This window comes from Anomalospiza imberbis, chromosome 10 (assembly GCF_031753505.1).
Source record: "Anomalospiza imberbis isolate Cuckoo-Finch-1a 21T00152 chromosome 10, ASM3175350v1, whole genome shotgun sequence".
NCBI classification, from domain to species: Eukaryota; Metazoa; Chordata; class Aves; order Passeriformes; family Viduidae; genus Anomalospiza; species Anomalospiza imberbis.
Window position 1 is genome coordinate 18,484,805 of NC_089690.1, and position 72,089 is coordinate 18,556,893.

General features: G+C 38.1%; 2 long non-coding RNA genes across 6 annotated transcripts in view; both read right to left on the bottom strand.

The window, feature by feature from the left end:
* Positions 1-17,485: 17,485 nt before the first annotated feature.
* On the bottom strand, positions 17,486-55,944 carry LOC137479583 (uncharacterized). 3 transcript variants are annotated; one of them, XR_011002363.1, is made up of 4 exons: positions 55,036-55,944; positions 53,717-53,831; positions 50,255-50,339; positions 17,486-17,608 (listed from the first exon to the last, which is right to left on the bottom strand). It is a non-coding gene; the product is annotated as an uncharacterized lncRNA (long non-coding RNA). The 3 variants fall into 3 exon arrangements; XR_011002361.1 differs by lacking the exon at positions 17,486-17,608 and adding an exon at positions 47,587-47,768; XR_011002362.1 differs by lacking the exon at positions 17,486-17,608 and adding an exon at positions 48,232-48,307.
* A 10,125-nt stretch (positions 55,945-66,069) lies between these two features.
* The window catches only part of LOC137479584 (uncharacterized), a 22,681-nt gene continuing 16,661 nt past the window's right edge, over positions 66,070-72,089 (bottom strand). The window contains exons 3-5 of one of the 3 annotated variants that reach the window (XR_011002366.1): positions 72,014-72,089; positions 67,436-67,497; positions 66,070-67,339 (exon numbers count right to left, since the gene is read on the bottom strand). The exon at positions 72,014-72,089 is cut by the window's right edge and continues 645 nt beyond it. This is a non-coding gene — a long non-coding RNA (uncharacterized lncRNA). Of the gene's footprint in view, positions 67,340-67,435; positions 67,498-69,623; positions 70,256-71,776 lie in introns of those variants that run through there. The other 2 variants (XR_011002365.1, XR_011002364.1) reach the window with 2 other exon arrangements.

A 72,089-nucleotide genomic window follows, 5' to 3' on the forward strand; every position in this document is an offset into this window, starting at 1 on the left:
ACTGCCAACTCCCAGCCACACACTGTGAAACGGTAGCAATTAAGCTGCCTCCTGAAGGCTATTCCTACCTGGAAGTTCAAGATGGAGCTGATTTGACATGCATGCTGACATCCCCTAATTGAAGTGGTTTTGCTGAAGAAGCTTACACTTACTAAAAAAAAAAAGAAAAAAAAAAAAAAAAACACCAAACCTTTTGTCTCTATTTCTCAACTATTTGTCAAAAAGAAAAAAGCAGTTTTCTCATAAAATAAAGTTTGTTCAGGGTAAAGGAAAATGGACCTGTCTGAGCAGCAGTATCTGAACAAAGCTCTAAATTCAAAAAGCATTTAAAAATATGACAAGAAACATGAACTCCGTATATGTAGCATCACCCACTCTTGTATGTTCCATAAAATAGGACCTTTTGGAACATTATATACTAAATACTACAAGTGGAGTGAAAGTTCCTTCTGCATATGTAAGACTGAGTCTCTTGAAACATCAACGTTTAAAGAAAATCAAGCAATATTTCTGTCAGTCTTGAGGAAGCATATGTTACAGGAAAATTCAATGAAAGCACAAGAATTTTTTTCTATACATAACTGACCTCAAAATACAATAAAATAAATAAAAAAGCACACACCTTCATAGGGGAAGTTTATACTGGCGGGGCTGAAGGCATCATTTCTCACATCGTTATGAAAGAGTTCTGGCTTTCAGCCTCATTACCAGTGGTACAGGCAGCTGAAATGCTGTGCTTCAGAATGGAATTCTGTTTTACCAAGAGTTATAGAGGAGGCTTTGGTTGAACATTGCCATAATGTTAGCTTATTCTGTTCAGTCCTTACCCCCTTTCTTCATTTTATTATTTCACTTTGTGTCTTTTGTTCTTTTTTTTCCACAAGTATTTCTTTACTGTGTGTGCTTCTTTTGCTCTCACCACTGCTCTTTTTATTCTATGACTTGCAGTGCTCAACACAATTAAGATAGCTAAATCAACATTACCAACCTACTCAAATTTTCTTGGCACAGTAACGATCATTTAAGATGTGTGTGTCCTACACAGCTTTGAGCTTTTTTTTATTCTGGAAGGTCACTTCAAAGTCATCTCAGAATTACTGGAGTGTTTATTGATCTCCTAATCATTCTCTGTTTGCAATTCTTCAGCTGCCTCTCTTTGTGCTATTTTGCTATATTAGCTTAGCTATTTAATAAACAAAATAATATTTACAAAAAGAGAAGATTATAGAATCTCTAAGTTGTTCAAATGAAGAGAACAGTTAATTTGCACTGAAATATGAGGATGGAGATAAAAGTAAGAAGCTGAAGTTTGATCTACATGGCTGTGCTGTCCTGAACAAAAACAAAGCAAAGCAATAATAGCTTTTGGGTTTGAGTAATGTGGCTGTAAAGGTATGATTACAGTCTAGAAATCTCAAGTCATTTTTGTTGACTTTATTATCCAGAACCATTTCAGACTTGGATTTGGTTTTCTTTTTGGGGCTTTTGTATGTAATCCATGTTCCCTATAAAAATCCTCCTGATAATGAATTTAGAGACACCAAGAAAGAGAATATTTCTTTAGAGAGGCAATTTGGTATTGATCCTTAAAGGTATTTCTGCTGTGATAAAATACATGCAACAAATTAAATGAGACCAGAATTAGATTCATAATACAAATATTTAAAGTTTTTTAACTACAATTTACCACATGGTTCAGACAGCTCAACCCTGCATTTTAAGAAGTCAAGATTCTGTGCTCTGATACAGACAAGGTCTGGAGAGTAGTTGTTATTTTAAAGATGCACCCAGTGACCCCACAAGTCAAAGTTAAAATAAATATCTCTGACCTCATTTGTAGTCTCTGGCACACTGCTAGCTATAACTTTTGCTGGCTCAGCAATCAATAAATATCATCCAGATTTTCAATATTCCTCTAAAGGGAAGGAACACACCTTTCTGATCCACCAGAGGACCTTTACTTCATGAGAAAGACAAGATATTTTACCTTAATTTTGGCAACTATTGTTCACTGCTGGCTTTGACTTCATTTGTACAGCCATTATTCAATACAAAACTCACAACAGGGCATGACCTAAAATTGCATCCAGACCTTTTTTCCTCAAAGGGTAATCAAAGAATCCAAAAGGACCTAAACAATCCATGGTGCATTTTCTCTGCACCAACACAGCAAATTGCACTCCCTGCCTGCTTGGTGTCTACACATATTTAGCAAACATAACCCATATATCTCTACTTGATCTACATCTTTACTGCATTATCAAATAATACTATAGGCAGAATAGCTACCCATTGAAATGCTTCTCAGCACCTCCTTCTGTTTTAACATTGAAAAATTATGATTTTCTAAGCAATTTTGCATGACCCCATGCTGGTTTAATCTTGATAATTTGCCCAAACTTGCTTCAAATGTTACTGATCTCTTTGTGGTCTCAAATGCTTAGCTTGGTTATTTGCAGCATTTTCAATTTCTGTGGGTTACAAACTAACAGGCAGCTTTACAGAGCAGACTATGGGAAAAGAAAAAAGCTGAAGAATATGATCTTGAGACATCCAGAAAAGCTGCAAAGAACTTTGGGAAGAGCAAAGCAATCATTCGAGATAGGAAAATTAAAAGCCTCCACATTTGTTTTGGCAATGATTTGGAAAACCAACGGAAATCTTTAATTATTAATGGCACCAGCTAAACATAATTGTCTTCCCAATAAATCAGAATAACTCTATTTTAAAAATTAAACATTTGCAGTTATCTTTTATTGAGTAACTGTTGCCACACTGCAATATTAAAAAGTGACAAACTGGAAGGTGTTGGTGTGGTATATAAAGTGCTGTGATTTTTTAATTTTTGTTTTCCCACCCTATGAGAAGAACATGGGCTTTACACACTGGCTTTGGCTTAGAGAACACTTGCTGGAGTCCCTGTAGAATATAATTTTTATCATGATCAAACAAAACCATTTTAATTTTTAATGAGCTCGCTGAGCCAAGATGACTACCATGTGCAGATAGCAAAAGCATAGGGGTCTTTTTGGTGTTTTGAGGTACTTTTTAAAGTTCATAATAATTACTAATGGTCTTTCCGGTAGCTTTCGTGGTAGTTTTGTGCACAGCCATACATTTTATAGTACACTTGTTCACTATTACTGGTAAAAAACTCTACAGCGTTACATGAAACAACCACCTGGGCTGCAGGGTAGTATAAAATTTTCTACATTAGTGTTTTATTTCTCCTTACTCTATGTTATTAATTGCTTATTCCCATTCTCCATCTTTTTCGATATTTTTATTTTCATAATATTGTGCTGTTTGTTTATTTGTTTTCATTCTTAATTGCTTTAATAGTCATTAGCCCTTCAAATTACCTAAAATTTCACTGATATTTCCCTTTGAAATTATGTAAGAATTTATGGAAATCTGTTTCATTGCACTGTTATTTTTCTTGGCATTAAAGGGAACTGAATCAGCTTCAGGTTGCAGAAATACCATGTATGCCCAGAGCCCTCCCCTGTCAACCTGGCTGAGGGCAGGAAATCCTCTTTCCTCTGCAAGGATCTGATTCCTTTGAGTCTGATTGGGAGCATCAATTCGGATTACTCAAGTGCTTAAACTTCAGCATTCATTCATTTTCTTCTGGATCTGAAGTAAGAGATTCTGTAGATACAGCCAACAGGATCCATAGCAGGGGTAAAGGAGCCCAAATTCTGGGTCTGAAGTAGGCAGAATGAGTCAAAGTCTTTGGAAAGACTGACAAAGTTTCCTGCAATCAATGGAAACACATTCTCTGCAATGGTCTTTGGATCACAGCACAAATACTGAAACAATAACACTCGATGTGAAGGAAACAAAACATCTCAACAGTGCAAGAGGAGCTCTAAACTGTTCTAACTCGTACAGCTTTTTGAAAGGCTGCCTAATTCTCACTGACAAAAGGCAGTGATACATGTAAGTGGCTCTACAGAAACACATCTTATTTTAAATCAAAGCAGATGAGTCATCTGACAATCTAGCTGTTGTGAAACAAAAAGAGAAATGAGAAAATTGTGTCAGTTCATCACTTGATGAGATTTTGTTTCATGTATTTTATTTTCAATATCTGATTACCTCTGTTATTTATGTTTTTATAGACTGCTTTCATTGGCTTACTCACTGATTTTTAAAGATAAAAGTCTAAATTACAATTAAGTTGAAACTGGATTTGCTTAAAAACAAACAAGAGAAGGAGGAAGAATTTCCTGTGTCATGGCTGACAGCGAAATTGTTTGAAGTAATGGGGTCCCATTTAAATACCAAGAACTTGGCAGACCTAGGAGAACTGAATTTGCATAGGCTGTAAAATCTTAGGCGTACTTTGGAAGCTTGCTGGAGAGCTTCACAGAATAGAAAACTTTCTGGCATTGCTACAAATCTTGATAAAGTAATAGGAGAAAGCAGAACACTGCTCACAACTAATTTTCTTTTCCTGGTATGAGGTCGTCTTCTTTCTCCATCTCCCCCTGCTCCACATTTGTGTGCCAAATCTTCCCTCTGTGCCCCTCCGTGCCTCCCAGTGAGCAATTCCCACCGATTCAGGAGATGCCTGCTGGTGAAGGCACAGCTGATCAACGTGGCTTTTTCTGCTGCCAAACTTCAGCCAATGAGCTATTCATGGCTCCAGTCCCTGTTTCTGTTCATTAGGCCATTGGGAATTGCATGAATCATTTTCATTCCCTGCCGGGAAGCAATGCCAGTGTTTACTATTACTTATGCAAAATAATTTTCCAGAATCACTTTACAAATGCTGAATGCTCGGTTGACTTATAAAAACTGAAATGAATTAATAAGAAATAAATAAGCAGTCCCAACTGCATGGGATATCAGTTTTATGCACAAGATGAGGAAAAGGCTTACATATTTCCACTAAGCTGGAATTACAATAACCCCCTTTCTCTAGGGAGAAACAAAGGCTGAAGTACAAAATTAAGATATGTGTTATTTTTCTTTCATAAAAACAGGGGGTGGACTTGGTTGAATTCAATTTTACAGGGTATGCAAATGATGCTAAGCTATAGGTTGCCTTTACCCTTCTCTTTTTTGCCTTCCTCCTGAATGGTTTCTCATTCCTTTTTCCTCACAGAGGACACAGTAGGGAAATAATATCCTTAAACTGTACAACTGCATCCACCCTGAGATGGGGAAAGGAAATGCTCTTGCAAGCATTAGATTAGGCAGCCAAAGAACAAAATAAATATTGACATAATTGAGATATATAAATATATATACATTTAAAGAAATAAATGTGTAAATATATGAATCAGAACAATAAGTGTTTTCAATAATTTGTGTGTCAGCTAACTTGACTACATCTGATCAGCTATAAAGACATTACTGTTAACCTAATAGAAAAGAAATTCTATTGCAAAACAGAAAGAAGCCTTTGTTGGAAAATCAGCAGAAAATTGTGCATAAAACCTGATGGGAGCCTCAAAATAATCTCATTAAAGTGGAACACACTTATTCAAGACAGACAAAAAGGGTTCACAGCAGTCTTAAAATCTGTTTTAAGAATTCCACTTTATCTCTTTCTCGAGTAGGGTTCTCTCCAATTACTCTATATTAAACTCTCTGACATTTTAATGTTCTAAGTGAAGTAAGGATTTGTCCAGAGCAAGTCATTTTAATACCCAAGCCACAAACCAGATCAACCTGATAAGGACAGACCCAACCCATAAATCTGCCTTTCTGTAACTCAGAAGGAGACACTGGCCCTAACTTTTCCTTGGTGCTCACCTTCTCCTCACAGCAGGATTTCTGCAGACTTGTCAGGAAAGCCACTCTTCGTCAGGCTAAAAATAGGGACAAAGAAAGGAGAGGTTTCTTCTGATTTCCTCACTACATTACTACTCATATCTAATTGCATTATTGATAGAGACCTTTTTATTCTATAAAGATTTTAGTATTTGGGTGTTATTTTTCACTCTCTACAGCAACAAATCAGTTTTAGCTGCAGGACTTAAAGGCCAATGGAACATGTTCATATTCAAACACAGGACTGTTGTTTCTGTGTTTATGCAAGAATGTATTTCTATCTAACTTGTGGGACTTCATTTCTGCGGATTTGTGCCTGAAATCCCCACCCTTCTCTACTCTAGCAGTAACTTCTGTTTACACTTAGGAACCCACCTTTCTTGCTTTTCAACAGGATCTCGATACATCCTCCAAAGCCTCCCCAGATCCTCAGCTTCTTTACTGTTTGTCCTTCTGCCTGCTCTGACAGGCAGGCCATGAGGAATATCTGACTTGAACTCACATCATAATGAAATTTTAGCCTTTACTGTCTCTTTGCCCTCAACAGAACTACTAATTTAAAATATTATACTGCTGTCAAACTTAGTTGCAGCAACAAGAACAGGATGGACAAAAAATTTGATATGTTGATCTCTTTTATTAGGAAAATATGGCTAAAATAAAATGCAAATATTTTAATTTAGTCTAAAATATTTGAAACGTGATTTTAACTGTATTTAAAAATTCCTTTAAGCTCCCTGAAACTAAAGAATGTTTAGCGATTTTTAGAAAATCTGGAAATACATTAATATGCCTCTCTCTGTTAAGTAAGGCAGCTAGAGATTTAGGAGCTTCTAATCCTTGATTTTATGCCCTCAATGCAATGTTTTCCATGATCCAATTGCAATTTGCAGACTTTGAGCAAATTTTCCAATTATATAAATGCTCTTTCAAGAGATACTTATGGCAATGCAATATTTTCTGTTCTGCAATAAATCAGTGACTGCTGCCAGTCTTATCACTGCCAAACTGACCTCTGGTACACAGCAAAGAGCAAGGAGCCACCTCCATCCTCCCTTGCCACCCACAGGTGAGAGGGCTGTGAAGGCAAGACCCAAGTTTTGGTGTCTCAGCAATTGTTTCTAAGGTCATCTATCACAGATTATCCCCCCTTTAGCACTGGAAACAGCTGGAAACATTTTCCTCTCCTCTCTATGGACATCTTGCTTTCTACATTCTACATCTTCAGTCTTTCCCTCCAGGGCCCCCACATTTTGTCTCCCACTGATCAATTCAAGGATTAGCTCAGCAGAGCTCTTAACAAAGCAAGTACCTGTTTTACTGGCAACTATCTGAGACAAAAGCATGGAGCCCAGGACTGCTGTGCCATTTAGAGGAACATGAATGCACTCCACAACACTGCAAATTAAGGCTGGAGAGAAGAAAAAGGGAGAAAATCAATTCTGAACTCTTCAGTCAGATTACTAAAGTTTTAAGGAGAACTGGCATTGAGACTGTGCCCAATGCATCGTCTTGTTCAAGACAATATTTCATGCTTTTACACTTCAAGTGACATTTTCTACATGGGTGCAGACAATTGTAATGAGGCAGGAAAATAATCCTATAAGCCCTTTGTGATGTTATATTTGAGGGACGCCCTTCTGTTTGAGCAAACAGTTTCTGAAATACTAAGTAGAGTCAAAAATAATATGAGGGCATCTCTCTCTCTTAGAGGGGTCTTTTGGTGGTTACATTCAGGAATAATTTGTGCTAGGAATGATTTGCAAGGCATATAGCAGGAAGTACTACAGAAAATCCCATGACACAAATCTAACGTCAAAAAAAAAAAAATTCTACTTCAAGAAGATGTCCCAAAACAATTTAAGAAATAGGAGAATACTTCCTTACTTTGTTTTGCCTATTTTTAAATAAAAAAAATGATCCAGTTGCAATTTGCAGGGTGTGAGCAAATTTTCCAATTATACAAATGCTGTCTTTCAATGGATACTTATGGTAATACATTATTTGCTGCTGTCTGATAGATGAATGACTGTTAAAATAAGAATTCCTCTCTCCTTATTCACACCTTCCTGTAGTGATTCTTTCCAGCCCCTTCTAAGAGAATGCAAATCCAGTAACACCTGAATCAACCATATATCCTACAATGTTCAATCACATTTGAAATGGGAAAAAAATTAATACCTTGGTTCCTAATGACCACCCAACCCATATAAATTCCTTTGCTGTCGACTGCACAGGTGATAAAAATGGAACCAGCATTCAGGTCTTGTTTATAGCCCAGATCAGTCTCAGTGCTTTTCAGTATTCATCTACGAGCTGGTATTCAATTGACATTGCAGACCAAAGGTTCTTTATAAAAACAAGGCCAATGTTAGTTCTTATTTAACAGTTGCTTCATATCCAAGGTGTCTCTATTGATTATTGTGCAGAGAATTGAATGTCCTTTCTTAACATTTCTTCCTATTTTTCTTCTTCCTCTGAAAGCACGATGCCAGGGTGAAATACACACAGACACCAACAGGTCTGCCTAGAATTTAAGAGGAACATGGAACATTTGTGCTCAGATAACATCCAAAGAGAAACAAAAAGCTTTATAAGAAGTAGAACAGGTGAAGGCTGACTGAATTTACTAAGAATGTGCAACCAATCAGTAAAAGCTCCAAAGAGATTTTCCCATTGTTTAGACATCAGTAAAGGTTGTATCAAGTTTAATAAGGACTGAACACATACTCTCACCTTTTCCTAAATAGGATACACTGGAGATATCCTTCTGTACCAAATGTTTTCATTCCACAGCATTTGTTGCATTTCTGAGACCTGATTGTCTGGGTTCAGCTAAAGGGGCAATAGTTCTTAAGAAAAGACAGAAATATCTCAGACATCTCTTCCTATATTCATTCACAAACAGCATAATGTCATAAATCTTCACTTCTATGAAAAAAAAGCTGTAAGACTGATTTTGCTTATATTTATTATTTGTAAAAGAGTGTCACTTATGTAAATTAAAGTTCAGGTTTAGACCTCTAAGTACCAATCAGTGTGAAAAGTAATTTCATTTCTCTTTTTGAGCAGCATTTATTGGCAGAATTAAACTCTTCAGACATGCATTTTATTTATGTATGAGATATTCTACCCACTCCAACACCAATAGTTTGAAAAAAAAAAATATTTTTAAGGTTATTGGAAATTTGAATTTTGTTATTGAATAGCAGTAATTGTTCACAGAAATTTCTTTGCAGTGAACTACTCAAATAATGCCAAAATGAATTTGAACTCTAATTTCTAGTTCCCTGGTTTTTGTTGATTTTTTTGTTGATTTTAATTTTTCTCTTTGGACATACAAATGCATTCTAGGTATGACATCTTAGCCTTGAAGAGCCTTTAGTTTGCAGAATATTGAATAACCCTTTGACTGTAAAAACATTCTACAAAGTGTTAGAAGCTAATTTGCCTTAGTTAAGCATTAAACGACAATCGTCCTGACCCCCATGTGAACCTTCCCACACTAATTTCCATTCCCAGAGTGAGATTTAACATTTCTAACACATTTCTATTAAACTCACACTAAGTATAACTGTCTAATATCTTATCTAGCTGACAAATCATGCTGCTACTAAGCAACGAAGGTCTCTTCAATAAATGATACTCAACTAAATATGGACATTTCATCCAGGCTTCATGGAGTCTAGAAAGGTAGAACTGGGGATTCCCCAGTATCAAGTGATATTTCTGATGGTTATTCAGGATCTCATTCATAAGAAGTAGGTGGAATGGAGAATCCTGGAAATCTGCAGAGTTAACTATTACTTTGTGATGATAAAGTATCTGGGCTCAAGTATCCGAAGCCAGAATCAAAGTGAATTCCCAACAGATTTCTGTTCTATCCCAAACTCACCATAAGCTTGGTGTGGGATCTTAGAGAAGTAATTTTCCTTCTCCATGCTTCATCTCCTCATCTTTCAGACAGGGATAGCAGCAACTCCTTTCCTCCCAGCACATGTGTGTGAAGTGTGTAGAGATCAAAAAACAAGGCAGAAATACCCATGTATTGTTATAGATACAGGGATCAGATCTATGGTAAAAATCCAGGTAAAGCTTCAATGCCAGGAAGAGAGGAATAGACACATTTTGTCATCCCATGCACTAAAAATCAGAACCAAAAAAAGTAGCTGTAAACAAAGCAAGCAGCTTGTACTCTGGCATATTTCCTTGTATCTGGAATTGGAAACAACACAGGAAAAACTATTCATTCTCGGATGAAAAGTACATAAATATAACAGACGAGCCCTTTTAGCAACTCACTGACAACAACGGCCTACTGACTGGATGTGTTTGGAGTATTCAGTGTGGATTCAGGAGAAACAAAGGGCCCTAGGACGCTGGGAATGTGTGCAAACATCTGGAGTGCATACAACCTATACCTGTAAACTTAACCAAACAAATCAGCTTGCTCTGCTCCTTATTTGAAACACTTTCCTTTTACAATGCATGGGAAAACCATAGCAATATCTGTTATACCATTTACGATTAAGAAAATCAGGAGGTAGACAGCTTAGATCTATAAAAGTGATTTGATATATTTGGCAATCCAACTTGGCCTGCCTGCAATGAGCTGTTAAATGAAATTTTGCACAGCCATGCCATCAGGCTTTATTCACTTGCCACATTTTATTCTGAAGGGTAAAACTGATGGCTAGGACTAATCACCTCAATCATTGCCAGGATTGTGTCAAATTTTGGGATGAGGTTGATCCCATCTTACATAGGGATGGGGAGTGAGTATGATTCATAAATAAAGCAGAAATCACCAATCAAATTAAAGAGAGAGGTGGCCTAAAATACCAAAAACTTCCCCTTTCTAGGGGTGCATAGATCAGCATTTTGAAGAAATCCAGGTGAGATATTTAGTGGATTTCTTTAAAAAAATAAAGTAGATACATAAAACAATGCAGGCTTTGGGTTGTTTTTGTTTTTTTTTTTTTTTACCTGCAATAATTGCTGGATAAAACCTTAGTTCGTCAGAGAAAGATTATTCAAATGATAGAGAGAAATGTCCACACAGATTTCCCTGGGAACAGCAAATCCACCAAAAGCGGTGCTGGGGTGAAGGACATTAAAAGCTTTAAATCTATCACAGGTCTTACCCAGGACTTTCTTTTTTGTGGACAAACTGCTGAATTTTTCTCATTTCTATTCCCCTGTCAGTTTCAAAGACAACAGATGAAATATAACTCCTCCTCCAGTACTTACAGATAAGCAAAGGCATCAGAGTAGCAGTGATTCCAGCATTTGCAGCTGCAATTATATATTTTTATCACACATTGACTGATTGAACTGAACATAATGGTGGGATTCCTCATTGCCATATATGTGACCATCACTACCTGTTTTGTGTGCTCAAGTGCAAAGTAGAGAAACTATTTTAAAAATAAGCAAATTTTTAGTTATTAAAAGGGGAAGGCTGAAGAGACTTCTTGTTCTAGCTGCTGTAGGGTTTTCCTTTTATAGAACCCAGAAAAGACATCAGTGCCAGAAAAGAGTCTGGTTCACCCAAACTCCTGGTGCTGTTTAAACAATTTATTTCATCATTTCTTGCAGCCAACACTTGGTTGCATTTCTGTTTACATACTCAGCAGGGGCCACCACCTTTGGGAAGAAAGATGAGAACATACTCACATTATGGTATCTGTAAGATTCATTGAGTCTTTAATGATTTCCATGAAGAGTCTTGCTGTGAAAGCCATGAACAAAGTCAACAAAAGGTCCAGATACAGTATTCTTGTAATAATATTAAAATTACTAAAATAAACTTGCAGGTGTCTGACAAAGAATTGAAAAGTACAACATACTTATATATAATGCATCAGCTGATACTAAATGCAGCGCATGTGAACAAGGCTGGGCAAACTGGTCCAGACTCTGAGTGTGTGGCATGTAGATGGATGGCTCTTGTTTCATGAACAGATTGTCTTTTCCCAACTTGCAGTTTTAATGACAACAATACTCAAGACCCAAGCACGAAGAAGATATATTGCCCTTAAAATCTCATGAGTTTAGCTACAGCAGCAACTAAAACATTACAGTATTCTTTTTTTTTTAATAGAAACTTAGAGATAGCAAGAAATTCATTAAATTATATATACATATACAATTAGGCCCATGACAGTTAGCTAACTCAAAGTTACATTTCAGTGAATATCAGTATTTGGATGCTTTGACTTCACACTAAAACTTTTGTTTTAAGATTTATTACCTTTTTAATTTTTTGATGACTTACATAAATCAAAACTATGTAAGCAAGGATTTGTTGCTAAATAGTTTGAGTGTTTTTAAGCCAATTGGTTTGATTTGATCTTGATAAAGTTACTGAAAAGAGAGAGAATGAAAACCCTCTCCAAACTGTACTTGATAGTGTTGTGATGATTTCCATTACAGTGGCAACGGCAGAATCAAGCTATCTATCAACCAGCACCAGAAGAGGGGTAGGATAAAAGTAAAATGCTTTGTATTGTCAAGAAACAGCCTCTGGCAGTTCAATTAGGGATTACTTGCTCTTGTTCAGGTAAATGTTCTCCCAAGTGCACCGTTTCAAAAGGACTCTTGAAAGGCATTTCTAGATAAGTGGGTGGCTCTCCACTCCTCCTCAGATGTTTGCAGCTGTACAGGCAGGAAGTTTCCTTCCATTTCCTTCCTGCATCTCTGGCAGACAGCTCTCAATTCAGTCTCTTCTGCACCACACAGCTAGCAGAGTGACCTTCCACGTGATGCCAGATTATTCTGTTTTCTTCAGTAGCCTCAACTCTTTTTTATTAGCCATGAGCATTTGGGGGTTCTGGCCCCTTTTAATCTATTGTATATTATTTTGTTTCCTTACTACTTTTTTACCCTCTCACAGCAAAGTTCAATGACGCCTCTCAAGTCAGCAGTGTCAAATTTATTTCTATGAAGTCAGAAATCCTGTCCTTTTGCAGGATTCAGTGTCAGGAACACAACAAATGGGCAGCTCTGCAATAAAAAGTGGCTGTCCAGGAGAAAGAACTAAATTTCTGAACTGGGAGAGTAAAGAATCTTACTATCCTTTTACATGTTTACCCAGAAATTATTGCTTTTCCTGGAACCTAGACTTACTGTAACAAAATATGATCTTTAGGGGGTATGGAAACTTTTTTATATGGCAATAAATGCAAAAATACAGCAAAAATAGACATTTTATCCCTTTTCTCTGGAAATTTTAAACCAAACATGTCTATGAATGTTCTCAGAATGTCACTTGTTGATACACCAATGAATTCACCAAGTTTGACAACTGAATGAAAACATTAACAACTCAGCATGGGTTGTTTTCAACTGAAATTTCCCATGCTGACTGTGAACCACTGCATGCAGATGTAGATGACTAGATTAAAAAGCCAAAATAGGGAGTTGTGTTTTCACTGGTAAAATCATCAGTGTAACAAACACAAAGCAGCCACAAGCCTTTCAGTTTCCAAAACATGGCAAAAGAAAAAGCAGTAAGAATAGGGATATACAGAAATCCTGACTAAATAGGAAGCTGTGCCTACACTTACATTTAGGCCATGATACTACAATATTGCTGATGCCCTAGGATTTGCACACTCTTCCAATTTCTATCTTTGCAATAGGGTCAATTATTACTTGACAGCACCTAGATGTTTTATTATAAAAAATAACTTGTCAAATACAAAAATATACTCTTTGGCTACCCTAAAACTCCTGGAATGCATGGGCCACTAGAGTTTTTTGTCATTACTGGTGGCATTTTTTTTGTTTGGGAAAGAGAAGGGGGGTGTCTTTTCATTCTGGTGATCCCCTTTTTAATTCTTCATAGCTAATACCAAACCCTGGATTCTTAAATTTATCCCACTTATTTCTGTGTTCTGCTTTTCCCTCCCATCCATCTCTGTCTGCCTTCAATTTTCTGTCATTAAAAGGGTAGAGCTCTTGAGCACCACCACACCTGAAAAAAACACAGACATTTATATGAGCTCAGAGCTTTTATTTCACGAAACAGAAAGGAAAACGTGTGACACTAATGTGATATTCAGAAGGCAGCACAGCTTATTTTATTTGTCTCTTACTATCGATTCCTTTATCCTTGGTCTGATTTGGTTAAGTTCTTCAGGCCCATTGTTAAGCACAGCATAACCCACCTCCTCCTGTCCTGACCCTACACAGAATAATAATGAGCATGTCCTTGAGGGAGCAGAGACAAAGTTACTTTGGTGGTATTTTTTGTTTGAAAAAGGAAAGAAAGGAATAACAAATTCTTTAAATTCTTTGGTGTGTCTTCCTTGTTGTTGCCATACCCATGCTGATTTCTGAGTGAGGTACTGACTCACTTCCAAAATCTGAGATTCCTGCTAGCTCCCAGGCCAAGTGGGATGCACTTGGATACCCTCATTTTCCAGCTGCAGACCTCTTTGTCCTGCCAGGCACATCATTTTGATAGCTTGTGCTCAGAGTCACCTGGTGAACTACATAAGAAGACTGAAGTAAATGCATTTCAGCTAAGGTGCTAAGGACACTTTACAGATTTAAACATCCAAAGATGCATGAGGACAGGACGTCTGGTTTGGTTTCTTTAAACAAAACAGTGGCTGGTTAAGAGAACCAATTTGACTTTAAAGAAGATTGGCATAGACACTTGACACATATTTAGTCCAGGCTACAAATAAAAAAAATCAATCACAGATTTAAGCTTTGAATCACACCTGACTCCACCTGTGTAAACTTTGAAACCCTGAGCCCACCTGTTGCTCAGGTGCAGTCACTGCAACCACTGCAATGTTAATTGCCTACCCAAAAGTTATTGTTTGGCTGATTAAGTTCTTGCCTCCCACAACTTTTAAAAAGCAAAAAAATTAGAAAGAAAAAAAAATTTATCAAACTCAAAAAGGTCTCTTTGAGGAAGACAATTCTGTCACACCTATCAATGGCTATAAGAAATATGTTTGACTGAACAGCACAAAGCAAAATCATCTTAGAAAAAAGAAAGCTTTAGTAAAAAAAAATGCCCAAACTCTCATGTAAATGCTACCAATCTAACCTTGATGCCCACAATTCTCTGAATTCTCTGTGTCTACTGCCAGCTTCCTAAGAGCAATTATTTTAGCAAAGATACCATTTCTGCCCCAGACCATCATTGTATGATCTGTATGAAGCACACTTGCCCTCCTAAGAACCCCCATTTCCAAAGGTTTAAAGTTATTCAAAGTCATCCTAGGAACACCCATTTCCAAAGGTTTAAAGTTATTCCACAACAAAGGGGAAAATAAGACACTTGGGCCAAGTAGTTGCTTCACTATTAAATGAAATAATAATAGCAAGGCAAGAGCTCAGTACCTGGTCAGAAACACCCTTAAAATGGAAGCAGCTGCTTCACATAAGGGTGATAGTTATTTAGGCTGGAGAAGAGCAGAATAATGATCCCTGCTCATGGGAAAAGGGCCTGTGCTGTGTTTTGCAGCAAAAGTCTGAAAATTTAACTCTAGATTGAAAGGAAAAAATGCAACAGCTCAAGCTAAAATAAAAAAAAAAAAAAAATCAGTCTTCCAAACAAAATCAGTGCTGCCCACAGAAAAGATCAGAAAAGGCTGTGTTTGCCCACAAGATGTGTCTGCCCACAGCAGCAGGGGTTTGAGACACACAGGAGTGCCAGGTTTGGTTCTTGGAAATGGATGGACCCTCTCCTGCACACATTTAAAGCACTTTTCCAGTTAAGCCTGTATTTTATTAGAAATCTTCACTCCTATTCCTATGGAAGACCTATCATATTTATAAGGTTGCAATTTAAGCAGTTTTGCCTCTCAAAGGAAGTTTTATGTCCAACATTAACTCCGCTGAATCCATTTCACTAAGAAAATGAGTGATACATCTGCCAACTTCCATCAGCAAAAGAATTACTTTTTTCATTCTCCTTCACTAATATAATTTGTGGTAGTCAGTTGCAGAGTTATGGGTCTTCAAATACTTCATAAGTATTTTCAGCAGATTTTTAAGGATATTTTTCATAGTATATCCTACACCAAGTATTCATAAGACATGAAATTACTTCATTTCCCAGCATCACAGGACATCAGGAATCACACCAAAGTTGCCCTTGTAAAAGCTTGTTTAGTAGAGAGAAATGAGGATACAAAAGTCTCATAATGTGATTCATATCATAATCAGCAAGTCAGGAAAGGGCACTTTCAAAAAGCACGTACAGATAACAACATGATGCAGATAAATGGCCTTTGGCTTCTCTGTAGTCTGTGTTACCCTCCCACAGCACACACTGGTATCAACAAGAGGTTTTGGCAAGCAAAGGGATTTTTCTGAAACAAAAACATCAACCTGATCTGTGATAAAGTTACAGTATTATTCTATCCACTTTGTGTGAACATCATAAAAGTAACAAACACATACCGTTGAGATAAAACCAAAATGCAAAACAAAACTATTATTTGTTATACAGTAGTTCATGTGTTTCAAATACATTCCCAAGTTCTGTAGCTACCCATTTTTTTCAAAGGAGAAAGTGTTGTTTGTATTTTCACTTGTAAAGAGGGTATTTTAGTTTCCATTCTTTGTACATGAATTATTCATTGCTAGGTAAAACATCAGGATCTGCTGCATTTCCTTTCCCCAGAAGATACTTTAGTTTTAAGAAAATAAGAGACCCTCATTGAGGTAGACTTAGAAGCACCAGTCTCATTACAGTATCTTTTCAATCCACAGAAGACAAAAGAAAAAGGATAATATTTTGACCTGCAATATGTATATGTTTTATACATACACACATATATATGCATATTTTGGTTTTTTTCTTGCACAATATCAGCTGCAATATTTCAGTATCTAACTTATGTCCCAAGCAACATTCTTATACCCTAACTACAAAGTAGTAAGTTTAAATATGGAGAATAGATTTCAAGAGGAGTAATATATTGTTTTCCTCCTTTTATTAAAAGGCCTAGAAATGCAGAAAATCATGAAAACTATTAAGAATTGATGTAATGTTGCCATAATTTAAAAACAAAGCTGCACAAATAGGTCCCAAAAATTATAATACTGATCTGAGTACTGTCAGAGAAAAATTAATTTGCTTTCCTTTATTTCCTTTTATTTTTCTGTCTTGTAAAACCATCAGCAAGGTTAGATCTGGCAGCAGTTCTAAGCTTATTTGCTAGATTCATTTTTCTTGAAAGTCATTACATGGATTTCCCACATCCTCACTGAAATGCTCTGCTTCTCACTCAGCCCTCTCATTCCACAACGGGCAATTTCCCATCCCTGTCCTTCAACACGCTGCATTTGCCTGCACTTGACCATTAGCCTGCAAGCAATAGGGCTTTTTAGTGCCACTTTGGACATTAAACAATTACACAGGATGAACATTTATTTTATGCCTAGATATTACTTCCCTTAGAAAAATCACTCTAGTAAGAGACCATCCCTATTAGCAGTATTTGTCAGAGGCCAGTGCTCACTGACCAGGCTCTTTTAGATATTTTTTATTATAAAAGTGTAAGGTGTCCTGTTTAATAGAAAATTTACAGATTGAAGACAGTCAATGTGACACCACATTTCTGATTTGGTGGAATGGTACAAAATACCTTGCATAATGGTAGATTATACTTGAAGATAGAGATATCTGTCAGCTGCAATATGCAATTGAATCACACCTCCAGGGTGGTTGCCTGAACAGGCTCTGTGTCGGGATGCTGGGCACCCCATGTCACTGTGAAGGAGTTCATGGGTTGAAACAGCTCAAGCCTCTTGCTCCCTTCAGTTTTTACCCTCTTATGTTGGTTTTAGGGGTCTATTGGCAAATCAGATTATATTAGCTGCTTTTTCATATTTTGACATTCTTTAGATTCTTGTGTAGAGGAAGTGAAATCCTTTGTCCATCACTGTGGAAGAGGTTTTACAGTGACTTCTGTGAGCTAGAGAGAAGTTTGATAAGAGGATCCATGTTTACCCCTGAAAGAATTTTCTACCAAGATCGTTGACATAGAAACCAAGAAAGAAGGATAAATAAGAGAAACCTGCAACTGTCTATTCCAATAAGCACTTTGTTAGTCTCTCATGACCAATGAGTAAAGTGTAAACTTCTGAGTTTTGTAAGAATGTATAAAAAACATGCATGCTATAATAAAAACAGGTTTGAAGCCTTCTGAAAATTGAGTGTTTCTTTGTATTGTGACAGTCTCAACTACAACACATCATTAACAAGCAGTATTCCCTACCCATATATTCCCGTGGTGTCACTTTGCCAGGGGAGAAAGCACAAGGCAAGCCATGGTAATTTTATTTCTGAGTATTTGAATTATTTATATAGTTATCATTTCTAAGAGAAATATCTTAGTGCAAGCATTAAACACTGATAATGTACATCTAATATACCAGATGAAAGACAGATTGAAACATATAGCAGAGCATGTTATTTTGCAAAGAAAATTAACACATTTCATTCAATGTTAGCATGTAGAAAACTTTAAACTCCTCTGGCATCCAGCTCAGTTTAACTAAGAGAACCAAGAACTAGCCTTTTGTTAAGAATGGTAAAAGACTAAGAAACTTAGTAGAAAAAAAAAAGAAAAAAAGTCTGTGGCTTTAAGAACTGCTTTACCTAAGAGCTATTAGTGAGAGTAAAATTATCCTGTCTCTCACTCCACACTTTCCACCCCCTTGTGAAGTTGGGTTTCGTACCCCAGAGCTAACCTGTGATTAATGAATTTCAGGGTCTGTATAGCAAATCTGGAGAAAAAATCTAGGGTCCAGTGAAAACAAATCAAGTTCTGCAAACGGAAGCACAAGTAGTATGGCAATATTTTCTTGAAATACTTATGTAGTTCTGTACTTCCAATGTAAACACAGCCACCACCAGCCTTAATAATGACTAGATGTAGTTTGCACTGAAAGGAGATTTATAGCAGACAACCTCACCAAGTCAACATATTCCTGAAAATCCTTGAATTTGCAGGTAATGACAGAAGAGGAATTAAACCTCACACTGCACAACTGAAAGCCAAACAAGAATTGTTTCTTCTTTTCAGTTGAACAATGAGGAGTTGGGCTTGAACTTCTAATTACAGATCAGCTGTCCTGTGTGAGCAGTAGCAAATAACACAACCTGCACTCAGCTGGCCAAAGCCAGCTCAGGCTGTGTCTCATTTTGACAGGAACTCTGCTCCATCAGGAACATAAGTGTTCAACTCCATGGGACAATCCACATCCTAGGTAGTACAATTTGGTTTACAATGAGATCTAAAATTGTGAAGATGGCTGTGTGTTAGCTCCAGTTCACCACACCACTACCTGAAATATCACCCAAAACCACTGGGGAAGTGCATCCAAAGCATCACTTTTAATACATGAAGTATGACTTTATAGAAGACAGGAAAGATTTATTAACTCTTTATCAAGGTCCTTTTATTTCACTTTGGTTCTTAACTTTTTAAAATCAAGGGCAAACCTGTCTGAGACCTTCTTTATACTACCAGGAAGATATAAAATGATAATGTTCAGGCAGGAGAAAAACAAACAAACTAAAAGGCGTTATTCTATGCCAAGAATATATTGAAACTACCCAATACATTTCCAAGTTTTTCTAATTATCCTGGTCCAACATTTCTGTAATTCCATTAACTCATGGTAATTGTTCTGTTTCTTTTGTTATTTGCATTTACTAATTGTTAAAGGGGGAAGAGAAAGGAAAAGCAAACCTTATGTCTTATGGAAATAAGACACTTGCATGCTTTGTTCCACTTGTGATTTAGCAATGTCTTTGGTGCAAAAAATACAGAAAGTACACGTGAAAATCTATAAACTCTAATTAATATACATGCATTCATGTGACCTATTTTGTATTTCATAAGCACAAATTCTGTGCCTCAGCTACATGTCCATTAGCACTGAAATTTTTTTATATCTCTTGACTTATAGATAATCATCCAACAACCGAGCCTCCATTGTCACCTGCTTTTTTTAATACCAAATTTCAGAGGAAGAGAGATCTCTTTAGGACTTCCCTGTTAGATGATTTCTTTACTTGCAACTCCATGCTGTTTAAAAGCTATCTTGCAGGTAAAAGCCACTTGTTCTGCTGCCTTTTTTTCACTACTTTTTTTAGACATTCAAAACATGCTGATTTCTTTACCCATTCAGATCACAGAGTATTAAGGTGATGATTTTCTACTCAATCTTCCTACTCCAGCTGTGAGAGACATTTCCTACAAATGCTCTCTAGTGTCAGTTTGAAATTTGCTGTGTCAGTAACAATTCCTGCCAGTAATTTTCTGCTGCTAAATATTCAAAGACTAAACAGCGAACAATCTATACAAATGAACAAATTTTTCAAATTACCATCAGGAGGGATTCTTATGGTTCTCCCCTAACGGGAAGAAATTAAAGTGTTATGGGTATGTGCCATTCCTTACTCAACAATGAATAAATGAAATTCTAACACCATTTTGAGCACTGGCAAAAGTCATTGAAGAGGGAAATCCACACTGCAAAGTGGCCAGCACAGACTTTGGTTGAATGTCCAGATACAAACCAGCTCAGAACTTTTGCAGATCACAATATCTTTTATTGAATAATTTGCATGTTCCCAGAATACATTGAAACACAATATTTAAAGGAAGCGTTTCTCATTAGAGAAAAGAAAAAGTTCTGGGCAAACAATTTTTAAAGCATAAAATTAGCTTGACAGGCTGAAGCATTGAGTGATTAGTTTATCTCAATTTCATCTTTTTATTTACATTATATATATTCAATAGTGTTAGTGATTTCATTTTCCCCAGAATTAAATGCTCTGATACATTTTGTTAAAGAGCCCATCAGTATTATCTTAAGAATATAAAATTAGTCATTGATAGTTCAATAGGCAATAAATCATTTAGTGACTCCATATGCCAACCATATTTTACTCTTTCAAATTTAGGTGGTCAGTCTCATGTCCATTTAGTGGTTTTGAACCACCAAAATGAAAAGGGAATGAAAACAGAAAACTATTTTTGAAATTTTTTAGTAGTCAATCCAGGCTCTGTGAACAAATATCCACTTAACAAATTAGAGTTCCTAATTATCAGCTTCATTCTTTGCTGTTATCAAAGTGATCAAGATCTGAATTGCATTATCAGCCTAATTATCTAGTAATAAAATAATGTCATACTAATGAGCATCATCCTGCTGTTCACCAGGACCTGCAACTCTGAGCAACTCTCCAGAAACTTAGGTTTCAGTTCAGTGCCTTGCAAAGAGCATTAAATAAGTTCACCCAAAAAGGAAATCAGTGTCAGGGGAAAAAAGGGTTTAAAAATTTAGATTTTAGTTGTACTTGACAGCTTGAAGAGGTAATGAGTTTCATACCTTTAGAGATTCTAGTTTTGGAGAAATACATTTCAGTCCTGGCAGAATTAATAGGTGGCTCACTCATTTGTCAGGATGAATTTTCCATTCCAATGCTACTGTATTGAAACAGCCCCACAAAAAGACCAGCGTGGATATAGAACTCCAACAGTGGATTTTTTTCAGCAGCCTTCTTCAGAGGGCAAAGTACAAAACCAGACACAATGGAGTTTGTGGAGCAACTCTCTGCCTTCTCCTAATTCCTAAACCTGCATGGCTATAAATCAAAACTTGTCAAGAGTTTGAACTTATGATCAAGGGTTGCAGCTCAAACCAGTGGCCACTTCAAACCCCTGCCCTTAGAGCAGCCTGCCAAGGCAGGAAGCAAGCTGCTGTATCTCAGCTTGAGGTTTTCAAGGGACAATGCCATTGCGTTCTCAGGAATTATAGCCCATTCCTTAGCATGAAATGGTTTCCTTCCTCTCTTCAGAAATATTATACTATAACAGTACTTCTAAATTGAAACTTATCATGAGTTGACATGAAAAAATTAGATAAGTAGTTGATGCATTAGGTAATTTATACAACTACATCCCAGGGTAGGACCTCAGTTTTTGTGTTTGCTAAAATGCCTTTACTGCATGTTGTATAAAGAACGTAAAATTAATTTTGATCTCAGACCTCTTATTTTAAACCTTTTATGAAGTCCACCAAGGATACAGACAGACATCAAGTATTATACCTATAGGATAGCCAAAGTAAGGTAAATTCAGTTTTCAATTCAGTTTCGGTTTTGAGTGTCTACCCCAGCATATTCTAGTGCAACTCTCTTTGTGATTTGTGACTTTGGTACAAAGAACTAATAGGATTTCTATTCTAATAAGGTCATTCTGTACTTGCTACCACAATAACTGGGAAACATTAATGTAGATCTAAGTAGTGAGGCAAAATTACTTCATTTTATAACATAAAGATTAACCTGTATCAAATACTACACATGCATTTTCCTTACATGCTTTGCATGCTGACATGTGTAACATTCTCTCATGTTTGCTTATCCAAGAAAACTGACATTCAAACAATGTATTTCCTCCTGAACAAAGATATTTTAAGACATCATTCCTTAAGTAGGTATTAGATTTTAGAGCATTAATTATAAATGGAAATACAACAAATTATATTTATAAATAAGTGATCATTTATAAACTACTGAGAACTGAGATGTAAGATTGAGATCAACTATTGCCATGGCTCCTCTTCCCCTGTACATGAAGGACTTGGACAGATTTGGTCTAGCAGAGTAGCCTAAAATATTGAACCCTCAAAAATGAAATTCCATAGAAGACTGCAAGTCTAGTTCAACTGAAACCCATTTTAATGGATTAAAAAAACCTTGCCTGTCTGTCTAAATAACCTTCTAACACCATGTCTCTTCACATACTGCTGACACTCCAGAAAACATTAGTTTACACTCACAAGGCTGGCTGTGCACCAGGAGAGTCCAGGAGTGCTCAAAGAGGAGCTGGAATGGACAACTACAACAATAATTCTTTGTAGTTATAGAAGCAAAAAGGAGAAAAAAGGTATAATTTAAAAGCCACCCCTGCAACAGTCTTGGGAGCATTAAACTCTTTTACTCTTCTCAAAATTCTTAGAAATTACTCCTAGGATTAATATTTTGGGAAATGCATTCCAGGTGTTTTGAGGATTCCATCCCTCCACCAAAAGCTGGCTATTCATTTTTTTTATGATGCTGAAGGCCATAAGGTGGTGTTCTTCCTCTGTGACTGTTTGAAACAGAGGAGAAAGACACACAGGATACAGAAGAGCACCATAAATCACACTCCTCTGCATATCTTTGGAGCTTTGAGGATTGACAAAAGAATATTGGGCAGCACCAAAATTTTTGTGAATCTAGGTTCACATATACTAGTAAACAAAACCTCACATTTTTTATGAAAGCTTTTTGTTGTGAGATGGACTTTATTAACTTGTAACCCTCAGAATGCTGAAGAGGAAGACATAATAGTATACTAATTAAGCCAGATCCACTTGAATTGAAACCAAATTTTGTTTCATTATTTATCTCTAGTAATGGAATGCATTGTTTAAGTTTACAATGGCCATATGATCTTAAAGACATAAGTACTGAATGATGCATACTCAGATCCACGAACAAGATTCTGGGGAAAACCAATTCATTTTTGTGATGAATTGCTAAGCAAAAACAAGAGCACTCTTAAATGCAGTGAAATAAGAACCTTTTCATTTTGGAGAGCATCTCCAGGGAACACGTGAGTGAGCAGCACACCACCCTGATTGGAGACAATCGGTCTGAGCACTCAAACACCAGTTGTGAGCTTTAATTCCTGCTCCCTTTCTCTCTGCAGCACAAGCACCTCTCTGGCAGATCACCTCCCTGCCATGAGAGCCCAGCCAAACACGGCTGGGTTGCTGCACATTGATTCACTGAATGCTTTCTCTTGGCTTTCTCCAAGTGAATTTCAATCTCTAAGTTTTACTAGAAAGCCTAAGGTTGAAAATAAAACAAAATAAAAAGAAACCTATCAATTATACTGTCTTTCTTTGCATGTTTATATAATGCCACAGAGGTTTCTTGATTTGAGCTCAAAACCCTCCAACCCAGACATGCTTTGAACTAAGGAAACATGCTTTATTTTTCTGTGAACATTGATTTACAAAAAAAAATTCAATTAGCACTGTATGTTTATACATAGGAGAAACCAGGAAATGAGTTTGGTTTTGCATGTCTTCTTATTAAATATACATTCAGTTTAGAGAAGTGGGAGGGGGAGAGGTGATTTCTGAGAAGTTTGAAAGGACTAAGAGAGAAATTAATTTCAGCACAGTTCTAAGACTGCAAGGGGCTTACCCAGGAGAATGAAATGATTGCAACACCTCTCTCCTTTTGGTCATTTTAATTAGTCTTCCGTGACCTTTCACAGTTAAAGGAGATTTTGTTGTTTTGTTTCCCATCTCACTCATAGAAGTGAGTGAATTTCTAAGGACTGAGTCCTGTGTGCCAAAGCACAACATGGCATCATCAGCAAATGAAGGGGTGACATTCCTGCAACACCCAGCTGAAAAATGCTGAACTAAACTCAGGAAAAGAATAAAACAGGACAGCAGAAGGCAGCTCAGCGGGATCACACAGAAATCCAATCAATTCTTCTGCAGGATTCTAGCATTTTTTAGTAGGGGACATTAAAAACTCACTTTCTGAAATTTCCTTTGAATGAGAGAAGGATCAAAGGTTTGATTTCAGAAGTAGCTGCCCTGCATGCCTTGCCTACTAAGCTGAGCCTGGAACAGTTTGAAACCCTCCACCAACAAGATAGAAATTTGCAGCTGACCATTCATTGAGAGACTTAAGATAAATGTCAACAGGCTTGCAGACTTTGATGGCTTTGGCATTCAGAGCAACAGTTTCAAGCAAACATATCTGTGCAATGGTTCTAATGCAAATATTACCCAGTCCTCTCCACCTGAAGTGCCTATTGGCAATTCTCTGAGTATTTCTCCACAATCTTTTTATACACAGCCTAAGGACTCTGACAAACTCTCTCTTTCCCTTCAAAGGCTTGTTAAGTATGTGATGAATAAATCTGTCACTTCCAATTCTAAACTTACCTTCTGTTTTGATTGCTGCAGGATCTTGTATCCATGGCAACTTTTCAGCACTCAGAATCGATTAGAGAAGTGATTGGTTTATCTAAACAGCCGTGCTGATGGAGGCAAGTGGTTTTTCTGAAATAGCAACCCTGACAGGTACTGTAAGTTTCCTTGACCAGTTAGTTTTCCAACACAGCAAGCAATGATTTCTCAAAGAGCATACTCTGGTCAGCCGAATACTCAGTTCATTTCTCCTCTCTAAAATAGGTCCCTAATTGAATACCCTGTAAATCAGTATCTGCATTTCTGATTGATATGTCCTGTCCTGTTCTTAAGCAGAGCACCAGAGTGCATAGATCTCACTGGAGAAAAATGCAGTTCAGACCTTCAAATACTTCTTGTTTTATTTGCTTTGGAATTTAGGACAATCAGGTTTATTTATTAAAAGATTAAGTCATCAAAATTTTCAGTCAGGCACAGATGAATGTTTAAATTAATTACACAGCGTGGAAGCCAAATTTACCATAAAAGTGTCAAAAGCACTGCTACAAATGGAGGAGTGTGAGGCAGAGCAGCATGTACCAAGCACAAACCTCTTCTCAAAGTGCTTCAAGTTCTACAGAATGTCTTTATTCTGCACGTTTTTCAGTGTGTAAAGATCTCTTAATTCACGTAGTACATGTGAAGCCTCTTGGGACCAAACATTAAAGACCTTAAGCACACACTGGAATTTATAGTGATTAATGTGGTAACACATCTTGTAAAGTCTGCAAAGGCGCACGTTCAAAAATAAGGAAGTGCTTGAGGGGACGGAATCAATTCTTTAGGGCAATAAATGGGCATGAAGCAGCTTAGTGGGCTTTACAGGACAATATATTCAGATCTGAAAATGGCATCCAGAGAAACACTATAACTTCAAAGTAAAATGTTATAGATTAAAGCACAGAGGAGGATTTCAACCGTAATTAAAACTATCTTGCTTTGAAGACAGAAGCTTAATCTGCCATCGATATTAATGATATCAATACTGGCATGAACCAAGCAGGATGTGAGCTATTTTATTAACACAGGGGTTCTATGCAGATTTTCTGGGCAAAAGCTCAGGATTCCAGGTGCAAGAGCATTCATGTTGCAGTGACTCCTGCCAGCTTCACCCAGGGAACAAATGAAACAAGTCTAAGCATGAAGTAGCTGTAATAGGATGCCTGACACCAAACCATCTTCATTCAAATGGTCTGACAGCTGAACAAAAGGTTTGCAATGCATCTGATAATCTCTACCTAGGCCATTCTTCTGTACTCCCAGGCTTGGTAGCATTTACAATGCACGAACAATGAATACTGAGAGATCATTTAGCAAAGTGTAAATAGTGTAAATATTATTTTTGGTCTGAAGAATGGAGAAGATTTTCTTTTTGCTTCACCTACACAGAGAGCTCTTGTGATAACACTTACAGCACCTCAGCAACCATGTTATTAAGCATCAGGCTATTAAGATTATGCTGACAGGGTGCTGAAAATATGAAGTCTCCAACAGTGGCAACTGTGTTTTGAAGGTTTCAAATCCTCTCCCTGAAGTGCCAGGAGATGGGACAAAGAGGGGGTAGATCAAAAAAATTCAAAGAATGAATGGTGAAAGGTGAAGAACAAATGCTGAAGTGGTCTGAGTATCCTTTTCTCTCCTGGATCTCCTGTGGGAGGAGAAGCAGCTCAGAGGAATCAGATTCTTTAGTTCTGTATTGTGGAATAGGAGATTCCCATACAAGTGTATGAGGTTACTTATTATATTTATATTATTATAATGTTATTAAACTATGGCTGCAAGAGCTGACAATGAAAACATTTACAAACTAGAGCACCTGAGTGACAATTAATAACCTTTCCCTCTGTCCCATATTTCCCCACTTTCTTAATACCTTTTTCCTTTTATCACTGCTTTAGTATACTGGTCTTCTTCATAAAAGACCATGGCAATCAGTGGGTGCAAGTTACTTTGTTTTCTTTGTTCATGAAATGTGCCTGTAACTTAAACATCTCTTGCATGGTCAGCTGGCAAAGTGTGATATTTTCCCCCCAAAAACAAAGATTGTACATTTAGCCATCAAAACCACAAACTGAAAATTGCAATCTTGATTAAGCAGACATAGCTGCAGACCAAAAACAAGCCTGGGAAACACAGAGAATTAGATGTAAAATTCTCAAACCTGTCCTGTTCATGGTGCAAGATATAGTAATATATAGATAGATATTTCTATTTCTCAATTATTTTTCCCAAACTTCAAATATACACTAAGAATGAGGATCACAAGAGTTCTGAGCATCTTCTTTTTTCTCCTTTTAAGAGACCTCCATTTGACTGTCTGGCCTTGAAGCATTATTGACAACACTGACATAAGAGTAGGACTAATACAATGGTTCAGCAAGGAATAGATTTATAGATTTTAGTTCAGTGTGCCAAATTTATCCATGTTTTAAAAATGAAAGACACTGAAAATGGAAGAAAAAACAATATCAGTAGTATGATACTAAACATATCAACACTAAGGCAACACTTCAGAAAAATTAAAGGAAAAATATTGACGCCTATGAATGCCTCCCATGGTATTTAATGTCTAATTTTGTGCTGATGATTAGAAACTAGTATTTAGATTGTTAATTTACACCGTAATATTTACCAATATTTCAGATTTTTTTTCCACACCTATTGCTTTGCACTGAATATAACCAAGCAAGCATGAATGCATTTTTTAAACATTGCTGCAGAGAGAAACCACCTCATTGCCAACAGAGGTTATCAGCATGGACATACACTCCTTTCCCAATCATGGGCCACTTGTCCCCTCTCTGCTTTGAGGTTTTTAGAGGACATGAACTAAATCTACCTGATTTGTCCAGCCTCAGAAGGGCAAGAGGACTGAATTTTTTCCAGCTTTTATTGAACTTTACCTGTGAAAAATAAAAACCCAAACTCTTGCCCCTTAACCCCATAAAACCTTGAACACACATCAGCTCCACCAGAATTTTAAATAAAAAGTTCTAATATCCCCATATGAAACTTTTCACACCTTTGCTTTGATCTGCCAAATTTAATATAATATTAAGTCTGGATACCAAATTTTCCTCATTACTTGAGACATCAGAAAGAGAAGACCTAATTCTAATTGTATTTCCAATGTATTTATTTATTCTCCTCAACAAAACCTAAGGCACCTTTGGGGGCTGTTAAACCAGTCTTACACACACAGCTGTTCAGAGATTTGGATGTGCACCAGAGAGCTGAACTTTAAAGCTGACACACTCAGAGGTGGGGCTCCAAGATTGCAATAAACTGTGGAAACCTTTAACTCCAAAAACACAGAGTGCACATCATCCTTGGGTAAACAAGACAACCTGACACACTGCTGCACAGACGAGCACGTAAAACAAATGTTGTCATCAACAACATCCTCTGCTAAACCTCTTACTCCTGACAGATTTCCATTTTTCACAGAAACAAAAACCACTGGCCAAATTACTCAGGAAAAGGCCCACCCAGAACGAGGCATGATGTCTCCCTGGTACACATCAACATCCTTCAATGGGTTTATTAAAGGAGGAGAAGACAGCAGAGTTAAGATGCCATTTCCCCAAGTCTCTTCTTTACCCCTGGGTAAGAAAACAGAACCAAGGGAGAATCTGATCTCATTTCCATCAACCTACAACACAATGGTTAATCCAGAGAATCCAGAAATGTACAGGAATTATACCCAGTAATTTGAGATTACCCATGCATGCCTGCAGCCCACCAAAAATGAGGGCAACAGGCAGGATTTCTCTGTGCATGTGTGTTTCGAAAAGGTTAAACCCACAAATTGATGCAGTTAGCACATGGGTGGCAGAGAGACAAGTTGTGTTTTAAAACTGAGAACAAAAGCCATTCTACTAAATCCAAATGCTTTCCATATTCCAAGGATGTTAAGAGGAAGAAAAAGAATGAATGGCAGGAGGAAGCAAAAAGAAAGAACTGGGCAACAAGAATCATTGTGTTTATAGGGCAATAGAATCTATTACCTGAAAGTGGAAAAATGTTGACTGGCTTGGCTTGAATTACTCCTAATTTAGACTTCATAGCAAAAAAAAAAAAAGGAAAAAAAAAACAAAAACAAAAAAAAAGAGTCTCCAACTGTTTAATAGCTGAGGTGTAAACCAGCTCATTAACAAAAAAAGATCAAAGCCTTGGAGCAAAATCATTTCCCACCTCTCTCCCTCTAATACAGATTAATGAAATTCTGCCTCCAGCTGGCAAATGGACACCACAGCAAACTCCTGATGCAGTCAAACAGTCTGGACATCTGACACACCACAAAGATCTGGCACAAGCCATTGGCCTTAGAGAATGGAAGATTTTCAGTAAATGAGAGACTTCACACATGGAATTTTTTGCATACTCACATAAACATTGTTCCTACTTGATGGCTTCGTATGAAACGTGTGGTTTAGTACTTAGAAAACTCAGTGTGGTTTAGTTCTTAGAAAAATTACATGTATCTATAGCTGCCTGGTTTTTGAGGTAGAGATTAAAAGCTAGAGGAATGGTATTGGGGGAAAATAAAGTATTAAAAGAAGGCACAGACTATTTTTATGGGCTACTCAAAACCAAACCCAGCCAAGCAGGTTGGGACTGTGTTGGTATAACATGAACTGCAAATATTCAGTTTTATTGAAAGTAATTGAAGAAGACAGTCCACACAATTATCTCAAGGAAATTTTTGTGCTGTTGTTCTGAGCTGAAAATTATGTTTTATGGACAGCTTCATATTCATAATTTTATTTTTTTCTCAGACAGAACAGAGTTAATTTTATAAGACACTTTGAACAAACAGTAAAATCCTAGGTGACCTCTTGGGACAAAATAACCCTTTGAATTTTATTTAACAGAACATGTTAGAGCCTGATTTAGGACTATTGGGAGAACAGAAAAGCATTTCTCACAGCGCTTGTCACAGTACTTTGCCAACAGAGGTGGCTTTTTCTCATTCCACCTCGAGGGTTTCTATCCCTCCATTTCCCCACTGGGCAATGGAAGCTCCTCCATCCCCATAACACAAGAGACTTGGGGCCATCCAGCCCAGGGCTCTGTCTGCTCAGCCCAAGGTTCTACACTGCACCAGCTGCTGCTGCTTCACCAAGTCCAGGTAGATTTGAGCTTGTAAGTTTTTGGGGACAATTGATCTAATCCAACAAGATGTGCAAGAACATGTCTAACTAATCATGAGACTAGCCCTAATTATTCAAAATTTAACTGGGGTTAGTAGTGACTATGGCCACTACTTAAATACAAGTGCTTTCCTATTTTTGCTGCTCACAGCCCTGTGGCCACAAAGACTCCAGTTGGTGACACCCATTTGGTAGTAAATTGGACCCAGAAGCTACTCCTAGGATGGACTGAAAGACTAAACGTCAGCATTCATTCTTCCCTCACTCCTAGCAATAGAAGGCAGAAAATTACAAAATACATTTACTGAGTAACAGCACAAAATTAATCTCTTTGATGTATATTATATAGAAATTATATGTCTCTCTATATCAATATTTTGCCACTTCAATTACCATTTTTCAGGGTTATTTCAGTTTCTCAATCTGTTGCCTAAACACATGTATATATTGCTTTCACATCACAGATTTCTTAAAAGTAACAGCCAAAAGGTAAAACAGATACTGTCACCCTTGAAAGGCCTCAACAGTCAGTAATGAAAGTTCAAAGAAATAATTAAGTTATAATAGCAATAAAACAGCGATCTGTAAATTCTCTATAGTTTTACTGGGTAGTTAAAGACCTATAACCCTTTAAAGATTATAAGCTATATATAATTTTAAAGTTACTTACTAAATTTTTAGCCATTATCCATTAATAAAGTAACTGATTAACTATATAAATATTTTCATAACTTATTGGTCCTAAAAAATAATTAGACATCAACTGCAAAGGGGTAGCTTCTAACAAATCAAATCTAAAGAAATTTCAAAAATAGTTCCCCAAAGGTAAAAATATATCTCCAAAATGACAGATTAAAAGAATTGATAAATTAAGAGAACTGATAAATTAAGGTGGTCCAGTTTTTGCTAGGAGCAGTAGCAAATCTGGACATGGTTAAAAGTAAGATTAGGTCAACTGAAAAATTATTCTTTGATAACACCTTTTGACAGAGGGAACATTTGTGCTTAGGCATTTTACCAGGGAGTGACACAGCAGATCCCAAGATACAGAAGAGGGCTTGGGTATGCTCATGCTCTGCACAACGCTGTGCTCATAGCCAAAATGAAAAACACACAAGGGTTCACCAAAAAGGCTTCAAATAGAAGTTCCTGCTATATTTAGTTGGATTTACTAGAACCCATACCTACTCTAATTCTCAAGACTGTCCCTGTGGGCAGAAGGTAACAATGACCTTTGCATCTTGAGGGCAGGGGAACAGTTTACACAAACTTCTGGGATTAGCACTGAGCAAACAGAAGGGATCAGAACCCTCTCACATAAACACACGGCAGATCCACACACTCATACAAATGGAGCATATATCCTACAGCAGGATTTACAATTTATTTTTTTTAACAGTCAGGACACACACTCGAATTGCAGTCATTCGTAGAGGAGGAAATAAAATGCCTAAACAAAGCCCCCAAAATTATACTTGCAAACTACTCTTGCTTTACCTCAACAGGTAAATATATTGCTCTATTTATATTCATCTCTGTCAGTGTAATATCGTCTCTAACATATCTTTCTCCCACGGAAGAAAGAAAGCAACAAAATAACCCAAAACACAAATACAAGTTTTCAACAGCCACAATTCTATAAGAATATACTCCCAAAGTTATTAGAAATATAAGCCACCATTCACAAGGAAATACATATCTGATTCTAAAAATGAAGGAAAAGATAACTCTGAAAATATGGTACCATGTGATAAAAAGTCTCCATCACATCAAGAAGTTTCCACTATGGAACAACAGTCAAATAGAAAAACCAGGGATATGGGCAGATGTTTTAAATCACCGCATTTAGCCACATAAAAGACCTCACATTCCACATCAGCTGGCACAGAGTCACTCACTGGACAGCTGCTCATGTTCTGCTTTCTCTTAAAGGTGAGCCACAAAGTTGAAATGAAAATCAAGATAATTTTAGATGTGTGAGATGAATTCCCTCCTCCCCCATAAGCACACAAGCACTGGTTTCATGCAGATATCAGCTGCACGTGCTCTGCAGCCTCTGACCCAGGGCAAGCATTTCCCAAAGGATGGAGAATTAACATCTTCCCCCCTCATAAGTGTGGCTATAAACTGAGCTGGGCACATTGTCCACATCAAGCTTCAAGTGGCTCACAGTCCACATCTCTTCCCATTGAGCCCCTAAAAATCCCAAGGGCTTCTCATATGGGCCTTGAAAATAATAATGTGTTACCTCACTGGCCAGGTCCCTAAATCTCTTTGAAATGACTGTTATTACACAATAGGACATCATCACATCAAAATCATAATTTTCCAGAGTATTTTCAGCAAACCTAGTATGCCTAGACTTTCTTTGAAATTTCTAGTGATACTGAAAAACTTGCCTATTTTTAAGTTATTTCAAAAGTTTGTGAACACATCCTCCAAATTCAACTAATTATGCCTCTGTTGCTTTGTAATTCGCATTAAGAAAAAAAATAAAGAAAACCCTGAAAACCCACACACACATTCAAGACTTAAAAGTAATTAATTAGATAAGTATCTTCTTAATGTCTTCTCAAGTACTTTCCAGGTCTCAAGCCATAAAAGGAAGGTCTAAATAAATAAATGGTAGATCATATAATCTGCAGGCACAGGTCCACACTGCACATACTCTGTCATTTCAAGAGAAGCATTTCCTCTAATGATCTGTGTATGAATTGGGCTGATTGACACTTGGAACACCAGCTTTTAATTATATTCAAGTTCATAAATATGCATCACAGATTAGAGCATGCAGGCACCGATGGTACATGCTCTACTTATCAGTACCTTTATTTACACTACATGTGTAAAATTGCACCAATTTCATCTGTATTGGAACCAGACTCCCCACCCTCCAAAGCCACCACTTATGTTTTCTCCATTTTCTTCCAAGCACAAAGCATAACGAGTTCCTTGTGGGAACTTAAGAAGACTTAAAATGTTTAAAAATAAAGACTGTAATTCATTAACAAGTAGGCTGCTGTGAATTTTGTCTTTGAGACTAATTCACACTCAAGGCAAAATCCTTCCCTTAGATCTACATGACTGATCTAAGATCAGATATTCTACTCCTTTTATAAGTGAGCCCTTTTGGAGATTCACATATGTACCAAAGATAGTCAGAACACAGACATGGCATCTGGTCCCAAAGGAAAGGGCTAAATCTCAGCATCCTATCTCAGCACGAAAGAACTACTCCCACACAGCCCTGGTACATTTTCCATATGATTCACATTCTACATGAGAGAGAAACCAGTATCTCTGGAGGATTTTCCCCAAAATCCAAGAGTCAGCCTCAAAAAAAAAAAAAAAAAAAAAAAAAAAAAAAAAAAAAAAAAAAAAAAACCACTAAAATTTAGGTCATTCCTTTGCAAATGGAGAGGTTCAAAACCTTGAGTGGAAATTTGGAGCCTCAGCACCACACCACAGCCCAGCAGCCCAGCTGATGTTTCACTCACCAGCTACTTCAGGGTATTTCTTTTACCTTTCTCCATTTTATTGATTATTTTCCACTGAGCACAAGAAGCATTTGCCTTGATAAAAGATTCTCTGGAACTGCTAGGTTGCACACCTGCAATTTTACTTAGAAACTACTCCCTCTGCTCAGGTTGATATAACTGTAGCAGAGAGCTGTCCACCAGAAATTCATAGTCCCAATACTGCTGCTGAACAGAAGAATATATTTGAGAAAGAGTCTAAGGACAGTACTTTGGAACACAAAACCACGTAATCTCTGTGTTTTTAGTGGAAAATAAAAAGAAGGCACCCAGAGCTTACTGCTCCTGTTAATACACGTGGCCCCATAGCCAGGAACACAGAGGGTCCATTGGTCCATCTATCCAGTGGTGGAGCTACTGCCAAAATTCTCATTAACTAGGTGGCAGATGTTTGTGTTCTTGGCCAGAGTTAATGATTTCTACCCTACAGACCATTCACCTTATATTCACATACTTCATATTCACATACACATCAAATTCTTTTTCCAAGTAGGTAGCCTAAGGACACCTTAAATAGAACAAAAAACACCCTCTGCTCACCTTATCAAAGGACACTTTCAGAACTATATCAATGGATGATACCTTTGTGGTCCCCAAGCTTTAAGGGATCCAGCATCCACTGAGCAGCGTTGATAAACTCACACACTTTGTTGTGTGGTTTTTGTTAGTTACTACTGGTCTTGAAAAGAAGCAAAAGGAGGCCTTCAGCTTACTACTTATATTGGAATATATTAATCAAACTGGATAGAGGTAGAAGGGAACATTTACCCTGCCATTCAGAACCACAGAATAGAAGGCTGCCCTTCCACTTTTAAGCACAGTCAAAAAATTCTGTACCTCTATTTTATTATGCTTCCATTAGAGTAGCTTCTGATATCTCCCAGTCATGCAGTTTGAAGACAAAGGTCTACTTAATTAAGTTTGTGAGAAATATCTTATACATAGGAAAAAAAACCACATCAAAGGAAAGACAGAGGTGTTTGAAATTATGAAGAAACAGAAGGTGGACATCTACATAAGAAAGAATCAAGGATATAAGGTGAAACATAAGGCAAGGAAAAAAGATGAAACCTCTTCTGACTTCAAATATACTTCACAGAAATGCAGCTTCTTTTCATCAGAAACACATCAATATCAAACATTTGGATACTTCTAGTAAGACACTAGGATTTATATTGCACTTGACATAGAAATATTTTGATTTTGACTGAATAGTGTTTTGCTTAAGAAAATTTTCTTCAAATGTCTTCAAGAAAAACAGAATTGTTGTGGCTTTCTTTTGAAATGGCATTAAAATAAAATTTTAAATCACAGAGTAGTGGGTTTAAACAGAAATATTACATTAAACAATTTCTATCTCTCACAGAGTTTGATGGCAGCAAAAAAAGTTCCTGGCTTCTAGTCCTATGACAAAAAAATAGGACTATTCATCTGCCATAATTCCATTATTGCATGTTACAGATGGCAGAAGGACGTGAAAGGCATTGGTTGTATGTCTTCTATAAATTATGCTTTCAGATACACAGGCTCTATTATTGACAAGTTTTTACCTGACACTGAAAATGGTGAAACGTGAAAAACTGTATTTGAAATAGAGTTTGCTGACACCAAGTGAGTCATACATACATCTTCATCAGGAGACCTTCCCCAGAACAATCATGTTTAATTAATGAATCTGCAGCTCATATTCTTTGGGAGATAACAGTTATTAAAGTGAATGGATGTGTCTTCCTTGTGTGTTTTAACCTCGGGAGAGAATGCTGCCAGTGAGGCTAAACAGATAAGCAGATCAGTGTATCACACTTAAAAAAGATGAATGAAACACTTAGGATTTAGCAAGGTATTTATCAGATAAATTCCACTAAGAATGCAGGTTTTGGATTGCTTTTATGGTCCATTTTCCTGATGGTATCTGGCAGGCTCTCCAGGTATGGCAGTGTGCATCAGGGAATGGTCTCACGGGCTATTATTTTAAATGGCTCGCTGTAAACAGCCTATTGCACATAAAAAACATTCCACATAGAATTTGGTGGATAAACCTGATAGAGTCTTAGATGTTATTATTCTCACCAAAACACAATAGTTGATTTTGCATTTCTTTCTTTTACTTCAAAGCTTTGAATTAATTTTGTTGCGAGACTGTCAAAGCACTTCACTCTTGGCATGTGAATGTAATTATGCCATTCACAGAGAAGTCATGTAACATTGAGTACACCTGGGTTTACAACTCCAAACTGCTTTACAAAAGCAAACAAAACAAACACAAACATATCTAACCTGTCTCTGTGCCTCCAGGAGCAGAATCTTCCAGGACAGGTAAGAACTGATGTGTATTACAGCAACAAGAAGCTCCAGTCAGAGAGGTACCACTATTCCTCAATAGCACTGGCTCAATGTTGCCACTAAAAACAAAAGTATTTGTTTTTAAAAAACATCTTTTAAAAAAGATTTTTTGTTTGTTTCCTTGGAATCATATAGCCTAATATAAAACCAACAACCTACCTCCAAAACAAATAAACAGAAACCTGAAAAAAAAACCAAACATCAAAACAACAAAAAAAAAAACCCACCACATCCCTCCCAAGTTCAAAGATTAGGACCTAGGAGAGTAAGACATGTATTTCTAGGAATATATGGAACTGTGCTATAACAATTATGATTATTCTATCTGACCTTGCATTTGGATCCTGCCAAAACAAATCACCTAAATAGAGACTATCCATTATCCTTCTCAGAATTACAATGCCTACCTTATAAAAAGATGGAGCAAGCCCTCTTGAGCATGCAGTCCTGTTGTTTATGGTGACCCAGAGGATTTTGTCGGGGTTCACTTGCAAACTTCCTTGGCATATATCAACATTTCATGTCAAATGGGAAGAGAATCAACAAGTCACACAGTACCAGACAAAGGGTACAAACTGCAACAAAGACAGAGAAGGTCACATTTTGCATTTCTACAAAGACAGCAAGCAGATGTAACATGCAACATGGTTGCACCAGGCAGAACTTTTCAGAACAGGGCATGACCACCCAAGTGCTGGCTACTGGAAAGAATTTTATGAATACACCACCTCTTAATTCACCTAAATCTTTATTGTTCTCTCCAGTGTTTTTGTTATAAAGGGATTGACTTTTACTTCAAATGACAGAAGCAAAGTGTATAAGTTTTCTAAATCAGGAAATTGAGAGGAAAAGGGAATAGGCAGACTAAGGCAGATCTCCTCTTTTATGGTATAACCCAGAACCCACTTCCTTTAAACTGAATGGATTTTGCATCAGGCCCCTGGAACTTTTTCAAACTATTGGGTAGATAATTGCACGGCCAACCTAAGCACATTTAAATTTTAGATTTTTTACTTGTGAAGTGTTTTCCTTCTGCTTAAGTATTAGAGGAGTCTGAGGGGTAATTAGATGGGATGAAGGTGAAATGTAAAGACATTACAAACAAACCTTCAGCAGCTTTCTTCTTGTGCAGGGACAAAGGCTAAAAAGAAATTTTTATACTGGTCATCAGAGGACTCACAGATGCTGGGACTCCTCTCTCTGATAGTTCTCTCATTGCCCACATCATTCCAGTTTTTCTCCCAGTGCATTTTAAACCCCACCTTTCTCATAGCCAGGGTTTCATCTTACTTACATGTAGCAATTTTTTCAGAGATATTAGCTTTTTTTCAACTATTTACATGCTATCATCTCCAAAGGCAGTACCCACAGATGTGAATAGATAGGAAATAAGATAAAAAATGACATTTTGGGGAGAAACGCCCCTCAGTGTTCAAATTCTGCACCTACACAGACTTTTCACCAGGCTCTGCACACGCAGATCTTGCTTTCAGAATAAGCTCCCCAGCACAGCAAACAGCTCCCAGGGGTGTTTTTATGAATGATACTCAGTGATACCCCCCCTTTCCTCCAAAGAAATTTACCACTGCCAAAGCTGGGCTGCCAACAGTCAAAGCTCTACTGATGAGAACAGGGCAGAAGCAGCAAAATGTATTCCCCAATTCAAGTGACAGGCATCTACTCTTACACTTGAAAGAAAAACAATAATTATCTTTTTAACCTCTCCTCCCCATCAGTAGTGTTTTTGGTGGAGTGACTCTGAGGCAAATGGTTTTTTGTGCTGAACGTGAGTAGATAATTGAAAAAAAATTTTTTTTTGGAACATGTGAAAAATAGTACACAACAATACCACAGCAGAAGTTTGCTTAAGTAGTCAGAGTATCTGTGTGTTATGAATCAGATCATGCAATGAAAATGCTTCTCAATCTCTTTAAAGTCCTTCTCTAACAAAGATCCCCACAATGGTCATCTTACAGCCCAAAATCTCAATGCTCCAGGAAACTCTTCCCTCTCACCATGTCCACTTCAGCCCCTGGCACAAAATCCTGGCAGGCTCAGCTGTGACAGGTTTCCAAGCAGTGAACATGCCCCAGGTGCAGAGCCTGCCCTGGGTGCCGTGGCAGCTCACAGGAGAGCGAGCCAGTCACCTCCTGCAGCACAGCCCAGCAGAGCAGGAGACTGCATTCTCCCTCCTGTCAACCCCTGCCACCGGACAACTCCAGACCATGCGTAAGAGCTGCTCATCAGTTCCATGCCTCAGATAGGCAATATCTGCCAGATCCTGAAGAGTCTCTGATTTAGCAAAAGAAAAACAGTGTGACACACAGATGTTAGAAGGTTACTGACCCTTTGGATAAGATTATTGTTGGGGAAATTCCTGGATTAGTTCTGTGGCCACATCCTTACACAAAGGGTTTATTTCACTTTTCTGTAGTTCAGCTGGTATTTTTTTAACAGTGTTTGTGCTTCATGTATTATTAAAAATTAATTTCTCATTATGCTCCATTAGAATTTCATTAGAACTTGTTGATATGAGTACCAAAAAAATTCTAATGTGAAACTCAAGCAGCTCCACAATGTTTATGTTTATTGTTTGAGACTAAAACTAAGTTTAATTATATATTATTTAGCACACAACAACTTTGGCTTCACACAGATGCCCCACAACTGAATTTTCACTCACTGACACCGATAGAGGTTTGTAACTTGCCTTTTAGTAAATCCATTGTTGTCCATTTGTTAAAACAGCCTGTACAAAGTTTTTGAAAAGCTGACTTCCCAGAGGCAGTCAGTGCTGACTGACTTCAATCTACAATACATCCAAACAGAAAAAACTAATACACAATTAAGGTGTGATGACCAGATTTGATATCTCTTGTCTCAAGCCTCTCCAGATCTGGTTTTGAGGGACCAAACCACCAACAGTCAGAACTGTAGAATAATACTTCTATTAAAAAAAAAACAAAAACAAAACACCTCACTCTGGTTTTTATTCTGTTATTTCCACATGTCTCCCAAGATGAAAAAGCATGCAAAGACCTACATTTGCACAAACATTCCTTTAATTTCTTACTAATTCCACTTGAAGAAGTGGCCATTACTGCTAGAGTGAATTCTGCAATTCTGATTATCTTCAAGTTAAGACAAGGTAATTGTGCTTGAAGTAGTACTGCCATGACATTACTAATATACTTCAGGTTTCTTTTGTCATTTGTATGAGAAACTGTACCCATTAATCTACAAATTGAGCTCATTTTGTATTTTAAAGGTAGAGTTGCATGCAAGATTTATAGAGAAACACTTATCTTTACAGACAATACGAAGATTAACTCACACAGGATTCGTATTACAAGAAGTTAACAAAAAGCCCTCACAAGTGAGCAGAGCAATATTCAACTCCAAAAAGGAGGGAAAAAAATCATACATAACTGATAGTTAGTTAAAAATAATTTCAAGAAATAAAGTCAAATAGAAAATTCTTATTTCCCCACTCTTAGAGCTTTAAGAAAGAATTGAGTGCAGTTTTAACTTGAAGAAAAAATAATCTAGTGTTCTGGTCTTATCTGTAAGTCTCAGTCATGTATACCTTTTTATGAAACTGATTTGATTTAGGAAAGAAGTTAAATATCTTTTTCAAATGAATCAAGATGATATGCTCTGCTAGGAATTCACCAGCCCACAAAATAGAACTCATTTGAAAGACAAGGTCTGTATTCCATGAGTCATTAACACATTCAGGCATTCTGGATAGGATTCAACAGAAAAAAACCAAAACAAATCAAAACCTCATAAGAGCACTATGCACACACATCAGAAATGAGAGTTGCAGAGGACTGAAAATGGCAAACTTACATTTTTTCTGAATCCACATGTTTTGGACTCACAATAGATTTAAACTGTATAAAGTATCAGACACACTTAGTTTGATAAGATTGCAATCTTCTCATTTAAGTTGTATAAAAATGTAGCACTATCTTCTATTCAGAAATAATTTTCTATTAAATATTCTGCTCTCACACAAGCACTCCTGTGCAGTCAAGAATTGATGATCCCCCATTGTCCATCCCCCAAGCCACTCCCCACAACCAGTGAACCCAAATACACGTGGACTTCATTTCACAGACTTACAACATGTTTTGTAAAACTGTAGAAAAAATGAAGACTGCACCATTTTTCCTCAGTAGTTTCAAGCCATATAAAGCTGTCTGAGACATATAAAGCTGAATGAGATCCAGCATGATGCACAGATTTATGGATTCTCTTAACCTCTTAATGTACAGCAAGATATTACAATATATTCATATTTATACTTAAAATAATCGGCGAAAAGGTTAAGGATGGGCACAAAAAGCTCATTTGTTGTGACATCGTCCCAAGGTTTTAGAGCCCTTCTTACAACTGCCCTCTTTGAGAAACTGATGCTCAGAAAAGCAGGGTGGGTTTTCTGGCACAAATTGTCATTTTACAGCAATTTGAAGTGTTGCTTTAGGATATTCCCCAGGGAAGAGGAAGAAGACCGTGATGCAAAGTCACAAATTGCAACTGAAATCTTTGGTCCACTTTATAGCCCATTTCTAAAAAAATGCAATTTTAGGGTAAAGGAAAGAAAGAGGAATAAAAACATCCAATAAAAAAAAAAAAAAAAAAAAAAAAACTAAAAAGAAAACACCCACAATCAACAGTGCCACTCCTTTGTCTTGGCAAATAGACAGATGACACCTATGTTTTCAAAGAAAGTGCTGTATAAATAAGGATGGTTTACTTACTCTTAATAGCCTAGGTTTAGAACAGGTGCCCTACTCCCCAAGAAATTAAGTGTTTAATACGATATTCTCAACTGCTAAAAAAAAGGAAGATTTCTCTCTTCTACCTCCATGACATCAGCAAAACCACACTGAGCCCAGCCCCACCCCTCTCACATTCCAAGGAGTTTAAGTGTTGAAACTTCAGAGACTGAAACCCAACAATCACAATTCCACATCCCCAGTGGAAATGCCACTAGGAAAAGAGGGAAACATCCCAGCAACGCTGCAGCAGTGGAGCAGAAAGGCCTTGCTTGGCTCACACCTGCACCACGAGCTGGGCCATGGACAACAAACACCTGCAGCTCACTCTCCTTTGACTCAGAAATGCTTTTAGCAGCTGCAACTTGATCCCTGCTCAGCAGTTTGGGGGATGCCGTTCCCAGGCAAGGTGTTTCTGTTTGCATTACAGCAGACCTGGTGAGCTACTGAGACTTCTTCATCAGCTTGCCCTGTCTTCAAACCCATGGCAAGCTCGTAAGGCATGTGGCAAAGCTCTTTGCTCCTACAGCTCAGTCTGGGTACAGAGATAGAGCTCTCCCTTAAAAGGCACACCAGTGGGTAACAACACCCCAGGAACAGGGTGGAGGGCAGGGAACAGAGCTGCTATCCTGTAGTTAGGCAGCTACATCGTGGTTGAGTTCATTGCATTATCTATTATTTACTCACATGTAGGACATTCAGCCATCAGACGTCCCTGCATTATGCTTGGTTGGGTGAAAAGCTGTGGTCTGTTTGCCCAAAGGAAGGTACATCCATCTTCTGTTTGAAAGACTGTGTTTTAAGAAGAAGTCAAGTGATTCATAGTCTATCAAGAAATAGTAATGCCAGAATACTAAAATGAATTCATATTTCCTAAATTGTTTGAGAACCACAGAATTCACGTTTCACTAATTTTTTTGATAACTGCTAGAAATGCAAGAAACAGCCTTGTTTAAAGATGAAATTACTGTCTTTACCATGTCTAGAAGTATATGATGGGTCTACAACACACTTAAAAATAGCCAGTGATAAGTGACCACGTTTGGTCCTTCCCTAGCACAGAGTCATCCATTTAAAACACAGAGATGTGTGCAGTTTGCATCTCTGGGCCACTATGAAAACACTATATTTTCATTATGTTATTACAATACCATCATCATCAATAGATGATAGCCTTTCATGTTGTTAATAAAACTTAAAGTGATAAAAAAATCACCATCCACAATAACAGCTGAGATCAACTTAAAGCACCAGCTGATGACTGAGACTTTGAACACATCGCCATTAACTGCCTATCAAATAGATAAAAGATTGAATTTCATTACAGTCTAATAAAGAAAGCTTTAACAATTCACTTTCATAGTTCACTTATTAAGAAAATTGAACAAATATTAACACCCCTTCTTTGTGAAACATATATCTACCTAGGTGCTTTTCAACAGGTCACGCCAACTACTTCTGATGACAAGGAAGTGGAGCAACAAAACACCTCCTCAAATACTTTCTGTTGTGATTTTATACCTTCTGCACAATCCCAGACACAAACTAATTAATTACAACTCACTGATGCAGGCAATCACTCAAGCATGCTCATGAAGACCAGAAACAGGGCTGGAGCTTTGGAGCATCTGGTTCTCAATTATGGGGCTGCTCTGTGAGAGCACAATGCTCATCTGCCTGTTCCACACATGGCACCAGAACTTATTTATAGTTGCTACTCAGGAAGCTGTAATTTGTATTAAAATATGTAATGACTGAATTACTCTTCAGTGCCTGTGCTTGAGAATAGCAAAGTGTTCCCACCAATCTCCATATTATATAAAGCTACAGCTAATACCAAGGATTTGTTCAAAAGGCAACCTAAAATGGAGTGAAACCTGGCCTTTCTACCTCAGAGAACAACTATCACAGTTTTATCAGGCATATTTCACTAATACCACTGAGCAAAATTCTTGCTTATTCATACCAGCCTACAGGTGGCTGCTGAGTAGTAACAGGCCCACACATCATCAGGCAGTGGCCAAATGTAACACTGAAGCTTAGAGTCATGCCAGAAAACAAATCTGAGAAAGCACAACCACCTTTTTGCACTGCTCGTTTGTCCTTTCCTCTCACACCCAAGCCATCTCGAGCAAAGTGCTAATCAGAGCTCTGCTCACTCAAAGTGCATGTCAGATTCCTCCTTGCTGCTCCCCACCAGCTACCCCTTCCCTCCACCCTGCTGCGCATCTAGAACACCTGGCAGGCAATTGCTGGCTCACATAATTAGTTTGTAATCTCCACCAGTTACATTATCACCTGCTCTGCCTACAAATCCAGGCCCTCCCACCTCCAGCAATTAGCAAGTTCTTACTTAATCCTTTCTAGTGTGGAGTTGGGAAACATAATTTCTACATGGAAATTAACACTTTCCTGAAACAGTTTTCAGTTTGTTACAGCCAGGTTGTGTTTCCAAATGAGACAACACAAATCCAGGGGAATTCTCCAAGCGTGAGATGAAATGCTGCACCCTCCTTAGCAGCCAAGTGACTCTGCCACTTCAGGCAGGGGTGCACCCTCTTCCACGCATGCATTACAATGCCTAGGCCTTAATAATCCAATTGTAAAAGGTTATGTAAATTAAAATTAGATTACATGAAATGTCCTTGTTAACCGGTTTGTAATAGATCTGTACAACACAGAATCCCAAGGACATTCCATTTGCCCCAGTAAAATCCATAAGTGATGTGATTAAATAAAGATGGGATGATTCTGCTCATCATTAAAACACTTGGGAGGTTTGCAAAGATGTTTCTTCTACCTAAATCCCTGTAAAGAAAGCATATGAGTCATAAACAAGTTCAGTGGGTGCAATAACAACAAGCAGAGTTATACAACACCCCCCAAAAAAAAAAACAAAAAAAAAAAACCCTGGAGTACAGATTGAGCAAACAGGCTTGTTTTACAAGAAGAATGACAGTGCATGTAAGTCATCAAGTATGTGACAGCCTGGTGAAAAGAGATAGGAACAGTCTGTCTCAGAGTACACAGAGCAGAGGGCTTCAGATGCAGAAAATAAAGATTCATCTTCAGGAAAAAAAAAGAAAAAAACCCCCAGCTTTTGCAGGGAAAAAGTAGTGAAAGACAGGTGAAGAAATTAAGAAGCTTCACAAGTTGTTTAAAGGAGTCTTACTATGTTTAAAGGAGTTCCCCATTATGTTCATATACTCCCAGAATTCTGCTCTGAATACCTTGATCACCACCAGAATAAAAGTTTGTGGTGAAATCAAAACTTGAGATGTTTCCTCACATTCTAGCCCAAGTTAAATAACTTAATCATTCCTGGGAGGTGGGCACATCCACTTCCTGCTGAAATAATCCAAAGGGCCATTTCTGCACCCAAAAGCCAAGCAGGACTGGAAACCATCTGAGATCAGCGAGCCTAAATTCTTTTTTCCTTCTGATTTATTCCTTATGCTATCATCTCAAATAACTTTCTCCAAACTTACTTCAGATATCTTTATGGGTAATTTCCAGATTTGAGAAGTACTTAAACTTTCTGAATTATTCTCAATATTGTTCATGGATCTCCTAGCTAAATAATTGTTTACCCCATGATTACTGTTAGCTTGTCTTAAGCATTAAGAAAATGGATATTGAAAAAGAAAAGTCACAGGTCTGAATCCAAGAAAAGCATTGGCATACAATTCACCTATTATTTAAATGCCCCTAAGAGTTTCTTTTCATCTCAGTTTCTAAACTGCATAAAACTAAGACAAAAAACCCTTTTACTTCCATGCACAACTAGCTAGACATATCTTTAATATCTGTGTTCCTCTTCTATCCCTTGTCAAAACCACTTAGAGAAAACATGGATAGAGAAAACTATATTAAAAAACTGTGAGACTTTGCTGCTACGCCTATTAACTTGTGATTTTGAGGATACTTCCTCATTTTCATATGGGCTGTAGGGAAAACAGATTCTGATATTGCAGAATCAATAGCAGAGATTGGAAAGTTATTGCCAACTTCAAGTACATCATACTTCAAGTACAAAACATGAAGAACATGACAATAGTGACATCTTTGTTTTACTGAGCTACATCTATCCATTCTCAGGAAAATATGGGAAAACCTGATCACAGCCTTGGACAGAAAATTCCTGAAACTTTTTCCACCCGTGACAGGGAAGTGCTGACACTGACCTGGGGGCCAGTTCTGAAATCCAGTAGCACTTGTCCAAACAAACAGTGCATGCTCACTGGGGCTCCTGGGCACACAAACTGTTAATATTACACCCCTGATACAGATTTCTCATTTGTTCATCTACTTAACCAAGCTCATGATACTTGAGCTGAATCAGCTTTCAGCCATGCTGCAAACTTCCACCAATGTTTGTAGTTTAATGTAATAAAATATCACAGCATTACTTGCTGAATCAGTAACATTAATACATGATAGAATTTATTTTACTTTTAGAAGAGGACAAAAGCACTGTGGATCCCTACATCAATTTCACTTCCCTGAACTACAAAACAATTCTGTCAACACAGCTTTTGTTTCAGTTTTTGTGATTATTTTTTTTTCTTGTTTCCATGTACTTAGGACCTGAATAAAAGGAACAGGACACACAATATTTACTTTTCTGCCTTTGGGCTTGTGCAGCTGAACCTGAACAGACCCAGAGGACACAAGCTATCCTCTGTGCTGGCCAGTACTTGGGCCTCAGTTTGGTTAACCAAAGAGCCAGTTTGTGGACTGGAAATTCAGAATTAGTTCATAAATATCTTCTGAGGTATTGGATCAGGGGTTTTAATTTAGAGAGATGTGATCAGTTGGACCAAGAACTGTATTTAACTGCATATTGATAGATGCAGAAATATTCCTAAAATCACAGTACCACAGAAAAATATTGATTCTTTCACTTACATGTAAGTTGTAGAAACCTCTAAAAGGTACATAATTTTCTCATACATGTCACAGAATTGTTCACAGTGACTACAGAGGCATTACAACCTTTTCATAATATTTTTATTTTATTCTAATACATTTTCCATATGGTCAAATTGTAATATTTTCTTATGCACAAGAGTCTAACATCCTATAAACATATCTGTGGCAATTTTAAAATCAATTTTCAATGAAAGTCTTCTCCTGCAAAACATTAAATTCATGCATATGAATAAGGGTGGGATACGGACATGAAAGACTAACCCTACCAGGTGCTGATTTCAGCAGGGACTTTGCCACTACAGTGCTGCTTTCAAGAGAGATTTAAGAGAAAAATTATTTTTAATATTTCAAGTATATTTGCCTAAAAGCCTTTGACATTTCTGTGATAAATTTCAGAATTAGGCCTTACTTGTACATTTAAAGACAGATAACGAATTCTTCAATCGTGACCTATAACTCATCTGATTAGAGGCAATAAAAAAGAGACAGAAGAGGATTCAACTCTTTGGTATATGATTATTCTATGCAGATAAAGCCACATGTTCTCCCTTCTCTACCTTCACTGTGGGAGCTTCAAGTAGTTCTGGTTCTGCAACTCGAGTTTGGTTGTGTTTACGTTAATCTGAGTCAAACTGTGCCATTCTTTAGTGAAGCAAAACAAAATTGCCATTTCTCTGTGCTTCTGGAAGATGTTACAAATAAGGAAGGAAAGGGGGATGAACATGACCTTATCCAAAAAGCCCTGAGGTTTTCCTTCTACCTTGGAAAAAGCTGGCTTTATGTTTTCTTAGGGTAGAGGAATGTTAGTTTAACATGATGCCAATCAAACTCTACAGGTTAAAAGGGCATAGCTTGTTTATCTTTAGTTCTGATATTTGCCAGCAAAGGGACTGAAAAGCAGCTATCTGGACTTTGGGGACAGTATTTGAGATAAAACTTTTGCAATATTTGGATAATTAAAACACATGCTCTATAATTATTTATAATCTGCCATTTATTTTGACAACATTGTTAAATTGCAAATGGATTAAATTACCCTAAAATTTAAAAATTCAGAAATCCATACCTTAACTCAGGAGTAGTTTAGTTTAACCTCTTTCTTTATATCATTTGAAAATTCATTGGAACTGGCATTGCTGACCACAAAATACAGTAGGAAAATTGTACGTTACGCAAGGAAAACCTGAACCTCATCTACAAAGGACCAGTATTTTGTCACTTGTTTTTATTATAGTATGCATTTTAGACAAATAGTGCATTGAAAAATTACTAAGTTTCAGAAATACTGGGGGCTAACTTCTGTCCTCTCTCCAGATCAAAAGCATGTGCAGGAAGAAAGAAAAGAAACAAAATGCTTGTGTTCAGTTTGCCATTTCTTCTGATAGTTTTAGATTTAGATTGGTTTTGTGGGTTTGTTTTTTTTTTTTTTTTCCTCTCTCATTTTTTCTTATGAAATTAAATAGGATTTATTAACTCTTTTTACAGAGTTCTGTGCAAAATCCCACCATGGTTTTAATCAAGATTTCAATATCAGACTGACTAGGGACTGCTTATAAGCTACTCAGCCTAGCCACCAACTGTAGAAGACTCAGAGATATGTCAAAGATGAAACTATACCAGAGTATATTGGCACAATTACCATCTCTTATCACACACTGTGGCTTAAACCATGAGATCCCCATGAAAGCCATTTACATTTTCAAGAGCCCAGTATTAAGACACGTTTTCTTCAGGTGTCAAAAAGGATGGCACCTACTTACTGAGTTCTCCTAGTTTGTTCCAGCTTCCCAGCTGGAAGAAAACTAAAGTATTTCTAACAACAATTAAAAAGTGAGCTCTAACTTTGCTAATTGTAGTAATTGGACAATAAACATAGATAATAATTTCATTTTGCAAGACCCTATTATCAGTGCCATAGATAGACAGCTTCAGGCCCTAAAACGACATCAAGGGCATAGCAAGTGTTTCGACCTCCCAGCTCTGTTGATTGCAACATAGTGTAGTTGAGGGGATCCTCTTGTATCTTTATAACATATCACACTTGACTCAAAAAATACAGCAGTTCACTCAGATTTGAGTGGGTCTCACAGCCCTTTTTCAACATCAACTTCTGCAGTTACTTTGCTTAAGAAAGCACATTTATCAATTCCTCTGCCTTGCACAGACTTGTTCATTATTCCTTAGCTACCATGATGCTCAGTACCCTGGAATGGAAGCATTACAGCTCTAAATTCATTGCACTGAAAAGATGAAAGTTTCAGATCAAGAAAACATTTTCATTATTGACACTACTTCATTAGTAAAGCCAAGTAATCACTCTGTGTTAACCATAACAGTTTGAAAACTGTGGGCCAGGCACCTTCAGAGGAAAAAGAGTTCACTGACCTGACTAGTTCATTGAAGCATTTCCCCCTTCATTATGAGTATTAGCTTATTAGTGCCTAGGTTTAGTTGGAACCAGATGTGTCTGATTTTGTGAAGACAACATCGCTGTGATGGCTCTGAAGCCTGTGTTACCCTCCAGTCCTAGGTGGATATGCGGTTTGGGAGTCAATTAAGCTACAGATCAGCTATTAAGTTGTTCATAATTCCTGATCTACACTATTTGCTGAGCAAGAGATTACATCACTCATGTGAGACACTGGAAATCAGAGTGTCTTCTTACAGTTCCCTCCCAGCTCAGGAGCTTTTCACTTGTCTCTTGCAGAGGGACTGTTCCCTTACAGAGGGGCACATTTCTTACCTAGGAGAGCAACTCTCAAGTCAGTTAAAGCAATACCAACCTTCCCATACCTCCTTGATATTAACAGAACCTTCACATTTATTCTATTGCAGAAGAGAAACAGAAATATGCTAATGACACCTCAAAGCGAAGCCAATCAACCACACTTCTCATTCCCAAATCCCAGACTTCATCACATCCTGCAAGCCTCTCCTGCTCTGACTGGATGCTGTTGGACCTTTTGATGCTGCAAGGCAGCAGATGACAAGACATGAGATAAATAAAAGGTACTTTTTCCCCCTCCTTGCTTCCCTCATGCTGACCAGAGAGGAAATGACAACCAGATGCCCCTGTGACCCAGTGTTCCCCCGAGGTGACCGATCCAAGTGTAACATGTGGTCGCCTCATTTGGGAAGGAGCCAAAGCCTGCTCTGTTTAATTGGCCGAATGCTCCCCTACAGCTGCAACAGATTAGGGACAAATTCTCTTCAAATAAAGCCGTGCTTTTTTCTCCCCATCCCCCCTCTAATTTGAGGGGTGTTGGGGAGAAATCATGCCTGGAGAAACATGTGCACATACACACACGACTGAAGTTAATAAAAGTGTCAGGTAGGCAAACAAAATACCATTTATTATTAAGCAGCAATAAAAGACCACATTGATGTGTATAAGGAATTGGGCACTCCAGAGAGAGGGAGGCTAGTGGTGTCTCATGAATCATTACAAGAGTTTTCTCTGATCTTTAATGCTGGACTCAGTGAGTTTGGGAAGGGGGAAGGGTGCAAACCTTTCCAATGCCAAGTCCTAAGCCGCCTCTTTCCAATTCTACAGCAATTCACGTGTGAGGGGATGAGAGCAGCCTGGCTGGAGCAATCTGCTGCAAGGAGCAGTCTAAGCTGTGAGAGCCACCTTGGAGGGCACTTTCAGGCCTGGTCTGGCCTGTCAGTGAGCTCTGTAGTTATTTTAAAGAATAAAAAGAATATTTTAAAGACTGGAATTTTAAAGATAAGGATGTCTTCAGGGCAGAAGCAGGATGTTCATTTACCTAGAGATCCACTATCTAAGAAACTTCTGATGGAAGTGCTATATTTAGCAGATATTCAGCTGGCAAAGAAGTGCTCTGCTATTCATTATAATATCAAGTTTTCACTAAAAAAAGCTCATTTTCTGAAACTTTAATGCAGGGACTTTTGTTCCCTCTCAGACAATCCATGCTGTGTTTTTCTTTCATTGCTTGGCCTTAATCTTTGGTGTGGAATTGAACTCATTAGAAGACCTTTGTGGGAGGGGAAAAGAGGTGCCAAGAGTTCTCTTCCAGTGGGTCTGGAGGCACAAACAGATGCCAAACTGTTCTTGCTGCATAGGTTCCTCTGGATCCTCATAAAAAGCTTGTCAGCTTTTGGTGATCCATTCATCAAGTGCAAATATAAAGATTAGTGTTCCTACTTGAGCCTAAGGAAATGTTGTCTTCCTTTACCAATGGCCCATTAGGAAATGAAGTGCAGCAGAAACACAGAGTGGGAAAATAGCTATATATCAAATATTCATTCTGAACATTTTGGGGAAAAAGAGAATAAAGTACATTACTTTTGCCACATGAGCTGTTATACTTAGTTGAGAAAAAAAAAAATTATTTTATTTAGACAGTGATTTGATAGCCCAGTGTCATCCACTTGATTATAATCATTAAACATATCCACATCCATACAGTCAGAGCAGTTATAAAATTATAGTCAATGTTCTAACTCAATTTTTCTACACACCTTCCACAACAACTTTACAGATTAGAGCCCCTGAAGACAGCAACAGTCATTTGTTGCTCCAATTCAACTGGAGCTGTTGCTGTGCCTTAAATGATCATTTATTTTTAAAAAATAAAATAATAAAAAAATCTGCAGATAGATTTGTTGTTCATTTAACTGGAAGGAAGAATCTCAGTAAGAAGACTCTGAAGCTGAGAATAAATACCTGTATGTAGGTCAGCAGTGTGTGTTCAGCTACCAGTAAGATTTGAATGCAGAGGCACTCACTTTGCTCGAAGAATTTTTCTACCCTAAAAGATTAGACAGAATGAGAAAACTCCTCTCACTTTGGGCTATCAAAGTGTTTAATTCTCACAATTCTTATTAATTATCCAATTTGTTTGCTTCCCCAAAAATATCTTCTGAGGAGGGAAGGACTCAAAGAACAATGAAAGATATCATTGTGGAGATGTTTTAGAATATTTGAAATACTTTGAACCTAAATGATTCTATGACTCTATGATTTACTTCAGGACAGCACAGTTTCCTCAGCATGACAATTCATAAGTATTTGCTCTGTATTCATCTCATAAAAAAACCAACTGTAATTTCTTGTAGCACTAAATACAACTTTTTCCTGAGGAAGCAAAATGGTTTTACAGCACGTTTCAAACAGGATGCCAAAGGGGTGGGAGTGGGCTGAGCCCAGCACATGCTCACATTGTTCTCCAGTCCTATCACCCCACAAGCAGGTGGAGCAGGAAAAAGGGCCCCCCATGCCAGAAACATCTGCCTCGATGGCTCAGACGTGATGGCACACTTTGGATAGAGGTGGTGGCACACTTTGGACAGAGCCCAGGGGCTCAGGGACACTATTTTCTTGTGCTCAGCTCAACTTGAAGTGTTTTACACTGGGGACAAAGACACTGAGAAATTCTTAGCTGGACACCTGTTTATTCAATCTATCACCTTTCTCTGCTGTTACTTCATTAAAATATTAATTATATTCAATCTATATCCTTATCAGTTTTTTGTCAGATACAGGACTGCATTGTCTAGGAAACCATCAAAAGCAAAATTCACAAATGGTACAATGTAGAAAATACCTCAGGCCTTTTCCTTTCCTACTCCCGTTTTAGAACTGTTTTCAAAATCCAATTTCCAACGTGAACAATTGAAAACCTGGCTTTGAGGCTGCTGTGACAAATCTGTTTCATACTGGTCTATAATCACAGTTTCCATAAAAGATCCTGAGATAACCCCATGTCAGTTTATGGTCTCCTTACACATCATAAATAGTTATCTCAAGTCTTTCTGCTGATGACATCCAGTTTGAACAACAAAAAAAAAAAAATAGTGTGGCTCTCTGCTATTCCTTGCCTTTTTTTTTCTCCTGTCCTGCAGCCCTGGCCACAAAATTCCCATTCTCCTACTGTGACATTGGTTAGATAAATTTGGCCAAACCAGAGAAGCACACAAGTACAAAATAGTAATGAGCTTTTCTACAAATGGTTATCTTGGACACATATCATTCTTGACTCATTTTTTATTACAAATAAAATCAATTTTATGCAAATGCAATATCACATTGAAAACACACTACACTTATGTTTTTTGGATTCTCTGAATGTAAATATAGTCAATATTTTGCTGACATTATTGTGTAAAATATACTTTGGGAAGCAATTAATTTTGAGTAATTCAGAGTCTATGAAAACTGACCTGTATTTGTGGGTTAGACTAGTTCTAATTATTTAATTTTTTTTTGTGAAACCTAATTTTTTTTTTTTATATTGGATTAAACTGTGGTTCAGAGACAGTTCTGTGATGGCTTTTCACTGGCAAAGTCCAAATTTAAAACTTAGTCTCTGCAGTGCTGGATGTGAAGGCACCTGTCTCAATAATTGATAAATGTGCCAGCACAATCATAATTGAGAACTAGTTCTTTGTAGAAAAGTACAGAAAAACTGAGCAAATCCAAAAGACCCGAACTAATGCAATCCTTTCATGCCTTCTCAAACACCTAGGGAATTCTGCCCAGTTCTGCTGACTCTTACCAGTGTCATGTGCCATTAACACCCTTCAAGCAGGTCACTGTACAAATATGGTTTCTTGTGGAAAACATGACAAAAATCTCTCTGTAGAATCCATCACTTCCTGCAGAATTCACCAGCCTATAACTCTGTATGGCCATGAAGTTTTGCAGTAAGCTCCAGATCAATTGCAGCTCTTGACATTTATGTAACTTGAATGCTAGAGAACATACATTTTGGGTTGATTCCTATCTGTTACCCACTAAATGGATCAATAAGGCTTTTTTTTTCTTTTTCAGTGAGAGAGGGTCTACACTTGACATCTTCTTTTAAAGTTGGACAGACAGTTTCATTCAAACTGCAATGCTCAGCAATCTCTGATATTCTAGCAGCACCCAGCTGCTCTTCCATTGTTAAGACATGGTTCAAATCTCTATTATAAACCTTTTTTTTTTCTTTTAATTAGTTTAAAATGCAGCTGTAAAAATTGCTTTGGGATGAACTTTGGCATGCTGAGCTGACTGCTGGCCTCTCTTTCTCTTGTCGGCCCTTCCCCACTCTACTTTAAAATTTGAATTGAGATTTATTCTGCCTGGAGATAGAGGAAAAAAAGCAAGTAATAAAAATAACTTATTCCAAAACTAATAGGCAGACACCAAGCCATCAGACATCAGGTATGTGGCTTGACTATGTATTAAAAGAAACCTATTAGATAACACATATTTTCAAGTGCCAGACACCAAAATCTTCCCAGCATTAAACTAAGAGATGTAACAGGTAGGTCGGTGTTAAAGCTCCTACATCTGAAAAAGAGCCTCCATCACTAAGCCAGGATTCTCCTCCAGGCCACCAATTCAGCAGTCCTTGAAGCCACTCCGAGGACTGAGGAGGTAGACAGGACTGAAAGTACTGTAGCAGTGCCCTTTAATACACTGCTTTTATCATCAGCAGGTCAATACAACTGTCTATACTGTACATGGAATATTTTAACAGGTCAGAACACACCACTGCATGACTGTTTCAGTGCCCCTGCTTCCTCAACAGGGAGTTCACTCTCCACAGTAATGCAAAACAGAGCTATTAGGAGGCAGACAGTTAATTATCATGAAAAAAGGTAATAATATGTGCTGTCTCTGTGAGGCATTCTCGGTGACTACCACACTGATATAATCAGCAAACTACACGAGGTTCAGAGTTAGCCTTGCTTGTGCTGGAAGTAATTAGCTATCAAATTGATCTCCAGCTATTAGAGCCCATGGATAGGATGCCTTCTGTCAAGTGTACAACTAGCTATCCCAGCAGCCTTCCATTATGCCTGAAGCACTAGGATGCACTGCAGAGGACCCTCAAATTTCACCCAGAATTTCCATGCTTTTGTAGATTTAATTAAGATTGTGCTTAGTCAGTAGAGAAATGCAACATTTTGTTCTTGAACCCATGCCCATATTTGCTAGCAGCTATTGGGGCTTATAAGTATCAAATAACAAAATGCTAAATGGTGATATTTAAAGTCTAAAAAAATAGTAGGAAAAATAGTTTTGTTTCTGAAAGAAAATTCCAGAAGTTGTACTTGACAATGTTAGAAACCTCCAAAAACGTTCTGAAATCTCAGCACAAGTAGCTATTTGCACCTGACACACACACACATTACATACCTTGGGAAAAGAAGCTATTTGTGAAACTTCCTTATGGCCCAGTGACATGATGCTCCTCACGCTGACAGCAGCAGCAGTATAACCAGGGTGATACAGGCAACAATTGAAAAATAGTCTGCCAAACAACAAATTCAATCATAATCAGCACATGCTTTGCCACAAGCAGATCCCCAGCCCTTGGTCTCGCCTATCTCATCTCTGTTCACTGATAAAAATGATTTGGCCTTTACAAACTGTTACTATGTTCTGCCTTGAACAACATCTGACAGCAGTGAGGCTCACAAGTTAAATAACAGAACATGCTTAATTTTACATTTTAAATATAATAAAACCAGAAGCAATCTCAGTAATATTCACTTCACACTTCCACATAAATAAATAGATAAATAATCCAAATTCATAAAAATCATGTTTATCAGAATTAATCATTCTCTTCCATCACTGTATGGTAGAGACTTTATAACTTGTCATATCTTTCAGCACTCTTTAGTCCTAAGCTTCAAAATTATATTTTTAGAACATATTTTCTGCCTCAGAAGACTCTCTTGTAACTTGTTTTTGGGTGATGGAAATATTAGTATTTTTGTAATAGCAGTTAAATGCTAAATCATAATCAAAGCTAATGCTAATAACAGTTATACATTAAATAACTTGGTAATTGTTTTTTAAATGGTTTTGTGCTCTTTATTATACCTTCCATCAACGGCCCACAGAATTATGACATTGTGGTGCTTTTGCTATGAAATTCTTATCCCAGAATTTTTATGGCCTGAAAGGACAGAAACAAATTCCCAGTTCTTTTCATTCCAGGGAGCCAATCTAGGACAAATCCAGGACTTTCATTTTCTATGTAAAATATATAAACTGCGGAATCCAGGAAATAGGGTTCTTTATTTTCTGTGCAAAGCAAAAAGGCTCCAGTGCTGCAGCAGGGAAGCACCAGAGCTGCATGCACTGCATACCAAAGACAGCTCCAAGGGCATCTCTGCTTTTCTCTTTGCACTAGAATGTATGAACAGTGCACCCTATTGCTGAGCCCCAGGATGCAAGTTACTCTTAAAGAAAGTGAGAAACTATTACTTCAGCCTTGGCCAAAACATATATATATGTGTGTATATTTAGTTATGGAGTAATAATGTGGAAGCTTATAAAGGAGTACAGTTGATTTATTTAAATCTTAGCAGCCTTTGAGGCAGAGCTTTGCAGAACAGGTATTCCTGAGGGCAGAGGTACAGCACAGCAAGGAACACAACAAGCTGAAGCTGCTAAGCTGAAGTTGAATTTAACTTTCCATTAGGAAGCTTGGATCAGTTACTCACATGCTAAAGGCTTGCTACTATTTGGGTTAAATGAAGTGTTCCTTACAGCTGTAATCACCATGTACAACACAGTTTTGGCCGTGGCCATTTCCTCTCTGTCAGAAATCCATCCATAGCTCCACTTGGAACCCATGTGCATGTGAGGATTGATTTCCTGACGTTTTGTCAGTGCCACTTCTCCCTGCATGACTGCAGATCTGATTAGAGGCAGAAATGTGCCTGGATGGAAGGCATGTGTTCCATTTCCTGCCCCTGGCAGCAACCAGCTCCACAGGGTTCCACCAGCAGCTCGTGTGCAGCAAGTCCCTCCTCTGCCTTGCCCTCGCCCAGAGAGGGGAAAAAGGAACAGAAACTTGTCAGAAAACAAACAAAGAGAGAGAGGGGGAAATTCAAGTAAACAGCGTAGGAAATTTAAGAGAGACTGAGAATAAATCTCCGTCCCTAATCCCTTTTCACCTTTTTTAGACCAGATCAGATTAGATTAGTGTGATTTCACTTTTTGGTGCAGAACAGCATAAAACAGCAAAATTTAAATGGCACCAGAGGGAAGAGGGGAGGGAGACAATGAACTCCCATGCTAGAATGTTGGCAATATTGTGAATAGAAAGCAATGTTTTCTCAGGTTTTGGTTATTGTGCATTTTAAGTGATGCCATCTCAATTTCACTTGCTGAGTGGCTGTAGAACAGACTGCAGAAAACTGGAATGAGCCTCCAATAAACTGCCCCAATGACAGCCATCACAAAACTGGGAAAGCTACTTTCAAGCTAGTTCTCATTAATTGTTCCCACACCATCTTTCCTGCTTAACACAAGCTGTTGCAGCCAGCAGCTTATTCCATTAGGTTCTAAGAGTACAAATTAACCCTGAAGAAAGAAAGACACTGAGAACAGTAAAAGAGGGAAGAAGGAAAGAAGACGAGAACAGGGGCTGAGAATTGAGGTGGCTCCTGAATTAGTTGGATTCACTATTCATCCCTATATTCTTCCAAATAAGTATCTACAGTCATTGCTGTGAAGAAAGTGAAAAAGGAGAACATGGCACACAGACATCACCTCATGGGTTTGGTTTTTTCAGAAGTATTTTTAATTAAAATTTTGAAAAGCAGCAATTTTGTTACAATCATGCATTCATATGTTTAAAATCTGCTTTTAATTGAGGCAGATTATTTAATCAGCAACAGTTAAAAGTATTTTATAAATGCAGACATTGCACAGAAATCTGAAAACTTACAGGGTTTTTGATGTCATGAGGACATAGCACATGACCCTAAAATGTTGTCCCAGTCCAAAGATGTACCTTGTTCAAAGCCAATCCGCAGGTTTCTGAAACAGAGACCTGTTGGGCTGGTTTCTGGAACATTAGACACCTCTTTCATGGGACCTAGGCTTTTTTACAAGAGATATAGTGCTCTGGAGAGCATCCAGGGGCAGCTGTCTGAGACTGAGCAAAAGACAGCACCTGGAGCTATAAAGATCTACTTCAAATCTTGGAAAGAGAGGCAGGGTTTATTACCTACAGGTTTATTTGGCCTTTGGACATTATTGGAGCATTCTCTGACTGCACTAAATATATCAACTGCATCTGAGATCAAGGCTAGATTGCTTTGTTCAATCAGTGAATGAACAATGACACAATCAGCAGTAACCACAAGAAAAGGTATCAAATCACATAATCTGCTTGCAAGTACTATGATCATGGAAGTGAGAGGGGAAGTTCTCTCCATCATCAGCTCACAAACCAAATCACAAAATCATCAATGAATATCCACTGGTACATAGAATTAAGAGAGAATATTGTTTTGAATTTATCCCCAAGAAGCAATTCCATCTCAATCCCCCATTACAGTTTTCCTCAGGTGTGGCAAATTGGATGGGGTCTACAAGAGCCAAATGCAAAGCTGAGAATACCAACCCTCCCACTAAAAATGAAAATACTTTTACTTAAAGTCAAGTCTAGACTGAATGCACATTGTGGAAGCTTTCCTACCTCTTTTCCAATGCAATGAGGCTTATTAATCCATCTTTAGCATGGCAAGAAAAGAGGAGGAAAAAATATTGATCATTAAGGTCAGAGAAATACAGCACTAATAAAGAAGAAAAACATTTTTGAGCTGCAAAGTGAACAAAAGAAGATGACAAGGCTGTTACATTACATTATGTCACAACTCAATGACTAGTGTGCATTGACTTAGCTGGTTTCATCTCATTCATTTCCTAGAGGAGAGCTGCTCTGTTTGGTGGACACTCACTGCAACTGACAACATCAGGAGTCTTGAGTGAATGGAAAGTCAGCACTTCATCTCAGAAATGGTCCCTTTCATGAAATTTGAAGGACACAGACATGGTATTTCAAGTAAACTTTTCTTTATTCTACAGATGTAATCAATATTTTTAGCTTCTGATATTTTTCATGACTGTTAAATCACTTTGAGAAAAGGGGTGGTTATCTAAAACTATATATGAAAATTAAGAGAACCACTGATGAGTTACTGGAACAAGATTACATGTCCATAATGTGGAAGCAATGGTTGTGCTGAAGTAAAATAATTCTAATTGGCTTAAAGATTTTCAGAATAAATGGCAAATTGATAATGAGCAATTTCACTTTGATAGCATTACAATGCCAGGGATTCTTCCAAATCAATTCCTATTTCCTCCACAAAAGAGGTCTGCAAATAGTAATTGCAGAAAACACATCTTTACTGTCAGAACAGAGCAGTTTTTGTCTCTGAAATTGGATCAGCTCACCTTTTTCAACTGCTCTTTTCCACTGAACTCTAAAGCAGTGCACAGTGGGATGAGACAATGGGGAAGAGACACCAGGACTGAGGGGCTGTGCACACAAAGTGCCCAGTATGTTATCTGGAACCCTGGTGTGTCTAAGGACAATGCTGACTGAACCAGGCATTTTAGACAGGCCTGGAAAATAAACCAAAATTAAACCAACTTTGATCTGTGGAGGTCAAAAGCTTGAGAGACAGCGTTACCCTTCAGCATGACTCCTAAAGTAAGACTGTACAATATCACTCTCAGTCTGTCAGGCATCTTATTGCTTTCCACACTGTATTTGTTAAGACTGAAGATTTCCAGGAGTGAATCCTTTAAAAGCTCTGATGCAGCCCTTCGTGTGCTAACACAAACCATGTGATACCACCAGCTCTGTCTGTGGGCAATGGAGCATTTGGGACTTAAGAAGCTGTGACATGTCAGAGAGGAGGCAACACCACAAAGTCCTGTGACATAAGAAGGCAAAATTAGCAGCTAAACAAGAGAAAAAGTAAATAGCAAAAGGCATCAAGAGGGAGAGAATAACCAATAGTAAGCACCAAGGAGGAAAAAGTATAGCCAGAACATTTCTGGTGACTACATGGACACAGGAATATTTTGAAGATTATGTCAATAGTCCTCCCACACTTGCTAAAAATCTAGAACAGACATTTTTCCCATATCCCTCCCTGCATTTTCAAAAAATCAAAATGCTTACAGTGATGTACTTCACAATCTTCCAAATCCCCAGGGGTTTGCATGATCCAAGATCATGGCAAGTTCAATGAACAAAATAGGAAATGGAGAGATGTCATCGTTTCGTTACCCCTTAAAGATAAGGTTCGGGGAGTCTCTCAGTGCACAAAGTGACTGCACCAGCTGCTGCCTTGAAAGGGTGCTGGCTTTCCAGAAGGAGAAAACCCTGCACATAATGCACAGGGATTTTGACTGAAAGAGGGGATGCCAACAAAGCTTTTGGAGCATACTGTGATATGGCTGGTAATGTGAACCTCTCACGTCCAGCCTTGGCGCTGAATGTTTCATGGCACTGTGGGAGCTGATCTATCCCACCTAGACAATTAGGGGTTTCTTCTCATCACCAGCTATGCAGCTTGGCCATGACTGAAGCTCTCCCCAGATACTCCTTACACACCATTCTCTGTTTACAGCACTTACAAAAAGACTAATTGTACCTATGATCCTCTGAATTCTTGCTTCTTAGAGATTTCCATAAAGCCAGTGGCAAAGGAAGTTTCTGTTAACTTGGACGTCATGAATGACCCAGACAAGCCTTCAGTGTCACTCTGCTGTGCCATCTGCAGGCAGATCTAGTCCAGACAATCTGCTCAGGAGCATTTTCCTTTTACATTGCAGTTCCAGCAGCTTCACTGCAGCATAAAAAGCTCATCCCCAGTGGCCACACTTTAATAAAGGAGACACTTCCTAAGAACAACATGGTTAAATATTATTCTGGATGTCAAAGATGAGGAGAACTTCCCGAGTCCTATCAGAGTGAGGTATATGGTCTGCTAAGGGGAATCACTGCTCTCCAAGTCCATGTGTTGCTGAATCATCACCTAATACAAACATTAAATATTGTCCCAGCATGACAGGTGATTGAGGAGACAGAGCAGCTACTCAGACAACTGCGCCAGTACTCTGCTGCCAGCTCCCTGTTCAGTTCCTGGTTTGCTGCTCTTGTGGCACGTCTGCCAACACTACTTAGGCTGGGCTCTTCTACTACAAGCTGAACAAGGAATATCATCTACAAAAGCCAGATGATTCAACCCAGTTTTTAATTCATTTGAAATTGAAAAGAGGTCTACAAAGGACAGTGTGATAGAATAGGAGGCGTGGATATGTAGTGATGAATACTGTGCACTCCCACTTGACAGCAATACAGGAAAAATATCTGGCTGGTGAGTTCAGGGGGGAGAAGTTGTTTTTCTATGAGTTCCATTTGCCTTGAAGGAAGAAAATAAACCTCATACATTACAGATTCCAGCACAACTTAAATAAGAGCACAACATAGGGCAGAATGTTTTGTCTTAGTAATATAAGTATTTTTCTGGTTGTAAAAAAAACCCCAAAACCTGGAAGATTCTGGCCAGCTCTGTTCATGACTTTCATTCCTTCCATATAAATTTTAGGCTAACCAAAATATTAAAGTTGTGTTTCACTGCTGAAATGAATGACATTCATTAAATTTATTTCACCATGCTTTCCCACTGTTGGGTTTGGCAAGAGCACAGAGGCAGACTGGAGATCCCTACACAACTTATGTGCAGAGTTAAGATTTGTTGAACTGAGAAGGGAATGAGGTTCCCAAAGCACAGCACCTCAGAGGCAGTGAGATAACTGCAGTTCTCTCCCAGCTACACCCCTGACCTGCTGCACACCTCTGAGCTGGGTAGGTTTACACTGTCCTGTTTTCTGCCTTGGCAGTTTATATTGCCCTGCTTTGAGCCACCAATTCCTACATTCTGTGATGGAATAATGACAGACAGGATCACTCAGAAGTTGTTTGAGCTACTGGAATAGCTACAATACGTAAAAAAGACCTTGCAGGGTACAGGTAAGCACATAAGATACAGAAAAGAACGGATAAATGATGCCCAAGTAAAAATGTTCTTAGAACTCTGTCTGGTCCGTATGTCTGAAAATAGAATACAGACTTTGAGTTTCACAGAATTCTATGGAAATCTAGAAAGAGTGTTACCAGGATGTAATGCCACCAGAAGCACAAAGTATCCCCAGTGAAGTAAATGGCATTAAAGTGGACCAAAATGGCAATATTTGCTAGCTACCATTGAAAGGAGGTAACATTTTTATCAGCATATAATCCTAGTTCCTAATGGTGCAGGCATATTATGATAAAATGAGGCACTGAAATCAGATTTTGAGGGAAAAAAATGCATGTGCTGTTGAAAGTGAAACACAACATTTCTTCTTTCCCTCTGCAGAAAGCAGTTTAGGAAGTTCTACAACAGGCTCCAGTGACAGTGGATGGTAAAAGCAGCAGTGGCATGGTTTTAAATTACCCCTTTTTTGATCCCTGCAATCACTTGCCAAATCTTGATTTCCAAGTCATCCTCCCTACCAAAATCTCACCTGACCTATGATTAGGGCATAGTTCCTTCCACTTTAGTATGGGTCTACTAAAGTGCTGGGCAGGCTGAGTGACAATTTAAGCAGGAAAAAGAATTCTAAGGGTGAAACAAGGTGAAGGAGAACACCTGGGATATTATAGTGAAAGTCTTGTGGAAGAAGGGGAGATAAAGAAATGTTATGTGACAAATTTGAAAGCTAACAATACAGAGAGATCTGTTAGTCTCTTAACGAACAAGAAATTAATGTGCAGTATTCTTGCTGGAGCTAAAAAGAATGACAGATAAAAAGAGAAAATAGCAGAATTCACACTGCTGCCAATTACCACTGTTTCTTTCCAGGGTCTGTAAATTAGTTGTGCTTAGAAAGTTAGAGATAAATGGTATTGATTTAAGCACATTACTAATAGTACCTTCACTGTTGCAATTGGATTTCACCCAAATTTCTGCTGCACCTAAATTATTCTGTCATTCTAGCTGCTCCTGTAAAAATGCAAATTTGTCTTCTGAAAGTAGGATATATTGTGCCAAATTTCCCCATAGCATTTATGACCAAAAATATTTTATTAAAAATGTCTGGATATTTTCAAATAGTATTCCAATAGGCTGTCAAATTAATAGTGAAAAAACCCCATAATTCAGAGCTGTAAGGTAATATGAAGTTGTGCTATTGCATGGACAGTTGGAACCTACCAGCAGATAAGAACACAAATTTGGACAAAATATAGCTCTTTCAAAGGTCTGTTTTCTACCACTGAAATGTGAAATATGCATTATTTAAACAAAGAAACCAAATGCCTATATGGGGTAGGGGTAGGAATTTCACTGAGCAGTTATTTCAATTATCCATCTGTTTAATCAGAGCAGTGCCACGCTGCTGGAGCAGCAGCAGTACAGACAGACACAGCACAGACCCGTTCCCCAGCACTGGGGTAAATGCAGAGCATTCCACTCCTCTGAGTACAAACTCCTCTGGTGTACTGGCAGAATCCTGAGCCTTCAGTAAAGGATCAAACAAAGCAGCTACCAAAATCTATTGGACTTTTAGGACAGGATGAGGCTGAAACTGCCATAACAGTTCAAGAGGATTCAAAATCACACTTAAAATTTACAGATGGAAAAGTACTTCTCCCACAAACTGCATGTGATTAAACAAAGAGCTGATATATCAAGATCACGTGGAATAAGCAGTGACTAACTACCATGCTTATCTCACTTCAACAAGCCTCCCTGCTTAGAGGTTTGGGTTCTCTTAATCTGAGATCAGAGTAGATGTGGCTGCCTCATCACTTTGGGGTTTATACCACCTTAGCAGCTTTAAGCAGCTCTAGACATATTCTGGACACCTAGAACTGCCTGAGCTGTGCTGAGGTTGTCACCCTGGCTCCAGCTTCAGGTGTTCAGGCCTTCTGCTTCCTGCAGCTCACTGCAGTCCTGGTGACAGTGGCACAATGGTGGGATGTGCAGCTCTTGAGAAGAAAGCAAGAGACTGGGGAATGCCAAGACTCACACCTATCATTTCATAAGACACTTTTCTAACAAAGGGATCCTTCCTTGGCAGTGGGGCATCACACAGCTGCCCTGCTGAAGGACTAAAAACCTCTGGTATCTTGCATTCAACCCTCCCCTTTTGGTAGCTCAGCACTCCCTGATTCTCACTGCAGTCTCACATAAGATCCCAGCCTGGACCCTATCCCTCTGTCAAGGGACCTTGGAGACAGCAGCACTCCGGAGAAGCAGAGTAGGGGATCCCAATTCAGGCAGGAAAACATAACAAAGGTTTTGCAGAAGACAGCAAGAAGTTAGGTGTAGCAGGATCTGGAGAAAGCATCAGAAAAGCAAAGGTTCCAATATCAAAGTGGGATCAGTGTCCACAAGGATCCTACAGTAAGGCCTGACAGGTGAGCAGAGCAGAGCTGATGGGTGACAAATAAAGCCAAGGCTGTGTGACATGTGGCACTGAGCCACTGCTGCCAGCAGTGGAGCTGCAAGGAACTCCCTGGAATGCTGTCCCAACAGGTGCCTGCACTGAACACAGGATACCTGGGCTGCACACCCCTGGCTGAGCTGCACTGAGGGCAGCACTGTGTGCTGGAGCTGGAAAAGGAGACCAGCATGGGGCAAAGCAAGGAAATTACAGAACCTGAAAGGATGTGGAGTCAGAGAGTAATCATAGTTCTGGGGAAGTGATGCTCTAGTGACTAATAAAAACAGGTACAGATAGCAGCGTTAAATAAATGCTCACCAGGAATAGTTTGCCATTGCATACATCAGAGAGAAAGAAGAAGGAAAGAAAAAAGTTATCATGAGCCAGGTCAGCAACTTGAGGGAAACTCATAAACATCACTTTCATATTCCTCTGAAAAGGTACTGTAAAGAGGAAAAGTTAAATATCGTGTACCAGAGCCTCAATCACATTAGTGTATCAACAGTGTTTTTGTGGTAAGTCTTTCAAATCTAGTTTTACTTGTCTCTAAAGGATCCTTGAAAGGACTTTTTAAGTTAGATCTGCTGGCTTTGGCTAACTATACAGAGCAAAGAATTGACTGCATTCCTACATAAATGCCCCTAATAACTCCTTAGAATGAGCTGTGGCACTTTTCCACTAATTGTGGAAAAAAACTAATGGGCACCTACAGCATGTGTGTTATTAATCTGTCTGCCAATTCTGAGAGATTTCAGTTGTGAAAACCTACAAGGCAATATTTACTCCAAAGCACACATTCTGCACCAGTAAAAATAAAACGCACACAGTGAATTGGAAAAGTAAAAATTTTTGCCATGTAACTCTAATATTATTGAAGATAAAAAATCCTGTGTCAGCTCTCCAAAGTACAGGAGTTTAACCTGAGTTCAGTTTCTTTGCACAAGTTCTCAGAAAAGTGATAGGAGACATCAGGCATTGTATTCCAAGATCCATAGCTCTCCGAGGGAGAGAAATTACCCAAGTGGATTTGGGTTGTAGTTCTACATTTCATTCATTTCAATGACCAAAAAAGAAGGAATAGTTGCAATTATGTTTTTCTGCTGAGTCACCCCATTGCAAAAATATTCTACTCAACCTCATTTCATTTTTTTCCTAAAGAGGCAAGATTCAGAACATCAAGCCAAAGTAAAGTACAAGACCTTGAACAAAATTACAAATCCCAGATGGAAATGCAGCTCTTCTGTGATTATGCTGTTCTGAAAAAACACTGTCACACCCTTATTCTTCATTTTCCCTACTGAGCTCTTGGCTCCCCACATTCTCATTGTAAGGAGTAAATTTGGTATTTCAAAAATGTTGGCAGTCACCTGGAACACAACAAAGACATTTCCTGTTTTTCACAGATGCTATGAAGTCCTTTCTCCACATAGCTTGGTGGCTGGGACATTCAGTATAGGTGTGACAGAGCAGCTTCAGCTTCCCACCCTCAGACATTTGTCCCTGTTCCAGATTCATTGTCTTTATTGCCAGGATGACAACAACTGTGTTGAGATGACCAACTTCCAAAATTTCCTACTGCAATTCTTCCATAAATAAATGTGGAGAAACCAGACCTTGAAGCTAGATATGCAATCTGTGGAAGATTAATGACTGAAAAATTGATAAATGGGTAGCAAAAATTTCACCTAAACTTAGGTGTTCTCAACACAAGTCCAATTTTACCAGATCAGCATTGGAGAATTAAAACATGCTGTTGGCAAATGTGAGGCTTTCTCCATTACATTACCCTCACTCATCTCTAAGTTCCACTGGAGCTGAATCAGGTCCAGAATCAGCATAAGAATAGCTGGGATTGACATGAAGGCTAGTTAAAAAGAAATGAAAGGGGAAAAGAAAAGCAGAAAACCTTATTGCTGTACCTATAACCCCTCCACAAGTTCCATGCCAGCTTCAACTGGGCCCCCAGGAAAACCAGTTATATTTTTCAATCTGGGAAAATGCTTTTCTATAGGGAAGAATATCCCCATACAGTCTTCTTGCAGAATGTATGTTAAGAAAAAAAAATCCAAAAGAAGAGCAAATGAAATAAACCCCCACAAAGCTGAGGGAGTAGGGAGGAGTGGAGCTGAAAGGGGGACTGCACTGCTGCATGATGGATGTTTAGGTACCATATTTCTTCCTGTCCTTTCCTGAGTGCAGTTCCATAATGGGTGTTAACAGGCCAGCTTTAAACACTAAGGAGTGCATTTGCAGTGTAATGTGCAGAGATTTGTCCGGACAATTTCCCATTAACACTAATGTGCACTGCATGGTTAAATCCCTAAACACCACGTGGAAAATTTACTTCCAAAAGCCTCCATTACGTTTGGGTGTTGAATTCTTTTAAAACAGTTGTTAGTCTGTTAAGCAGTGATTGCTCTCACAGACAAAACTTTTCATTTCAGTTTAGACAGTTAATCAGAAAATATATTTTTGCAGGGAGTTCACATACTAAATGAAATTTTTAAAATTACTCTTTGAGTGGACATTGATTAACATCTTCAGAAAGCCTCATCTAAAGATCTACTCATAAATACTAGAAGCCTCAGATAAATCTGTGATATAACTACAAATTTTGTTCACAAAGAGCATTGCTCACTTGTTTACAAGCATAGTAGGGACAACATCACACACAATTTTTTTCCACATTTTTTTCTATCATTAGGATAAAGACAAAATGAATGTGTACATATTTGTCTTGGTTTTGGTTTTTTTTCCGTCTTTTAGACAGGCATGTAAAGCACTCACAAGAATAAAGGAATCTCACACTCAAGATGTGAATGCATTTAAAGCCAGGTAGAAAAAGGAGGAAAAATGGAAGCAACAGGCAAAATTATAACCGAGTTCTGAGTGACAACAATGCAAACATTAAACAATAAAGTATGAAAACATGCTGGTCCTCATCTTTCCTGCTCAATATAAGCATAAGCCTGGTTTACAAATCATTCGATTTTAAAAGAAATGTCTATGCATGAAACAGATTATCAAATTTTATTGTGAAAATGCACACACCATGGGCCCAGGCTTTCTGCTAATTACATTTGTTAAGGAAAGCAAAGAGTTATCTGGGTATTTGCTGGGGGAGGAGAGACAAGTGATAGAAATTTGTATTTTACAGAGGAAACTGATGCAAAATGCCACATACATTCAGCAGGTGAGCCTGGATTTATAGATATATACTCTGGCTGGGATTTATGAGTGGACATGAACACATGAAGCCCACTACATTTACAACAATTTACTTTTTCGTTTCAGTGGCTTTCAGAGGTGGAAGCTTGCCATTACACACAAGCATTTAATTCTTCAAAAAGCCTAGTTCCTTCTTACGAGACAATAAAGTACTTCCCCTTGTAACAGCACGTAAGCACTGAAGGCATCCTTAAAAATCTAACCCCAGTGTGCTAAAGAAACTTAATAATCTTTAAACTACACACAATGCCATTTCATCCCTGGTCCCAGAACGTTGTAAAATGTCTGATTAGTCCTTATAATAGTGCTAACACCTCCCCAGCACATAAAAGAGGACTTTTAATTTACAAAAGACATCTCTGGTTGTCCTGATTTTTACCTTTAATTAGACTGTAAGACATTGCTCCATTTGGCTGTTAACCAACATATGAGGTATAGGTTTAGTGTACAAGGTAGATTTGTGAGGCTTTTTTAAAAGCAATACTGTAATATTTTGAATAGATTTTTAATATACACACTATCTCATGGATTATTTAACTCTCTAATGAGGTAGAAAGAAATATTAAAGACAATATTTTAAATGTCAGGTAAATGACTCAGCTTAAGGCAAAAAAAAAAAAAGAGAACTTTTCTGTTGATTCTCTTGCAATGGTTCCAACAACTGCCTAGATTTTGGAAATGATTTTGTGATGCTTAGATTTTATATTGGTGCAATAATTGTGCGCAGCAGGGTACTGCACCTAGCCATGAAAATAATTTAAAAATTAAACAGGAGACATGATGAAAAATACAGAAAAGTCAGCTGCCCCAAAGGAATTATAAATAATTTTGAAAATAAAAGTGTTTCTGTGGCAACATGAACTTTAATAAGTCAAAATTTGCAATACTGGTAAGCTGTGCCCCAATGACAGGTAAATGTAAGTGTCTGAATAAGGAGACCAATGGAGCTTATAGTCACAGAGCTGTCAGAGGAAATCAGAGGAAGTCAGCAATACATGTCTGAGCACTTAATAAAAATCCATCCAGCTCACAATATGTGACACCAACCGTAAAATAAGGGGAAATCTGCATTGTGATGTGTAAGGGACTTAGCATGTCATTTGACATGTGCACTTGCCTCGACTGTCGTCCAGTTTGACCAGGAAAAAGAAGAGGGGCAGTCCAACAGGTACTTCTTTTGTTTCAACACATCTTGAAGAGGAAACAAGTTGGCTGCTCCCTCCCTGTAATTCTCTTACCAAAGAGAACCTTCAAGAAAATGCTGTATGCATCCCACTGTAATGAACACAAAAAGACACAGGAGCCAGTCAAACTTCTGGTGAAGCTCTACACCACAGAAGAAATATAAACAACATCTCCATCGAAAGCTACCTGAGTACAAATTCAGCCACAGAATTAAAAAGTGGAAGTGTTTGGGAAACAGAATGTCTTCCCTGCAAGTAGAAAGAAAAACCCCCATAAATTTAAATTCAAACATTTCAGATGGAATAAATAACAGGACACTGCATGGGGGGGGGGGAATCATGCCCAACTCTAGGTCAGTCACAGCCATCTCCCTTGAGTATTCCTACTTTGGTCTGCAGGATTTCAAAGGGAATTTTGGTTCACAGCAGTGACCAGCCCCTTCACCACCAATACAGGCAGAGCTGTTCAGCTCCAACTACAGACTGGCACAGCCCAGTCTGGACCAGGGAGGGGACTAAAAACTCGGTGTACCTGGCCTTACATTTCGTTGTACTGCCTGGGTAACACCTCCTGTGCAGCTTTCGTTCCAGAAGTCAAGAAAAAATGTTGGGTTTTTAATAATTGAAGAACACACTTATCTAGTATAAAAGGACTAATTAAAAATTTAGAAACTAATCATGATCACCTATTCATTTCAAGGGAGAATGCTGGAAATAAGACAGAGGATAACAGAATATAAATAAATTAAAATAACAACAAAAACCCTATTTGAAGCATGACGACTGTTTGCAGCTAACACCAGGATTTCAGTACATGTCATAACCTACAAAGATGAACATAAAACCTTCTTCATCCCATTACCAGACACAGGGTGCATTCTAGTATTAATCTATGCTTTGGTCCCATCTGGAGGCACCTTCAGAGTGGTGGGAAGCCTAGATTTAAAGTTCATTGCCAAACTAGTGGGCTCAAGAAGAAATACGAAAATAATCAAAGAGAATGTGTCAAACATGAAAGACTGATAAGAACAGGGGTGATTTCTTTGGACATGAGAGGAGTCAGCAAGGCCTAAAAGAAGTACAGAAAGGTAAAGTATGGTATAGGCAAGATTTCTGGAGAATGGCTGCATTGCCTACGTGACAATAAAAAGGTGAGAAACTTGGTTAATAAGCTTTCTTTTTCATTACGCATCATGTTACAGAGGTCACCAATATCAAAAGCTAAAGATTAAAAGTATATTTCCAAAAGCATTCACAAGGCATCACCAACTACGTTGAGTAATAATTAATGACAGCTATCAATGACAGTTCACAATTAAGAAATAAACAAGTTCTCCAACTGTTGAACACCAGAATAAGAACCACATAAATACAAATCATTCTATTACAAAACTAGTGACTTCTACAGATGGTAGTCTACAGAAATTTCATTAGTATTTGACGTCTGAAAAAAAGCTTTAGAATGGGACATTTGTTATTCATAACTGGGAGTGGTGGGTCAGGCTTTGGCAAGTCAGATGGACCAGCTGAAGACATTCCCAGAAGACAAAATAAAATAACTATTGGTCCTAAAAAACAGGTTCTATCAAAAAGGAATTGAGGTTAAGCTGCAGAAAAGAAGCCCAGAAGACACAACCATGTTCTTCAACACATAAGTTATTTTAAAGGGGATACTGTTGATCTGTGGTAAACAGGATGAGCAAAAATGGGTTTGAATTGCTGTAAGAAATAAGAAAATCCTTGTCTATATAAAAAGTTAGATACTGGAATAAATTTCCAAGGAAGTTGCTATGTCTCTTTCATCATAAGCTTAAAAATGACTTAAGAAGTATTTGCAAGAGATGAGATAGCTGGTGATACCTCAGAAAAAGCTCAAATCTCTCTTTATTTTCTCTGATTTTATATAGACTGAATTTAAACTATGAAGATGGTGATTTATTTTAGAAATGTCAGTATTCAGCTCACGTGACTAAACTCCTTACAGCCAGTCTGTGCATGTGCTTCTAACCCACTTAGTAAGTCCTGAGGCAAACAACTAGCACCCTCACTACTTCAATTTACAATGTGATTGTCTCTGAGTAATGGAAATGCTTATTCCAAATGGTTTTCACACCACAGACTCTTCAGAGAGAAGAAGGAACATGGCTGTCTAGTTTTCTTCCCTAAAGCTGCCTTTTTCACAGAGATGTGAAAAAAATTGGCTACAGCTACCTAGTTTTTACTTTTAAGTCAAGGTAGATTGCTAATGGATGTTCTAGAGAAAAATATCTAACAAAAGATGAACCCCTCCTTTTGCCTGGCTGTCAGCTCAGCAGGGCCAGGCAGGAACAAGGAGAGTGGAAGAGCCTTGGCCAAGGCACTCTGCGTGGGGCAGAATGGACATGCAGGTGGCCAGAGTATCCCAGCCCAGGCACACTGTATCCAGAACTAAATGTCTGCCAGTCTGTATAGAAGAATGAGCTCTGTGAAAATCTCATTCCAATTCACCTGGAACAGAAGTGCCAGCACTGAGCCAACTTAAAATGAGAATCACACTTCATCTTCCTTGTCCCAGCCGTGGCATGCAGAATCCCCTAACCAAATTACCTTCACACTCCTCTTTCTGCTCTCACACTTAAAGGCACAGTTTGGGGTCCCAAGCTGTCCCAAGCTATAAACTGTTTAGTAAAAGGAGTAAGTAAAATAAATTTCATGAGGACTCTATAATTATGATAATCAGTCAGACAGCCACAAGGCCCAGAATCCGGGTTTTGTTCAATAAAGATATATAAGTCACAAGCTCTGTTTTCCTCTTCCCCATCCTTTAGATGTGCATGAACCAGTTTGTGTCACCCGTGAAAGGATACAGGCATTGTTTGCTCTAATGTCCTGACAGTATTCCCTGAGAGACTGGCCTTTTACACTCTTCTCTCCTCCTCAAGAACTGAAGTCTCATTTCTCATAAGACAGATCAAGAGGGCACAAACACTTGGCTCCAAGGTGCCACAGCTCATCATCATACAGTTCTCTGTGGAGGCTTAAGGTTAGTTACCACATCCAAAAAAGAAACAAGGAGACATTTCTTTTACAGCAAAGTGACAATCCTCAAACAAACTGTTTTCTGCAGAAATTTCTACGTTGTCTCACATTTCATTCAGTTTGCCAGCCAGAGCAGAAAGTTTTTAGCAGTTCAATTCAATGTACTGGCAATATATTAAAGAATTTATTTGATTTTGGTGCTGGTGATATTTTCATTTCACTTTTCATTTACATCTGGACAATGCTGTTAACTCCTTCAGCCAGGGATTTTATTCATACTATCTAAATAAAAGGATAGCAAAAAAATTTCAGTCTCTTTTTACAGTCAGGGATTACATCCAGAATTTTTTGAAGAGGTTTAAAGGAGGGACAAGCAAAAAGGGCCAGAGCTGTTCTCTCTTACTGTTTGTTTTTAATTCTGGGGGTAAGTACTGTATTTGCTAGGCCCATACATAAAAAAATTGTTCACATTCCCCTCCACAAGAGCCATGAGCACTTTTCTTGAGCTAGTTTAAGTCGACATGTACATTAGCCATGGTCTGAGTGGAGTCTCCTGCTGGAGCAATCCTGCCATGCAGTCATTTCTGAATTGTGCTGCTGCTGCAAAACTTCTTAGACAAGGATGTTACCAAACATGCTAAAAATCAGAACAGGAAGCACTGACAGGATTTTTCAGACAGAAAAAGTTAACTGAGAAATTACTATAAGATTCTCCAAGGTCTCTTCCAGTGAAAGCCAATTCTGTTTTATTGCTTTTTTTTGAGACTTAGTTTGGGGGTTTTTTTTGGACCAGCCAATTTATATTAGGAAGTAATCTTCTAATTTATGAAGGAGTCCTTTAAGCTCCATAGAAATTCCCAGCTTCATGATTTATTTGATCATTACAGAGAGGTGATTTCAATATCCTTATGTTTCTCATTGTTTTGCATGTGGCCATCCATTACAGCAGAAGAAATTACAAAAATCCTAAAAAATATTATCATATCTAGTAAGCCTGATGAGTTTTCTACAAGCAGGACGCATGACACAATGAATAAGGAAACTGGATTACAGGAAAGAAATAAAAATATGGAGAAAGAGAAGAGGACAAAGAAAGGTTAGGCTATTTTATGTACAGGTATAAAAATTAGGGTAGAACTGCTATTTTTATTTATGGAGGTTACAGCTCTCCTCTGAGCTCATTAGTGATTCATTGCATATCACAGGATTAAAAACAAGGAATGGGTAGATCAGCAAGCCTGAGCAGATAGCCAGATTTCTGACTCCACCAGCAACATTTGCAGCAGCCTTCTCTTTTGGAAAAATCCTTGTTCTTTCCTCAGAAGAAAAAAAAAATGCACACCTGATTTCCTCCTAAGAGCTCACTTGCAGCTGTGAAGGGGAGGCAGCACAGAGCCCTCCCCTGGCTGCACAGACCCTGTCTGGCTGGTCTGGCTGCCTTGGCTGTGGAACCCCAGCTCTGCCAGCCCAAGGGAAAGGTGCTGGAGCCTGGCCCTGGCTCCTGGGGACAGGCAATCCCCTCCCACCACAGCAGCTGGTGACAATGGGGGCACCATCACTGAGTGCTCATTGTTGAAAGTTCTTTACTTCAAAGAATACTCAGGTGGGCCTTTGTTCATAATTCAAATGCTTCAAATTAGAGCCCTACACCTCGCTAAGGCTCCCACTAGCACTGAGAGGGCATTTGTCAAAGGCTTCAGTGGGAACCAAAATTTTCCCTTAGTGATTTTGCCATTACAAGATTTACCTATTTTACTACTGCAAATCATAACAGTCAGATCAACAAAATGTTACAGCATCAAGGCACAGGACCTCAGGAAGTC